This window comes from Solanum verrucosum, unplaced genomic scaffold (assembly GCF_900185275.1).
Source record: "Solanum verrucosum unplaced genomic scaffold, falcon-dt-bn FXZP01000271.1, whole genome shotgun sequence".
Taxonomy (NCBI): Eukaryota; Viridiplantae; Streptophyta; class Magnoliopsida; order Solanales; family Solanaceae; genus Solanum; species Solanum verrucosum.
The window spans coordinates 372,756-444,844 of record NW_026019951.1 but is presented as its reverse complement, the minus strand read 5'-3'; the positions used below and the strand labels follow the sequence as shown (position 1 = coordinate 444,844).

The following is a 72,089-nucleotide window of genomic DNA, read 5'->3' as shown; positions in this document are numbered from 1 at the left end:
TACTTCAGCATTCAGTTCAACATGTTATTTTCATGATTAGTACTCGGTCATTGCATTCATCTTAGCATTTCAGTTATGTTTCAGTATTTACATTCTTGCTTAGTTATGCTTTGTTCAGCTTATATATATTTGTTCAGCTTAGTATCTATATCATGCATGCTCAGTACATTCCAAGTATTGACGCATACTCTGCACTACATCCTTTTATAATGTAGGTTCAGGTACTCAGCATTCAGATCGCGCTTAGGTCGATTCTCGGACCGCATTTCAGCAGCTTCAGTGGCAAGTCCTCATACTTCGAGGACAATAGAAATGCTTTTCATTTTAGTCTTTTTATTTAGTTTTTAGTTTTTTTAGAGTTAGCTGGGGGGCATGTCCCAGCAACGCAACTCAGTCAGAGGCTTTTCATACAGAATAGTAGAATCAGCTTGAATTTTTAAGTTTATCTTTCGGTTGTTATTAAAATCTTAGTATGGTTTATACATTCAGACTAGTTGGGGTTTCCTCATTTTCCAGTTATCTATTGTTTTAGCTTCCTCATAGTCTATGTCTTATTCATTTATTCTCAGGATGCTTGATATATGCTAGACAGAGGGTTATCTTGGGGTCACTCGTGACCCTAGGTCTCGTGTTACGTCAAGGGGGTAGCCTCGAGGCGTGACAAACCCAGACTCACCTAACTGCTCCTTTTCCCAAAATTTCAACTTTTCAACCTGCAAATTCAACACTCGTTATTCAAACAACAATAAGAAGAGCTTAAACACATAGTTTTCATCCCAAGAATTGCCTTATTTAACATTGTGGCATGACGTAGATAAGCCTTCAAGATTCATTCTTTGGGGTTAGCCAAGGTATCACTTGGTAGACCCCCTTTTGGCCTTGGGTTCAAATGAGATGATATCTTACCCATTTGTGTTTCCAGTTGCTTAATGGGAAATGAGTGACAAGTAACCATTTGTTTTAGTGTGGAGACGTCCTCTTTCATTTCTTTAAGCACCTTGTCCGACCCTTCCACTTTATTGAGAATGCGTACAAGCATATCTTCAGTGTGAAAGTTCTCTGAGTCAGCCCTTTGGTCTTTTGGATTTTGACGCTCATGGGGAGGAACATATATCTCCTTGTCACCATCACGCTCCTTCCAATTTCTACCACGGTCATGCCACTCCCTATCACTATCCTTCCAACCTTCATCACGCTCTCTATTCCATCCTTGGTTTCAACCTGGCCTTGGATAATTTTGTCGGAAACCACCTCCTTGATTTTCTAGAAAATGTACTTCTTCATCGTTCAACACTTCAGAGTGTTCATCATCAGGATTAACTTTGTTAATTCCAACAACATTCATAGCCCTAGAACCACTATCCATATAACATGTTTTGACAAAAGATCCATTTGGGTCATCATTTTGGACATATTTTGATCCCGCTTTTGGTCTTTTTTTATTTGCTCCTTTGCCAACCTGAAAGTCAAAGGAGACATCTGATCCTCCCGGGTATACCAAGCTCGGTTTATCTTCGTCATCTCATCAAGGAGAGTCGATGTTATCTCGAAAGGTTGTTGCATAATACTTCATCGGACAAGTTGATCAGCCACATCTTTTTTCACCGAGTCAAGACTCCGGTAGAAGTGTTGTAACAACACATTGTTTGGAAGCCCATGAGTCGGACATTAGAGTAACAACTTCTGAAATCTCAGCCATGTTTCGTGGATTGGTTCACCATCCAAACATTTAAAGCCTTTAATATTGTCTCTCAATTCTATCATCTTTGAAGAACGGAAAAAACTTATATCAAATGCCTCGATAAGCTCATCCCAAGTTGTAATAGAATCCCTTGGTAGATTAGCTAACCATTAGGTTGCTTCCCCCATTACCGAAAAGGGAAACAACCGGAGCCGAATTCACTCTTATGATATGTTTTTGAATGAGAATGGACCACACACGTCCAAAAACTTCTGAATATGGTCATGGGGATCCTCATGAGCTAGACCTTCGAATAAACCTTTCATTTGCAATAATTGCAACATCGTGCTAGTCACGTGGAATACAACATTTCTCACAACCTGATGTAAACGAATAGCACCTACACCATCCAATTGAACTGCTTCATTGACATCATTCAAATTTTCAATGTCATCTTGGAGTCCAAGCTGGCTATCGTTACTACCGTTCACACTCATCTCAGCACTTGTTCACACACATCCAACAACAAACACAAAACAAAGTAAGTCGATATAACTACAAATAAGTTTAAACCACAACTATACTTATTTAAGAAAATTTTAAACACCACTCCCCAACAGCGGCACCATTTTTGGTAACGCTCAACTATACTTCATCCAATACTAAGTGTAGGCGATATCAATCTAGTATAAATCCAACGAAGAGTTGGGGTCGATCCCATATGGAGTGATACAGTTGAGAATTGAATTACGAAGTGAAAGGCATGTTCTAATCGATTGGAGGAATAGAAATTATTGAAATCATTAGATTAAATCTAAGGGGTTGACAACAAGTGTCGAATTGGGGGATAAGAGTTATTCTTTGATGCTAAGTTCTTAATTTATATTCAATCTTTTGAATTGACTGTGTGGACTATTTCTTCACGTGAGGGCACTTGTTTCATGATAGATAGTCAATTTTAGTAGCCTTTCTTATGAGAGTAAGTCAGAAAGCTTAAATTTGATGAGTTCATAGCCCTTCCTTGAGGTCAAGAGATTAGAGGTTTGTTGTTTATTTGTATATGTTGATAATGATTTGAATTGTACTTTATGTTTTTAAATTTGTGGATGACATAATTGTTTGTATAAACAAAAATGGTGGCATTCCTAGTTTGAGTGTTTGGAGATGAGCTTTAATGTTTGCTTGAGGACAAGAAAAGTTTCAATGTGAAGTGTTGTAACACCTCAAAATTTAAAAAGTTTGAAAGGAAGGAAAAGTGCAAAAAATTAAACTGAAGCATGTTTTGCGAAACCTATCTATGGACCGTAAGAAGCCTATGGGTCATAGAAAGGAAGTCGTAGACCTAGAATTGAGTTGTGGAATTTCAATTTTCTGAAATTTGACCTATAAGTGAACAAGACAGGTCGTCCAAAGGACTATGGGGCGAAGATTTTGTAGAGGGCTTTCAAACTTAGTTAAAATTTAGGACTGGAACTTGGGTTCTATGAGTTGGCTCAACGATCCATAGATACTTTGACGGGCTGAAGAAAGGTCTCATGGGAATTTGAACAATTATGGCTTTCTAAAGTTGAGTCTACAGTTCACCAGTATGAGTCGTAGAAATTTCTACAAATCGTAGGTCCAACCCATAGGTCACTCCGATAGTAATTTCATAAGGGTATTTGGTTCTTTTCTCATGTATTTAATACCTATAAAGTGTTGTTTTGATCCTAAATTCAAGACCTATAACTACCCTTCCACTCCTAAATCTACCCTAACCCTCTCATTCTCTCAAATCCCCAATTCCCATCCATGTTCATCCTATCCAAATTCTCTCAAGTCTCAAGGAAGAAAACTAGGGTGCAAGCTTCAAGCCTCCTTATTGATCCAGTAGTCTCAAAGGATTTCTATATATCAAATTCAATTTCACCAACATTTTAAGGGTTTCATGTGATCTCTAAGGGTCTTAACTGATGTTGATTTAATTGTTCAAATTCAATCTTCCTATGTATGTTTTGAATAAACTACATGATTTCAAATTGATTTCTATAGGACCCATACATTATTCATGATTTTGACTATGAATTTATAAGGAACACATGAAGTTATAAATATGAATTATGAAAGTTATGTATCTTCTTTTGAGAAAGATGTTTATGATTTAAGGTTTCTTTTGAGATAAGTATCATCAAATTATGAAAGGTTTTCTCACATACTTAGATAATCATGATTGGTGAAACGATTTCTCATATATGCCTTAATCATGGTTTAAAGGAGCTACTCTTATAAGACTTCATGATCTTGATTGGTATTATATATATTGCCTTTCCTAATGTTATGTTTTGATAATTGACTTTATCTATTCTGTTGGGATTAACTTAACATCGACAGAACTTTGAGGTGAAGGCTCAAATAGGGTAGTTCTTAACTATGTTCCGCATAGGATTTTATTAAATGACCTAGATATTGGATCCATAAATAGAATATGAATGAATAATGTAGAGTTCTACCTTGGCAAGTAGACACTCGTTATTGGTGGGGGAGTTACATCGGATTTCATGTTATAGCTCACATGTTCTGTTGCTGGTTAAAGCTAATATCCCACAAAATGAACTAAGTTACTTTAAAGGTTTTTATTATGCTTTTATCATGTTTCAAGATGCATTGACCATGTCTATAATTTACGATTCTTCGTTAAATACTTTCAAGATGAGTTAGCTTGGTCATGTATATCATGTTTTCCCTTAATTCCCCTTATGATTATGTCTCATGTTTTTATGAATTTTCCCATACTTAGTACATTCCATGTATTAATGCATACTTGTATCTACATTGTGTTATAATGTAGGGTCTGACACTTCTCTTTCTCCCGCTCATGGCTAGTCGACTATTGATCACTGAAGACTTGGTGAGTCCTCATGTTATGAGGACCATGTCACCTTTACCATGTTTTCTAATGTTTTTAGTTTTTTGATGTTGTACATATTGTGTGGGTTATAACGCTCAACTATACTTCATCCGATACTAAGTGTAGGCGATTGCAATCTAGTATAAACCTAACGAAGAGATGGGATCGATCCTAGAGGGAGTGATATGGTAGAGAATTCAATTACAAAGTGTAAGGCATGTTCTAATCGGTTGTAGGAATAGATATTATCGAAATCATTAGATTAAATCTAAGGAGTTGACAACAAGTGTCAAATTGGGGGATAAGGTTTGTCAATTAATAACTATGAAAACAGGGGAGTGATCAAGTAGAAAGGGATACTTAGGGATGTGATATATTAATTGCCAATTTCCCTATACGGGTGATTACTAATTACCAAAAGTCACTAAATCTTAGTGGGTAAGCTAGTCTTTAGGTGTAATAGTCATCTCTCGATAAACTATAAACCTCAATTTATCTACTCTCTCTAGCTAGATAGGTAGGATCGAACTAAGATTCACTCTCTCGAGTTGAACCCAAAACAACCCAATCACTACAATCATCAATTGATAACCTTAATTCTAAAACCTCTTTCTCAAGAAATAACCAGAAGTGCATTTGCAACTACAATTCATGAGTTAATACACAATTACCAATCGAATCAACTTCAAAATAACAATTAAATCAGTAATTATTAACACCCATAAGTTAATTAAGACAATTAATCACATAATCACACCCCCAAGAATGGGGGTTTTAGCCACACATCATAAAAAGTAAGAAATTAATACCAACTATGTTCTCTATCAGCTGGGTAGTAATATCTTAATCTTTACAATGCTCCAATTTAGCTTCAAATCCAAAACTCAATGAAAATCTACTAGCAAACTCTTGAAAATTAAGAAAAACAATGTTTCAATCAAAAGCTCAGAGTCTAATAATTGCAGGATCTTCTTTTTTCTTTTTGAAAATCAATTTATACGTTCCCAAATTTTGGTCTTCGAGATCACTCGCCGAATTTAGTCGAGCATCACCGACCAAGCCAGTGATGCACCGTTTTGTCTTAACTCTTCATCCTATAGGCCCAGTAACTTTAGGCGATCAAATTCTTTATCGCCGATCCATTCGGTGGTTCACCGAAGGTCAAATTCCATCGCCAATTTGGTTTCTCCCAAGGGCTAGCACGCTGGAACATTTAGCGAGCTGAAGTGATGCTCGGCGATTCGTCGTGTGGCTTTGGCGATTATCAGCTTTCACTATCTTCAGCCTTTTTCATCTTTTTCACTCTTTTTTGCCCGATAATGTCCTTTCCTTACTCTTTTTCCTTTATATATATGCATAAAAATTTAAACATCAATTTAGAGCATAAAATAGGCATCGAGGACACTAATTCTATGAATAACAAGCCCTAAATGAGTTAAAATCCCAGACTCATTAGTGGGTTACGTCCCAACCACTTCTTCTGATGTATTATATTATCTTATCAAGACTATGATTAGACATCCACGCTTATTTCAAACTTCCTTATGATATAACCTTTCCAACTTGAATTTATCATGTTTTCTATTATATTGTGTTGCCTGTATGTCATGTGGGTTTTGTAGGACCTTTTGGGATCTTCACTAGGATAAATCCTCCAAAGTTTCATGGGTCAAAAGTGGATAAGAATCTTCAAGAGTTCATCGATGATGTATATAAGATAGTTGGAATTATGGGAGTGTCAACCATGGAAAAAGAGGAATTGGCCACTTATAAACTCAAAGGTGTTGCTCAAGTTTGGTTCAACCAATGAAAGGAATAGAAGGCTACTGATGCGGGTCCTCTTGTTTGGGAAAATTTAAAGGGGATTTTCTTTATCGATTCTTTCCTCTTGAAATGAGATAAGCAAAGGTTCTTGATTTAATTCTTTCCTCTTGGCTATGTATGCTCTCTCTAGCAAGGATGAGTAAATTCGTGTCAGGTGTTTCCAATTTGGTTGTCAAAGAATGCCTAACCACCATATTGATTAAGTATATGGATGTCACACGTTTGATGATTCATTCCCTACAAAATTGAAGAGGGAAATATCAAGGAAAGGGAAAGAGAGTTCAAGAATCAAGGACCGATGATGGTGAATTTTCCAATTCTAGGTCTGGTAGACATGGACCTCCTCAATTATAGAAAAAGTTTTCTAGTCAAAGTTCAGCCACTGCTCCGACCTTTAAGTTCAACAGGGATAGGACGTCTAACCATAAAACTCAAGGAGGTAATAGTGGTGGATATTGTATAACTGTTAGCACTAGGTGTTGCAAGAAACATGATGGAAAATGTTTAATAGGTACGAATAGTTGCTTTGGTTATGGAAAGAGTGGTCACAAAGTGAAGGATTGTCCATTGCAAGCTAGTAAGGGTAAGGATGGTAGGCAACCTCAGCCTAGTGGTTCCAATTTGAGTGCTCCTTGTTAGAATAGATTTTAAGCTCATCAAACTTGATAGGATCATGAGGGTTCTCTAGATATTCTGACCGCTATGTTGAAAGTCACTCATTTTGATGTGTAATTGTTACTTCATCCGGGTGCTAGGTTTTCATTTATTACTCCTTATGTGTCCATGAGATTTGATATAGGTTATAAAGTCCTTTCTAATCCCTTTCATGTCTCCAATCTCATTCCTGATTCTATTGTTGCTAAGAGAGTTTATAGAAATTATCCTATTCCCATTTCTCATAGAGTCACTCATGTTGATCTTCTAGAACTTGATATGTTAGATTTTGATATTATTCTTGAGGTGGATTGACTTCATGCATGTTATGCTTCCATAGATTGTAGGACCCGATTGGTGACATTCAAGGTTCTGAACGAACCTATCATGTCATGCAAAAGGGGAAATTATGTTCTTAAGGGTTAGTTCATATCTTGCTTAAAGGCTAGGAAATTGATTTATAAGGGTTGCATTTATCATCTTTTTTGGGTTAGGGATACAGATTCTAAAACACCTACTTTTGAATCAGTTTCACTTGCAAATGAGTGTCCAGAAGTGTTCCCCGAGTATCTTCCTAGTATTACTCCTGAAGGGGAAATAGACTTTGACATTGAATTTCTCCCAAATACGGAGCCTATCTTTTATTCCATCCTTTCATAAGGCCTCAAAAGAACTTAAGGAGTTAAATGATCAATTGAAGGATTTTTTAGATAAGGGTTTTATTAGATTGAGTATCTCTCTATGGGGTGCTCCGGTATTATTTGTTAGAAAGAAGAATGAATCCCCCCAAATGTGCATTGACTATCAACAATTGAATAAGGTTACCATAGAGAATAAGTATATTATTGCAATGATTGATGATTTTATTGATCAACTCAAAGGTGCGAGGTATTTCTCAAAATTGACCTTCAGTCAGTTTATCATCAATTTAGGGTGAAGCTAAATGACATTCCAAATATGACTTTCCATACCCGGTATAGTCACTATGAGTTTTTTGTGATGTCCTTTGATTTGACTAATGCCCCAGCAGTGTTCATAGATTCAATGAATGGGGTCTTTAAGTAATATCTTGACATGTTCGTGATGGTGTTTATTGATGAAATTTTTGATTTACTCACAAAGTGAGGATGAACATGTTGATCATTTGAGGATTGTGTTGCAAATTCTCAAGGATCGGGAACTGTATGCTATGTTTAGTAAATGTGAGTTTTGGTTGAGGTCCATTCCTTTCCTTCGCCATATTGTCTCTACTGAAAGTATTCAAGTTGATCCTAAAAATTGAGACAGTTATGAATTGTCCTAGACCTTCATCTGCTTTAGATATACAGAGTTTCTTGGGTTTGGCCGGTTATTTTAGAAGGTTTATAGATGGATTTTCCTCTATTGCTTCTCCTTTGACGACATTGACCCAAAAAAAGGTGAAATTTTTATGGTCAAAAGTGTGTGAGAAGAGTTTCCAAAAATTTAAAGATAGACTCACTTTAAACCCTATATTGACATTAACAGAAGGATCGGATGGCTTTATAGTGTATTATGATGCTTCAGGATTGGACTTAGTTGTGTTTTGATGAAATATGGGAAAGTCATTACGTATTCTTGAAGACAATTAAAGGATCACAAAAAGAACTATCCAACTCATGATGTAGAGTAAGCAGTTGTAGTGTTTGCTCTAAAGATGAAGTGGCATTACCTATATAGTGTTCATGTAGATGTGTTTACCAATCACAAGAGTTTGAAATATATATTCACTCAAATGGACTTGAACCTTCACCAAGGGAGATGACTTGAGTTATATAAAGACTACGACATTAGTGTCCACTATCATCCGGGTAAAGTGCATGTGGTGGAGGATGGTCTTAGTATACTATCAATAGGTAGTGTCGCTTTTGTAGAGGACGGTAAGAAATAGTTAGCTAGAGATTTTCATCGGTTAGCCCGATTGGGTGTTCGTTTAGTTGATTTTAATGATGGTGGAATCATTGTTCAAAATGGTTCAGAATCTTATTTTGTATCAAATTTGAAGTTGGGGCATTATCTTGATCCGATACTAGTTGAGTTGAAGAAGTCCATTTTCGAAAAATCCATTGATCCTTTCTCCCAAGGGGGATATGGTGTCCTTCGATAACAAGGTCGGCTATGTGTTTCGAATGTTGATGAATTGAGAAATCAAATTTTGACAGAAGCTCATAAATCTCGGTATTCTATTTACATTGGAGTCACCAAAATTTACCATGATTTACGGGAAGTCTATTGGTCAAATGGGATGAAAAGGATATTTCAAGATTTGTGGCTAAATGTCTGAATTGTCAACAAGTGAAGGTTGAGTATCAAAATTCGGGTGGTTTTGCTCAAAACATTAGTACTCCTATATAGAAGTGGAAAGATTTGCATATGGACTTCATTACAAGTTTACCTTGCACTCGTCGTCAGTTTGATTCAATTTGGGTTATTGTGAACCGAATGAAAAAAATAGCTCACTTTCTTCCCATTGAGACTTTATTTTAGCCTCATTAGGGTTTTATCCACACATAATATAGGGCAAGAAATCGTTACCAAATATGTTTTCCATCAGCTTGGGCAACAATCCACAAGTCTTCAAAATACTCAAATTGAATTCACAATGAAATAAACCCTAAATCTTTACTCAAAAAGTCAAAGAACAATTTTTTGAATGTTAGGGATCAAAAACCCAGAACTGGACAAATGTGGGAACTCTTTTCTCCTTTTAAAATTTACATTTATACGTTCCCAGAATTTCAGCTTCGAAGTCATTCGGCGAAATAAGTCGGGATTCACCAACCTGCTTGGCGACGCGCTGAATGCTCCTTCCCATCTTCTTTTTGGCTTGGCTTTTTACCCTTTCTTTGTTGTAATATTAGGCGACCGAGGTCGGGCTTGCCGACATGTTCAGTGACGTGCCCAAGTGCTCCTCTTCTCGCCTTTTTGGCTTGCCTTTTCACCAATTACTCTGTAACTTTTGGCTGGCTACATTGGTATCGCTGAAATACCCATCTGATCACCAAGTTGGTGTTGTCCATGGGCTGGCCTGCTGGCACTTTAGGTTAGCTAAAGGTCTACTCGGTGAGTCGCCGAGTAGCTTTGGCGAGTACCTACTTTGTTTTGCTTCAGTTTTTTCGCTCTTTCTTGCTTAGTAATGTCCTTGTCTTGTTCTTTTGCCTTTCTTACTGCAAATTAACAGTTTAACATAGTTTAGAGCCTAAAATAGGCATTTAGTACACTAAAACTTTGAATATTAAGCCCTAAATGAGTTGAAATCCCCGACTCACCATGTGTGCAACCATTTTGGCACCATTTGAGCTTAAACCATGTATTGCCAACCATATTGAAACCACTTGAGCCAAATTATCCCCACCTTCTCACCCATAATCCTTAGTAACTTCTAGATGAGATTATCATTCAATTAAATGCCAAACTAAGTGTATCTTTGTTAGGGAGCATTTTACTTGTATCTTTGTTAAGGAGCGTTTTACTTCATGAAGGTTTTCTGGTGCATAGAGAATCCATCTACGAAATCATGTTGTTGCACTTCAGCTCAATACATATTCAAAATCCATATAGAGAAGCCTGAATCTCAGAACTATTGTCAGTGCAGAAATAGATGACTTCGGCATAAGCTACTTTTTTGGAGGTAGCAGTAAAGTTTAATATAGTTCAATAAGCTTGAGATCAACAATTTTGAACAAGCCTACTGTCAAATAGATTTAGCTTCCAACATCATTTGCTACGCCAATCAAGTAGTTGCGTCTATTTTACACACATTGTTCCATGATTACATCCACTTTTAGCATCTTATTCTACTTAGATTTGAATGATATCTCCAAACAAAATGAAAGGGAACCTAGAAATCAAGTAGCTCAAAAGAGTAATAAAAAGACAGCAGGGCAGACATGAAAGTAGACGGGAGAAGAACCACAAGCCAAGCCTTGTAGGAAATTGTACCAGATGCAGGGTAGGATCCTTAGGACGACATTCTTGTGGCGAATTTCAACAACAATTTATATTCTTTATTTGAAATGGTGAATTAACTTTCATGATCCATATATCATGACATGGTTTTTCTACCCAATTGTTATAAAGATTTCAAAAAGATTCCACTTTGAATAGCCAAGTGAAAGGAAAAGGAAGATGAAATAAGACTCAACTTTGAAGTGTGTAACAAAAAGAAGTAACCTCTCCTTATATTAAAATATATAAGATGTATTGTGATGAACAACATTTGAAAAATTGAAATGAAAATGAGAGATTAAGATGAAATGAAAGGGTGTTCCCAATAAAATGTTTAAAAAATGAAGTCATTGATCCAAATTGACCATACCTTAACCCTCATCCCCATTAAAAGCATCAAAGACCCTTGATATCTTGCATAAATTGGGTTGTGTAATGATTGAAAAATATGTGCAAACCTATGGGATGGAGTCCTCTTTTGCGAGAGTGAGAGTTGTATTGATTCCATACATATTTATTGATTTTCTTTGTGAGAGTGTGGAATCATTCTTGATGTGTAGACACTTGAATGCATTTGTTGAAACATGGTCTTGCATTAGAAAAGAGGCTATAGTCAGCTTGAGCTTTGTTTGATACTGGCTAGTCATCCTTTGAAGCTTCCTGATAATGATTGAGTGTAGCATGTTCTTGAGAGCAGTCTTGTAATGACACTTGCATTTTAGCTCTCATTAATAACTTTTGTAGAAACCCTTTTTGAGCTAATTGTGTTCTTGATTTACTTGAGGACAAGCAAAAGTGTAAGTTGGGGTGTTGATGAGTGGTAGTTACACTCATTTGACGCATGTTTAGCTCAATAATTTGTGTCCTTAATGCCTAATTTTGTCTTATTCTAATGATATTTTGATTATTTGCAGGTATAAAGGCTAAGAGACAAGGCAAGGATGAAACTGTGAAAGAAGGGCTGAAACATGAAAAAAGTGCAAACTCCACATTGGTGATCACCTAACATAGAAGGCGGATCACCCAATGGGTATGACCTCACCCAAGTTGACTGTGCATAACAATTGAATTAATTGAGTCGGGTTGGCATACTAAAAGAGGAACGGCGACTCGCCAAATGCAAAGAGCGAACAAGGTGACCAACGACGAAGGTGATAGTACTTGGAAAAAGATTAAAGGCTTGTAAGGAAAACAAATGTGGTACTCGATGACATGCCAAATGTGAAATACAGACTTGAACGAGCTCGCGGACTGAGGTTCAAACACCAAAAGACTAAAGAAAGAGAAAGGGAAGTTGAAGAGCAGTTGGTGATTCACATAATGTGATCGGCGTGCCTCACTAAATATCGCCCAATGGGTCTTGCATTGAGTCTTGGGCCAAATTTTGGGAAACTATAAACTGCCTAAAGGAGAGAGAAAGAAAAGGTCTAAAATTAGTGAGAGAGTTATGAATCTTTTAGAGAGAGACTCTTTTACTTTGTGAAGAACACTTCTATTTTTTGAGGTTTTCAACTTTTGCTCTTGAAATTAACAATTTGAAGAGGAAATTCAAAGTGGGTAGTGCTTGTAATTGTTAACTTCATGTTACCCATGTCTGCTTTAATGCAAAGTATAATTTCTTTACACTTTGCGATGGGTGCTTAAAATTCTAAAGTCTAGGGGTGCATTTATGGGTTGGGTGTAGATTTAATGTAGTGGGTATAGTGTTATGATCTATTTTGTTGTTGTTTGTACATGGACTTGGGCTAATGAGCATGGAGTTAACTTATGGGTTAACATTGCAAACTTAATTGCTACTTCCGATCTCCAATTGATGCCTGAAAGAGATTATTAGAGTGGATAATTAGTTGAATACTAGCAATTTAATTTTGATGTTTATAGTTTTCTTGAAAAATAGAGATTATGGGTCGGATCTATTTTTCCTATTTCTGCATCGAGGGACAGAATAGAGTAAGGTATTGGGTTCCGAAAGGAGATTTTATGAACTGACACTATGAGATCCAAATAAGATTATTGTCATTGAAGATGACCTAGCATATCCATGAATGTTCATCACTATAGAGCAACAAATTACCCCTATGTGATATCGATTTCTAATCCCCGCACCCCTAGATTTCTTGCTACTTTTTTTTTTTTTGAAATTCTAGTTTAATTGTGACTGTTGATAACCAAACTCTTTTTGTAAATTTGGTAGAATCATCCACCCACTTGTTCTTATTACTACAAATGAATGAATTTACATTCCAAATGTCTTGATAGAATTCTCCGCGCTATATCATTCTCAGTGGGATTCTACCCCAACTTTTAGTTAGGTATTTTTATTGACAACAACCACTTACTCTTTTGATTGGTTTTGAAGAGTAGTTTGAGTGTTATAATCCACCAGAGTTAAATGAGGTACCCTATTGAGTCGGGCGACATGTGGGAGCACTAGGATGAGTCTGTCAAATTACATTTCTACCTTTGCTTGCAATCGATGGGCAATCTCTCAATCTATGATCAGTCTTTCCACATCTGAAACAACTACATGTACCAGCACTTTCCCAGATGGTTCATCCACACTTCTGACAAGTAGGGAAGGAACATCCACTAGAAACACTACCATGTGACTTAGAGCTTGGAGCCCAATCATAGTAAACTTAGGCATCGAAGCACTATCTGTGAAGACCCGAAGTATACCCTAGGAGTAAGATGGCGTATAGAAACCCGAAAGGGCCTACACAAGTCACTTATCATACATCATACAAGATAATAAAAATAAATATTTCCAAGTTTAGCAATCTTATATAATAAAAGAGTTTGACAAAGCGAAAGTCTACCATAGTCTCAACAAGCCATCTAAATATCAAATGGAGTGGTTGGGACATAAACCCATACACAAGATACATCATACGGAAACTCTAAAGATATAAAAGCAAGTAAATGTGTCTCGGTCCTCGGAGCATGAGGACTCACCAACTCTTCAATCCAACAGAATGATTAACTAGCCACGAGTGTAAGGGGTAGGAGCGTTGGACCCTACATTAATGAGATAATGTCCGCACAAGTATGCATTAGTACATGGAGTGTACTAAGTATGGGGCAATATGCTAAATAGCCATGATAGCATGAATCAACAACATTTAAATCATAAGATTGGTCAATGCATTTCAAAATAAGAGACATTGGACAGCTTTGAAGAAGGGGATTCTACTTGCAAGAAGCAGCAACATAAAAATCATAATATATTAGGTTTAACTGACAAAAAGACCATGAGAGCTATGTCATGGAATCTCATATATCCCTCATACCGAAAGAAGGGGATTTTACTTGCTAAAGGTAGAATTCATACACATCATCTTTTGCTAAAGTGGATCCACTAGTTAGGCCATATAAGACGATCCTATAGGGACACGTATTTAGGGACTAGAAGTTGCTACTACAGACTTTTCTACTTAAGTCTCCACCTCAAAGACCTCTCGATGCTTAATATAAATCCCAACATAATAGAGAAAAATCAAATATCATTATAACATAGGAAATGCAATGATCAATTCTAATCCACATGTTAAATATCAAAACATAGAATAGCTCTTTAAATTACAATTCAAGCATAGGTGAGAAAACCCTTTACCAATGTGAATCCACATGTGAGAAAAACCTTCCACAATCATGATCATATTTGTATATGAGAAAAATCTTACAACAAAATTGATACTTTCATCTAAAATCATCCTAGCATCATAAAAATCATTTTCATAAGTATGCATAATCTTTCAAAATTTATAGCTCATGGGTTCATGGGTTCTTCATAGGTTCATAGTTGAAAAATCAGGAATCATGCATGAGTCCATATGGTTTTAACTAAATGGCATGTAATTACATTAAATCATGCAATGGAAGATCAAAACAACAATTTGAATCATAATTGGATGAAATTCCACGGAAAATTAAGAAGAACCCTAATTTGACCGATTGGATTTGAATTGAGAAATTGAAAACATTGGGGACCCCATTGAGGAATGGACTCCATGGGTGAATAACCACATACCTTGCTACTCAAAGACCGAGATTAATGGTGAATTGAAGACCTTGAAGTGAAGCCTAGCTTCTTCTTCTTCCTTAGGTAAAGAGGGAATTTAGGAGAATGAATTTTGTTGAGTTATTGAGAAATAGGAGAATGTGTTTAAAGTGGGTAGATTTAGGACTTAAAGTCTTTATATAGGGCTTGGTATGAAGGCCAAAATGACATAGAATAGGCTTAAAATATATAAGGAAAGGAACCAAAAGCCCCTAAGAAATAACCATCGGGCTGGTCTACGGGTCAGACCTACGAATCATAGAACTTTCTATGGTCCGTACTGGTCAACCTTAGACCAAGTACTAGGACCTTCATATTTACCCAATTTTGATAGAACACTTCTAAGGTCCGTAGGACTTCCTCTGGTCTGTAGACTCTAATAGTAGAACTCAACTTGAACCCAAAAATTTCACTAAGTCTGGATTTCTTCTACGGAACCCATCTATGACCTGTAGACCAGACAACGAACTGTCTGGGTCAACCATAGGATGAGGTACTGGACTTGGTTTTTTTTAAAATTATTTTCCCCTTTCTACAAGACTGGTTTATGACCCAAAATAACTTTCTACGAACCGTAGACTTGTCTTGTAAACTTGAACTAGTAGCCAAAATTCATGCACTTTATTTCCTTTTCAAAATACAAGGTGTTACTATATCTCCCCCTTGGGAACATTCACCCTCGAATGGAACTCAAGGAAACATAAAGAGGGTGGGTATGAGATTTAATAACCCAACATTAATACAATCACATAAATGAACATAATCAAAGAGGAAATCAACTCCAAGCTAAAACATACTCAAATATAATTTCATTAAACATATATACATGCATAAGAAAACATGAGAATGACTAAGACACATGAATCTGCAAGAATGAACCACGAGGAACTTAATATCTCAAGCTAGAATGGGATCGGAGGGAAAGATATGAGGATATTATGACATCATATTGACCTCGGCCTCCCAAGTAGCACCCTAAACCATTTGATTCCTCCATAACACCTTTACGGATGCAAATTCTTTGTTCTCAACTTTCTAACTTGCCGGTTTGAAATCTCAGCTGGAACTTCTTCGTAAGATAGACTTTCTTTTATACCAAGACTATCCAATGGTACAATAGATGTCAAATCATCGATACACTTCTTCAATAAGGACATAAGGAAACTAGATGCACCGACGATAAATCGGAGGGCAAGTCTACTGCATAAGTTATCATTCGTAATCCAAGGAAACTTGACTAGGCGCCACATCAGTGATCCAAACTAGTATTAAACATTTGTCTCAATTTATCTTTTAGCTTAAATATTTCGTTATACTCACTCTTCTTAACTTACTTATAGGTGAGTTGACTTGTATGTAGCAATAGTCGACTGTCAGTTTAAGAAAAGATTATGATTGCACCACCACCCCTCTTGAGTTTCACAAACTTGGAAGAGTTTCACTGCCACACACAATCTCTAGCACAACAAATTTATCTTTATGGCCACTATGTCACACTCCCTATCACAATCAATACTTAAATCAAAAAATTAAGACTAAAGGGTCATGTGTAACACCTCAGATTTTGAAAAATGAAGAAAAGAAATTTTTGGATTGCAATCTGGTTCTACGGGTCTCAATTATGAATTTTAGAAGCTTCTACGGAAAGGGGGAATATTTTCTTAAATTCAAGTCCCAGTAGCTTTTCGACAATTAACCAATACGGTATGTTAGTCTTTGTACGAGTCGTAGATAGGTCTCGTAGGTGAGTTCCATACTTAGTGAGATTTTGAGGGTTAAGTTGGGTTCTAAATTAGGGTCTACAGATCGTAAAAAGTTCTATGGACCGTAGACCAGTATCGTCAAAGTTGGTTCAATTTTAACAAGTTTTGGTACTTCACTACGGTTGACCATTATGGTCCATAGAAAGTCCTATGGATCATAGGTCCAAACCGTAGGGAAGGTTGGCAGTTATTTTTAAGGGATTTTTAAGTCTTTTTTCGAATTGATTAATGTCTAAACTAGGTCATTTTGGTCCTAGTTCTAAGCCCTATATAAGTCTTTTAGACCCTAAAACTTCCCATCCTAAATTAGTCCCCTAAATTCTTAAATTCTCTCCAAGATCACCCCTAAAATATTCATAAGAACTAAGGAAGAATAAACCTAGGGTTTGGCTTCAAGAACTCAAATTCACCATAACAATTGGTCTTTGAACTCTAAGGTATGTTAATATTCACCTATGGAGTTCTTTCCTTCATAGGGTTCCTAAAATATCCAATTTTTGTAAAGATAGATTCTCAATTCAAGTTAGGGTTTTATTCAATCTTCATGGGTACTTTTCAATTTTAATCAAATAGATTGTCTTCTATCTATTTATGCATGAATTGAAGTAATTACATGTTTTGGAGTTAAATTCATATGAACCCATGCATGATCCATGAATTTTAGACTATGAACACATGATTAAGCTTCTGAACTATGGAAGACGAATTTATGAAGATATGCATGTTCTTTCATTGGAATTGACATAAATGATCTAAGGTTGCTTTGAGAGTAAAGCATCAATGTTGTTGTTGTTATTGTTGTGCAAGGTCATTCTCACATAAAGGATTCATATGGTTGAAATGTTTTCTCACCTAAGTTGAACCAAGATTTAGGAGCTATTCTAAATGAACACTAGCTTGGATGGGTTACTTTATTGTGTATTTCCATTGGTAATAAGATAAATATGATTAATGATTATTTTGCAGGATTTACTCTTAGCACTAAGAGGATATTGAGATGGGAACTCTCCCATTAGAAGAGGTCGAATTTCTAGTAGCAATATCCCTATCTCATAACTATGTTCCACCATAGGTTTGTCTTACATAGACAAAAGATTGTGGATCCACTTTAGCTCAAATCTATGGTTCTTACCTTGGCAAGTAAGGACATCTCTATTCGGTGTGGGATAGACACTAGATTCCATATTATATAGCTCACATGGTCTATGTCGGTTATATGGTACATTTCCCACAATAATGAACTAAGATTACTTTCTAAAGTATCTCACAACTGTTTTAAATACGTTTAGCTTGCATTGACCATGATTATGGCTTATGTTTTCTAACTTGTTATCCTACGATTAAGCTTGGTCGTTGTGTCATGTAAAGTCCTTTTTAGCATGATTTATAACTCTTATTCATTGTTATCATACTTAGTACATTTCATGTACTAATGCATACTTGTGCTCACATTGTTTCACTAATGTAGGGTCTGATGCTCCTACCTCTCATACTCGTGGCTAGTTGAATTTATTGGCTTTTAAAGATTGGTCAGTCCTCATGTTTCGAGGACCAAGACACTTTTGTGACTATCTTTATTTTCAGTTGTTCAGTAGGTGATGTATGGGTTACATCCCGTTCACTTTTCTTATGATGTATTAGATGGCTTCTTGAAACCTATGTAGACTTCCGCTTTTTTTAAACTCTTTATTGATATAAGATTGTTCTTGAAATCATTATTTATATTATCTTGTATGATGTGTATTAAGTGGTTTGTGTATGACCTCTCCGGGTTCTATACGTCATGTTACACCTAGAATGTACTTTGGATCGTGCCATCATGGTTCGCTCATGTGATTTGACCCGAAGCAACCGACCAAGAAGAGATAAGTATCCATAAAATTTGAGTTGTAGAAAAATTACTACACATACAAAAGGGAAAAAACGTGCAAAAGTGGGAGTTAATTTTCTCCTAAAACCAGCTAAGTCTCTTCTTCAAATAAGAAGCCAATATACGCAACATGAACAAATCTTTTTACAAATAAAATTCTTCCATAAACACACAAGACTGAAGAAAGAAAGCCACTAGATAATTAGAATTGGTGTAATTACTACGATAAGTGTGATAACGATCAAGGAAGGAAAGGAATGAAGAAAGAAAGGATGTGTGGATTAATACTCAAGTTATTGAAATTATGGGCAACAAGGGACTAAAACCCTCACCTCCCAATTGACTTCAACAACCTAAATTCAACCCAAGGAAGAATAATCAAATGAAACCAAGAATCACAAAGGGGTAACACTTTGATTAATCAAACACAAGAAGTTAACAAGCAATCCCAAGAGTTCACCCTAATTACTCACTAATTACTCACTAAGAAGATACTATAATTTGAGAGTCAATATTCAATATAGTCTAAGTCTTCCCAAAATAAAAGAGACTACTATTTATACTAAAAAAATAAACAAGACACTTTTTGACAATTTTACCCTTAATGAGATAAGGGTCTTGTTTGGTTGCCTTCTTTTGTGAATTCTTGAATTCATGAAATGGTCATTTCCACACATGGCCTCTTTCCTTCTTCCTTCTCATTTTGATGTACCTTACACACATTGTATGTTCTTCTTTGGTGACCTTCAAGCTCCTCTAATGCTTCCCTTTTCATGAACATTGCTTGTAGGCATTGGAGATCCTTTGCTTGACTCCGTGTGAATGGTCTTGAGGGGTATATGCCACTCATGTTAGTGTCATCCATGCTGCCCATGTTATCATCCTCCCCTTCTTGAAAATGATTCGTCCTTGAATCCAAAGGATCACCTACAACACAAGGAGACAAATCACTAACATTGAAAACATTATGAACATTATACTCACTTGGTAGGTCAATCATGTAAGCATTGTCATTGATTCTCTTGAGTACTTTGAAGGGTCCATCCCCTCTTGGGCTTAGCTTCCCTTTTCATACTTGTGGAAACCTCTTCTTTCGAAAATGCACCCACACCCAATCATCTGGATTGAAGATCACTTCCTTTCTCCCTCGATTCTTTCGAATGGCCACCTTTCAATTGTTCTTTTCAATGGCCTCTTTGACCTTGGCATGAATGTTCATCATCTCCTTTTCCCTTTTCTTGGCATCTAGGCTCACAACAACATCGCTAGACAAAGGAATCATGGTTAATGGAAACAAAGGTTTAAAACCATAACATGCCTCAAATGGAGACATTCCAATAGAGGAGTGGAAAGACCGATTATATGCAAATTCACTCAAGGGTAAACGGTCTTCCCAAGTAGTTGGGGTTCCTCTAATCATGCATCGAAGCATGCTTCCAAGAGTCTGGTTGACTACTTCAGTTTGTCCATCCGTTTGAGGATGGCAAGAAGTAGATAACATAAGTTTGGTACCAAGTGTACCCCATAGACTCTTCCAAAAATGACTAAGAAACTTGGAGTCCCTATCACTAACAATGGTTTGAGGTACTCCATGCAATTTAAGCACATTGATAACAAACAAAGATGCTACATGGGATGCATCATCACATTTATGGCATGGAATAAAATGAGCCATTTTAGAAAATCTATCCACTACCACAAATATACTATCATGTCCTCTTTTAGTCCTAGGAAGTCCCAACACAAAGTCCATAGAAATATCTATCCATGGACCATTTGGAGTAGGAAGAGGAGTATACTTACCTTGGGGCCTAGTCGTGGATTTGGCTTGCTTGCATTCTAGACATTGTCCACAAATCCTCTCCACATCATGCTTCATCTTGGGCCAAAAGAACTGCTCCTTAAGAATATCAAGTGTTTTTGGTACCCCAAAGTGTCCCATCAAACCCACCACTATGAGCCTCCTTGACAAATAACTCTCTCCATGAGCTTATGGGCACACATGCTCGGCCATCTTTGAACAAGAAACCATAAACCAATTGGTACCTATCAACTCGCTTCCCTTGACTAAGATTATCAAAGGTATCTTTGAAGTCGGAATCCATAGAATAGAATCCCTTTAAGCTTTCAAACCCCATCATTCTAGAAACCAAGGTATTGACCAATACAAACCTTCGTGATAGAGCATCCGCTACCACATTTTCCTTGCCTTGCTTGTAGTTGATCACATATGGAAAGGTTTCAATGAATTCAACCCACTTAGCATGTCACTGGTTCAACTTGGATTGCCCCTTGAGATGCTTCAAAGACTCATGATCGGTCCTTATCACGAACTCTTTGTGCCACAAGTAGTGTTGCCAATGGGCCAACACTCGCACAAGTGCATACAATTCCTTGTCATAAGTTGAGTACTTGAGTGTAGCTCCCTTTAATTTTTCACTAAAGAAAGCTAATGGTTTTCCTTCTTGCATCAACACACCACCTATACCAACACCTGAAGCATCACATTCAATTTCAAAGGCCTTGTCAAAGTTGGGTAGTTGGAGCAAGGGTGTAGAACTCAACATCAATTTCAAGGCTTGAAAAGACTTCTCCTACTCCTCACCCCATACGAAAGGTACATCTTTCTTGATTAGTTTGGTCAAAGGTGAAGCAATTGAACTAAAGCCCTTCACAAATCGCCGATAAAACTTGCTAACCCATGAAAACTTCTTACCTCAGTTGCACTGGTTGGGGTCGGCCAAGTCTTGATGGACTCCACCTTCTCGTCATCAACCTCAATCCCATTTGCACTAACCACAAAACCCAAAAACACAACTTTATCAACACAAAATGAACATTTCTTGAAATTAGCAAAGAGACGCTCTCGTAGTAGGACATCAAACACTTGTTTCAAATGGGATACATGTTCCTACATTGTCTTACTATACACAAGTATGTCATCAAAATACACCACAACAAACTTGTTGATAAAAGGTTTGAGAACATGGTTCATCAATCTTATGAAAGTGCTTGGGGCATTCGTCAATCCAAATGGCATCACAAGCCATTAATACAGCCCAAACTTTGTCTTGAAGGTCGTCTTCCACTCATCACCCAGTTTCATACGAATTTGATGATACCCACTTCGAAGGTCAATCTTGGAGAAAATAATAGAACCACATAGCTCATCAAGCATATCATCAAGTCGAGGAATGGGATGTCGATACTTCACCGTGATCTATTTACGGCTCTACAATCAATACACATTCTCCAAGTGCCATCCTTTTTGGGAACAAGAATTACCGGTATGGCACAAGGACTTAGGCTTTCTTTGATCAACCCCTTCTCAAGAAGCTCTTCCACTTGCCTTGATAGCTCTTTGGTTTCTGCCGGGTTACTCCTATAAGCTGGATGATTGGGGATTTGTGAACCCGGTATAAAATCTATTTGGTGCTCGATTCCCCTCAAAGGTGGTAATCCAGTGGGCATCTCATCTGGAAATAGCTCATCATAGCCCTGCAAAAGAGAAGAAATAATACTAGGCAAAGTGCTAGTATCTTGGTTAGCATGTAATAAAAGGTTGGTGTTGACAAGGCACACTAGAAAGCATTCCTCATCCACACCCTTTAAACACTTGCTTGGCTTTGCTATCATGCACATGTTCTTATTATTTTTAACTAAGGCACTCCCCTCCTTTGGAACGATGGTGGAACTTTCACCTTCATCTTTTCCCGCCTCGTCTTTTATTCTCTCCCGAAGCTCCTTCATAGCCCGATAGTCCTCACTCACTTGATATGGAGTAAGAGGTGCAAGCACATACTTTTTACCTTCAATCACAAAAGTGTATTTGTTGGATCTCCTTTGGTGCACAACATCTCTATCAAATTGCCAAGGTCTCCCCAACAGTAGGTGACATGCCAACATGGGAACCACATCACAAACCAATTCTTCATTGTACTTTCCCACACTAAACCGAATACTTGCTTGTTTGAGGACCTTCATCTCTCCACTCTCGTTGAGCCATTGTAGCTTATAAGGATTGGGATGCTTGTTGGTTTGTATTTTCATACGCTCCACCAAGGAACTACTCACCACATTGGTGCAACTCCCGCTATTAATGATTAAAGAACACACTTTATCTTGGATTTTGCACCTAGCATGAAATAGATTCTCCATTTGGTCAAGTTCTTCTTTTGCAAGGGCTCCCATAATTCTTCTCACAACACATGAAAGATTGACATTCATGTTCAAGTCTTCATCATCATCAAGCAAAGACTTTCCCTTCTTCATGAAGCAAGCAAAATTCACCCTCTCGTCCAACCTTTCTTCTTCATCCCCTGAAGCACCTTCTTCTCCTTCACCCCTATCTCCCTCTCCCTCTCCCTCTCCCTCATTTTTTTCTTCACCCTCATCTTCATCTTCAGTCTTATATCCATCACGAAGAGCAACAATTGTTCTCCTATTTGGACACTCACTAGCAACATGTCCCCTCCCTTGGCATCTAAAGCATTGAATTGTAGAGGGTCGAGGAAAGTTAGGTTTAACATAGTTACCTCCTTGTGGTTGCTCACTTGCCTTGGATTTGTGATCAAGCTTGACTTGGGCAACTTGACCTCCACCTTTAGGTTGCTCCCTAGAGGATGTTGTCTTCCAATTATCTCTACCTTTTCTCCATGTGGAAGTTAAAGAACTTTTGGCCTTGTATGAGTTTTTTTCTTTCAAATCTGCTTCTACCTTTGAGGCATCATGGAAAGTCGCTTCAAGAGTCTCATAGTGCTTAAGCTTCAAGGGCTTCAAGATATCATACCTCAAGTTTGCCACGAATCGTATCACCGTACATTCCATATTCTCTTCAATTTTAGACTTCATCCGCAAGTTCTCAAACTCATCATAATATTCTTCCACAGTTTTGGTACCTTGCCTCAACATGTACACCTTCTTGAGCACCTCTTGGTAGTAGTTTGGAATCAAGTATCTCAACTCCATAAATGCAATCAATTCTTTCCAAGTAGGTAACTCGTAGTTATGATGGCTCTCTCTTTCCCTCCTTTTGGACTCCCACCAGGTTGATGCGTACCCCTCAAATTGCGTGAGAGCATACTTCGCCTTCAAAGTTTCTGAGATATTATTTGTGAGAAAGATCCGCTCACTTTGAATTTTCCATTCCAAGAACTCATCGGGGTCACTACTTCCTTTGAACCTTGGAAGTGTGACCTTGATTGTGTTCAATCCCCTATCTTGATGATCATTCCTCTCTCTAAACCTATTTCCTCTATTTCCCATCCTATCGCCTCTATATCCCATCATATCTCCTCTATATCCCATTCTATCTCCTCTATTCCCATATTCTTGATCTCCCATCCTTGGTCCCACCCCAAGTCTCGAGGTCGTACTCCATTTACATCCCTACCTCTAAGCTCCCAAAACTCATCATTATTGAACTCCTCATGAATTTCATCATAGAGGGGATTTTGGTATTGGTAGTATTGGTAGGGCATTTGTGGTGCATTTTGTGGATGTGATGTGGGTTCATGAAAAGATGCATTTGAATCATTTCGAAATGGTTTTTGGTATTGGACTTGGTTGGCCACAAAAGGAAGATTCTCCTGTGGCGGGTGATAGGGTTATGGATTTGGATGTGGCGTAGGCTGTCTTAGGTGGTTTGGAGGGTTGGGAGTTTGGAAAGTAGGGTGTTGGTAGTTTTGGGTTCGGCTTTGTGGAGGAGAACATAGATTATGAGCTTGTCCCGGAGCAAGGGTGGTGGAATGCACCGATGCCCTCCTTATCTCATCATATTCGGGTTGAATTTCTTTCCTTCTATTTTCATTTTCCACCCGTACCAACCTTTCCTCCATACCTCCCATCATTCCATTCCTTTCCGCTACTTGCTTAGAGATGTTGGTGAGAACCTCCATGATGTTCTTCGAGCTCTCCCCAACTGGACTTGTATTAGACATGATACCTACAAAACTCAACAAACGAGATTAGTAGAAAAGCCTCACGTCACTCGTATGTAGCTCTCAACTCACCTTTTATGGCGTCGTCTCAAAATTGATAGTGAACTAGCTCTGTTCAATCAACTCAAGATCACCTATCCTTTGTGATGGAGTGGATTCTTGCGACTCTTGAAAGAAGGACGACCCAAAAAAAAGAAAAAAAAACTAACGGACTTGAATCAAGAAGGTTATCAACGAATTAAGATGAGAAAAGTAGAATAAAGAAGCACCAAAAGATTCGGACTCAAAATAAACCAAGTAACAAAAGTAGAAGAATTACTTGTTGTTACTTAATTTAAAGGATCGAAGAAATTATTTGATGATTAAAACTAGTTAACAAGTAATCAAAGTTGCTAATTAAATGTTAAATAGTTGGAAACTAGCAGAAAAATGAGTTTAAAAGAAGAAGAAGTGAATTTGGACACTTACAAAAATATTTAAGCCTCAAAGAAGTCCATCACTTGTAAGACTTTGATTGGATGATTTGATGATTAAAACTAGTTAACAAGTAATTAAAGATGTTAATTAATTGTTAAATAGTTGGGGAATTGAAGGGAAAAATGGTAGAAAAAGAATCACGAAGTTTGGACACTTAGAAAAATTTCTAGGTCCAAAAATTATTCATATTTAAAATATTTTTGGGGTCTTAAAAAGAACCTGCATGTTTTGGTCTCTGAAACTGACGCACACGCGCGTCAGGTGCGTCTGGGCATCGTTGGCAGGTTGTCTGCTGCGCTGGCTGCTGATGTGTCGGTCCACGTGGAACTTTTTTTTTTTTGTTTATTTTTTTTTTCAAATTTCATTTTTTTATTCTTTCTTTCTTTTTTCCAAAATTCCACTAATGGACCCCAAAAAAACACATTTGACCAACTTTGACTTGAAAGGTTGGATTAAATGTACTTTCTTCTTTCTTCTTCTTCAAGAGCAAGTTGAAGACACCAAGAACACACACTAAACCCCAATACACTCAAATCAACTCGAAATTGGCTCAAAATTTAGGATTTTCTTCCCTTCAACTAAGAGAACAAAGTCCACTAATTATTAACCTCCAATTTCTCCTCAATCAAAAGACTCATTTTCAAAATTTGAAAAGTTTGAAAAAGCTTGAAACCCTTCAATGGTAACTTCACTTCTACAACTCCAAATTGAACAAAATTTGAAACCTAGACTCAAAAAACACTAGGGAACAAAGATCTAGTGTCAAAAACAATAAATCAAAACAAAAAAAAATCAAATTATTTTTTTTGATAATTTTTTTGGAATCTTTTTTTAAACCAAGACTAGATTTGTAAGAACAAATCTAAACCTAGGCTTTGATACCAAATAATAACGATCAAGGAAGGAAAGGAATGAAGAAAGAAAGGATATGTGGATTAATACTCAAGTTATTGAAATTATGGGCAACAAGGGACTAAAACCCTCACCTCCCAATTGACTTCAACAACCTAAATTCAACCCAAGGAAGAATAATCAAATGAAACCAAGAATCACAAAGGGGTAACACTTTGATTAATCAAACACAAGAAGTTAACAAGCAATCCCAAGAGTTCACCCTAATTACTCACTAATTACTCGCTAAGAAGATACTATAATTTGAGAGTCAATATTCAATATAGTCTAAGTCTTCCCAAAATAAAAGAGACTACTATTTATACTAAAAAAATAAACAAGACACTTTTTGACAATTTTACCTTAATGAGATAAGGGTCTTGTTTGGTTGCCTTCTTTTGTGAATTCTTGAATTCATGAAATGGTCATTTCCACACATGGCCTCTTTCCTTCTTCCTTCTCATTTTGATGTACCTTACACACATTGTATGTTCTTCTTTGGTGACCTTCAAGCTCCTCTAATGCTTCCCTTTTCATGAACATTGCTTGTAGGCATTGGAGATCCTTTGCTTGACTCCGTGTGAATGGTCTTGAGGGGTATATGTCACTCATGTTAGTGTCATCCATGCTGCCCATGTTATCAAATAGTTACCACCCTAGTAATATCACACTTCAGTAATTACATTGACCTTTTTGTTTGTCATAGTTTAATTACAAATGTATTGTTTGGTTGCATAAATTACAATCATAAGGTTATATTTAATTTTATGAATAAAAGTTAATCATCTAAAATTAAAATTTTATATTAGACAAATGGGAGACTTCAACTAATCTAATACAGTACACCTATGATCGGGAAATTATAAATAATAGTGAATCAAATATTTTAAATATATTATCTTTTGAAAATGTATTAATCAACAAACATATGTTCTTAACTAATAGTATTTTTTTAAAAAATTATTTGTGTTTTTCAAATTAGTATATATTAATTAAATTAATAATAAAAACTAAAAGTACAACATTTCTATGATGCGAGCATCATAAAATACATGTTTACAAAAAGATTAATATTATAAATATAATGTCATAAATTATGAAAATATTTGACCAAAGGATAATCTATAGAATCTAACTTAAAAATAAATGACTTGCAATGTAAAGTATAAAGTCAATACTACTAGAACAAACGAAATTAAAAATATAACATCAGTTCTAAATTTGAAAAGAAATTTAATGTAATACTTTTATGTCAAATTTCAACATAACATATATAAATGTTATTTGAAATAAAAAAAAGAAAAATGTAAATCTATAACCTTATTTAATAATGAATTTTTCTTCAATTAAAAAATTAGAATACTAGCAAAAATATGCTAATGAAAAAGATAAACATAGAATAAATAAATAAATAAATAAAATAGATAAAATACAAAAAATTGCATGGAATCAAAAGAAGTAAAGGTTAAGAGTAGGAAATGAAATATAAATAATATAAAATAAAAAATAGATTTTTTGAAGAAAAAAATAAAAAAGAATTTAAAATAATAGAACTTATAATAAATTTAAAAAAATAATAAAAAGAAGAAATTAAAAGGTAATCAGGTTGTAATTACACCATGTAATTATCAGTTATTCACAAATCACAAACCCTCCCTGAGAATTAGAGAGTGCAGCTACCCTCGCTGACAATAACACTAAATAACGTGTTGACCAAGCAATTGCATGACCAACCAAATATGATGGATAGTATAATTACACCAAATTCAATTATTAGAGTGACTTTCCAAACATGCCCTAAAAAGAATTTAGTTGGGGACAAGTACTTTGTTTCCCAAAGAGAAGAAGAACATGTTTTGATTAGCTTATTTGAAGTGTTTTTAAGGCAAAATAGTTTTAAATAACTTTTATTATATTTACGTAAAATAAAAAATATTTTAAAATTTAAAAGGTAAAAATAGACCAAAAATTATAAATTACAATTACTAACTTATGACTATAAGCCCGTCCAAATAAGTTTTATAGTCTAACTTGGGCAATTATTTTTTTTGAAACTAAGCATATGCTCTATAAAAGCAAACTAATTACAAACATATACCCTTTTATATTTATGCCCCTAAATAACTACAATAAATACCCCTTTTCCTTGTAACTTTAGTCATTTAGGTCATTGTTAATTCTTTTGTTTTTTATTTCTCTACTTTTTCTTTTTTTTTTCTTTTTATGTTTCTTTGTTCATTTAAATTTCTTAAAATTATTTTGTCCTTTATTTCTTTTAAGCTATAATCTAATTTATACTAAATATTTATTTCATACACTTCCTTTCTTCTTCTTTTATTCTCTCGTTTATTTCTTCATTTGTTTTTTTTCTCTATTTCTTTTTTTCGCATTTTTTTATATTTATGTATTTTTGGTCATTTATTTTTTCCAAGTTACTTTATCCTGTATTTTCTTTTTACTCAATAATCTAATTCATGCTCATTTTTATTTTATATACTGCCTTTTTTTCTTTTATTTTTTTATTTTTTCTCATATATATCTTTATTTATTTATTTATTTTCTCTATTTCTTTGTTTCCTTCTTTTATTTTTCTCATTTTTCCCCTTTTTTCTTTTATTGGTTCCTATTATTATTATTTTTCATTTTTATTCTTTATTTTTTATTTTGTTTATTTTATGTTCCTTTGCTTTTCTTTTCTCCTTTTTTTCTAATTATTTTTTATTCTTTAATTATTTTATTCCCTTTTCATTCATTTTTTTTTCTCAAATCATTATATTCTTTATTTTTTCACCAAAATTTAATTTCATATTTTTGGTCCTTTTTTATTTTATTTTTCTATTTCAATTAATTTTCTTTTCATTTTTTTATTTGCTTGTTCTGTAATGATACTATCACTGTTAGAGCATTCAAAACGGGTGGGGACAGCCCAACCCAACCCATTATTGGAGTAGGGTTGAGATAGATTTTTCAAGCCTATTGCAAACTAGTGCTTATATCTCCAGTCCATATAAGCACTTGGCCCTTGAGGCTTTAGCGGGGTCGGGTCGGGTCGGGTCGGGTTCGGCCCATGGGCCAAAACTTTTTATTTAAGGGTAACTAACAATAATCTCACTAGTATATACTTTAATTACTTAAATACACACTATGTTGTAATATTATGAATCTTAGTAGATTTTGGTACGTTCAGATACATATATCTCGGAATAAATAGACTCAAAATCAAGTTCATTTGTTATCGATACACTCTATCCAAGTAGATTCACATGTATCTAGGATACAAGACAAATATCACGTACTCACCTCCCTCCCATCATCTTGTCACTCTCTTATCTCGCTCGCGTATCTGATATGTGAGATACATGTTAATTACACTAGATTTTTTGCTAATGTTATTGAAACAACACCATTGTTTGCCATATTCGACCCTTTTTGACAACTCTAATCACAATCTATTTATACACTTTCATGGTATCATTGATGTATGCTTCAATACGTTAGTGAAACCTCCATGATACGATCACATTATATTTATATACTAATATGATATCATTGAGATTTGATTCAATCTGTAATGATACCATCCACAGTATATCTATATATATTCATGGTATAATTGATGTGTCTTTCAATCATTTAGTGACACCCCCATGATACCATCATATATTGACATAGTATCATTAAATATTGTTTCATATAATTAGTAACACTTCTCAGATAATGTATGATACCATCAGAATACTCGAATATACTATTGTGGTAGCACAAGAGTTTTATTTCTTCGTTCATTCACAATACTACTCATTTATTAATGATACTTTAACAATATATACATATATCGTTAAGGTATCATTAAGATTTCATACATTCATTCATATACAACCAACATATATAATGTGTTGGTATTATCAACTAATAAACAGTCTTTCAAGGGAGAAACTCATATTTATCAATGATATCATCATAACTATCACATACAAACATGGTATCATTAAGGAATATTTTATAGAATTTGTAACACTCTTCAGATCAAGTATGATACCATCATTATATATAAGTATACTATTGTGGTAGCACTAAGGTATCATTCATTCATTTATTTACAAAACTAATAGTTCCTTAATGAAACCATAACAGTATGAGCAGAGGAACTCGTAGTTACTCAATAATACCATCACAAAATAACATATACTGGCATGTTATCATTAGGAATTGTTTCATATAATCAGTACCATTCCTCAAATTATGTATGATACCAGCACAACATATATATATATGTTCATGGTTAATTGAGGTTTACTCTAGTCCTTCGATGAAACCTTCATGATACTATGACAATATATCTATATACTTTCATTGTATCATTGATGTTTACTTCAATTTTTCAATGAAACTTTCATATGTCATCAAAATATATCTATTTATTATCATGGTATCATTCATGAGGATTGCTTCAATCCTGTTTTGAGACCTTCATGAAGTCGCTATATTGTAGTTATGAACATACTTTTATGGTATCATTGAGGTTTGCTTAAGTCCCTAATAAAATCAGTCACAATAAATTTATATACTCTCATGGTATCATAAAGGTTTGATCTAGTCCTTTAATGAGACATTCCTTAGTCATGATTAATGATTTATTGTTGTGATTTATTTATTATTTTATTTTTATTAATCTAAAAATAAATAAATAATAATAATTTTATATTTTTCTATCTTAGATTTTGATAAGCAAGCTGGTTAACTATGCTATTTTTCTAATTTATTTATTATTGTAGTTTAGTTATTTTGTTATATTTTTAATTAATCTAAAATTAGATCATTAATATTTGAAATTCTTATATTAATTTTATTTTCTTAAAAAGGGAAAATGCATAAGTACCCCCAACCTATGTCCAAAATCCCAGAGACACACCTAACATTTACTAAGGTCCTATTACCCCCCCCCCCCCCCGGAACTTATTTTATATATAATTTTCTACCCCTTTTCGACCTACGTGGCACTATCTTGTGGGCCCAGTGCGTGTTGATAATTTTTTCAAGGATAGCGCCACGTAGGTCGAAAAGGGGTAGAAAATTATATATAAAATAAGTTCAGGGGGGTAATAGGACCTTAGTAAAGGTTATGTGTGTCTCAGGGATTTTGGGCATAGGCTGGAGAGGGGTACTTATGCATTTTCCCTCTTAAAAAGGTAAAAATATCTATAGAGAGAAAGAATTAAAGAAGATAAACTAACAAAAAAAGAAGAAAGAAAGAATAATAAAAATATTATCAAATGATATCTCTAATAATGGATAAAATGAAAACAAATTAGAAAAAATAAAAGAGAAAATTAAAATAATATATGAGAAAGAACAAAATTAATGAACAAAAAAAAATTATTTTATTTTTCTAAAAAGGTAAAATATAGAAAATGAAAAAAAAGGTAAACTAATAAAAAAATAAAAGTAACGAAAATGTTACCAAATGGCATCTCTAATAAACGGTAATATTAATATAACAATAAAAATCATAAATGAGAAAAGAATGAAAGAGAGAAATAAATAATAAATATAAGAAAAGAACAAAAGTAATTTATTTTATTTTCTTTTAAAGGTAATAAATATAGAAAGAGAGAAAAAAGAAGATAAACTAACCAAGAAAGAAAGAATACAAATATTATCAAATAGTATTTCTAATAATGGATAAAAAATTTAATTAAAAAATACAAAATAAAATAAAAATAATTAATAATAAGACAAAATACTTGACCAAAGTGAATTGAATCTAAATATAAATAGGAGTGGGATGAAATTAGGCTTAAACTAAAAGGGGTATGAACTGTAATTTCTTTCTAACCGAATGACATTCCTGAATTACTTTAGATTTGACTATAAAATTATAATTCTTGAAAAATGTAATAGGTAAATAACTATAATTAATCATAAGGGTATATTAGGAATTAAGTGTAAAATTATCCATTGATTTTATAAAGTAGAATAGACCAAGGGAGTAATTCTAAATTATGTATTTTTGTTGTCTTTTTTGTTTGGGTGGTGAGTTGAACAATTCTATTGGAGAATACGTGGCATTTAAATATGTTTTTTTTTTTTTTTAGAATTGAAAGAAGTGGATAAAATTTGAGAAAGTTTGGAGCCACAAAGTGAGTGATAAAGAGATTGTAGAATAGAGAATGTTGGGTAGATGATTGATGGCTGCAAGGATAACATTCCGGCCACCAGAGTTCACCAAAAAACACCATAAACCCCTCATTTCTCTTACTAAAAGAATACCAACTTGTATATATTGCACAACCACAACAAAACCTGAAATTGAACTAGAGTTCATTGGCGTACGTACGTGCATAAGAATATTTATGCCTTTCAACTTGTATGTTTTGTTAATCAATATTACTTTGTTGCAGCCAAAACCAGATGAAAATGGCAACTACCCTATGGATAAAACAAAAGCAGTAAGTGGTGAGAAGCTGCTGAGGAACATCATGTCAGAGAATAAGATAGAGTTGTATGCTGCATATGTGAGTGACTTCACTTTTATTTTCTTCTTTTACTTTAATCTCACTCTACTACTAATTCATACCTGCAAATACAAAAACTAAATTTCATTTCATGAGTCCACGTTAAAATTATAACTTGGAATTGGCCGATCGAACAAAAGTAAAGTCAAGAGACGAATAAAAACTCTATCATAGAAATATCTTTTTTTTTCCCGAGTAAAAGTTGCAGGCAGAGCATAAGTTGTGTGTCTGGACAACACATTAAGTCGGAAGACAACATTAGAACCAATTCAATTTCAGAACCAAGCTAAAAATAAGAACCCGACAGCTGACATTATAAAACCAAACAGTTACCATGTGCAGCTACTCCTAATTTTCTTATTGAGATACGACACGACATGGTAACAAGTAACATGTTCAATTATTCCTAATTTTTTCATTGAGCCTAAAACAGGAGATGGTGACTATCAGTTGTCACAAACGCTAGGACCATAAAAAAGAATTAGGTGTACATATGCAGTTGTATGTTCAATTTCTACTGTAAATTTGTTAGAAAAATTATCGAATATAAGCTTGGAGGGGAGAGCAAATCAACCCTTACCGAGAAGGTTCAAATCTTGAGATATGAATTTGCAAGTTACAGATAAGAAGTTGTAAACAAAGGCTAAGATCGATCATCAAGCAGCCTATTACAACACTTGCAAGTATTTAAAAGTATAATCAATTCAGGTGTAGTGTAAGTGATATATGTTATAATACTCGATTAGAACGATGAGAAAGCTCTCAACACTGAACAGTACTCTAGGGAGTGAGGACAATAATAAAAGATCTGCAAAAGCAAATTATGGAGAGTTTAACGAATACAAGAGCACTCTGAATCTTCAGAATTGAAATAAAAATAACTATCTTAAAGGAGGAGGATCTAGCTTCAGGGAACATGAGACAACTTTTAACAGATTCCTACCTTCGGTTAAAATATGTCTCCGCTCACACCTGAATGACTTATCTCCTTAAAATTGTTTCTCAGACTTACTCTGCGTTGGCCATTTCTAATAATTGGTATAGATAGAGTAATAGAATTTAATCAAAATTTCTGCCTCCTATCGAAGACAACATATACCACTACCAACATGAAGGAAACCAACTCCGGGAAAAAACCCCTATTGTATGAGGCTGGTGAGATCTGAATCATTAATTTCTGTCTCCTATCAAAGACCACATATACCATTAGCAACACGCGGATGTATCACCTACTTCATTGGAAGAGTTCTATCCCTCAACAGGAGCAAGAAAGGACTGGTTAGGCCCCTTCTATTCCGTTCTTTTTTCGTAGTGCATTGGAAACACTTAGCTTATCCTTATCTCTTTGACATAGTTATCTGAAGCACCCCATAGTGTTGATTACAAATCAACTTCTTCTTTCTCTAAGCTGTAGAAAAACTATTCATATCACCTTATTATAACTGGTCTCTCATGGTTTAACGAATAAGAAGACTAATATATGATATGTTTTTTTACCAATTGGCTAGCCACTTGTTCTTATCAAATATAAACACGACAATAGTCTAACGTATAAAGTAATTCATGCCATGTTTCCATGATAAAACACCAGCCTTTACTACTTTAGAATCTTCCTAAGAAATTACAATGTAGTAACAGCCATTTTAGATATTAAACATGAAAAGATGCATTCATAAGTAGGCAAGCACAAAGGATACTTAATGCCTATGCTTCTTCATGTGTTTATAACTGCTTTAAAGAATAGGAAGGAATATATATTTGAGATAAAAGGCGTGAAGATTAATTGATTGTGTAGGAGGGACACAGTGTGCGACATGAGATTTACAACTAATGAAACACATAACTTATAAATCATGTGGATCAACTGTTAAGACTATGAAACAAAATTATGAATTAATCGTTGTCTAATTTAGAATCTTCACCAGACAATCAAAATAGGAGCATGATTTTGGAATCGTTTTAGTAATATAAATATTAATATTCCCATCTATGGTACTGTAATTCAGAGCACTGCTACAGAAGTAACAGAGAAGGTCTCAACTTTCTAGCGAAAATTGTAGTACATCAAATTATTTGCTCTATGTATTTGTGGTTCAAAATGGATCTGATATTTGGCAAACTACACATCAATAAACTATTACGCAAGTTGGTTCTATATGCATGAGTGACAGCTTTCTGTACCTCCAAAAGGTTAAAATAGATAGACCTTTCTTAGCTCAAATACACATCAACACGTATAGTCATCTTGTATTATACTGCAAAGGTGAGAATAATATTCAGTTTTCTACCAAAAACATGGATTTAAGAAGTTGAGTGTGCACTCTCAATGCAATAGTTGCCAATACTTGTTTTTCGATGACATGGAGTACTTGTCAATATTGTCGTTATAAAATAGTTGATATCAAGTAAGTAAATATAAACTGAACTTGAAATAGTACAAAATTGTATCATATATAGTATATAGAATGATAATTAGGAAATCAAGGTGATAATCCCATCGGAACACACAGAGCTTTGTAACAAACAAAAGCAAATATCAGATATACTTATCAGAGGGAAAAGTTAACCAAAAATCAGTAGTTGAGAGCATAGTATAAAAATTTAGCATCATGGTGCTCCATCAACTTCCTTATAATTTTTGAAAACATTGTCACCGGCATACCATAAGAAAATATTAGAGATGCAAATGTATCAAACATCAGAATAATTATACAAAATATTTATTGACAACCAAATCCTTCATAACTGTACAACTCTATGTAGCAGAATTAAGTGAATGATTTTCAACCAATTAAAGAATCTCCAAAAAGTATTAATTTATGAAATAGGTCTAACTACAGTGACGCTTGGCAAAACTTACATGAATACACAGTTATAAGCATGATTAACATAGTATGTACCACTTGAAGAACTTAAGGATTACTAAAAGAATCTCATAAATGATAACCCAAAAAAAATGAAATCAGTCAGAACGTCAGAGTTGATTCATCTGAATGCCTCAGCCCAACGCAAAGAAAGGATGTGTACCTTTTTATTCGAAGGGGGAAATCTTTGAGGAATTGGAATGAAACGTCTGTCTCTGAATTTGGGCACAAAATGAATCTGTTGTTTCCATAAGGGAAGTTTTTCAAGTGGAAGATGAATATGCAACGCGTGGATTGTATTCTGTGGACGTTGAACCACGTGGCAAAGATACCGAGCTACCCTTTTGGTTGTCCGAAAAAACTCACCCTTATTAGGAATGATAACCGTAAAATAAATCTATATTTTAAATATTGTTTTCCTAAAAATATATAGAGCTGCTAGCTAATCATAATTGTATTTCCGACTAAAATGACCAGGGAAGTCGGATGACCAGGAAAACTAACTAAGCAAATTAGATAACTATTCAAAAACAAAACAAAGTTGAGTGACTTTAATGGTTAACTACTATAAGTTTTGAGTAACCATTCATGAATTCAACAAAATTGCTTGGGGCTAGGTCAATCACAATAGCATTGTCTTCTTTCAATCTATACATATAGACTAGTATGATGTAGATAGTAATGAAATTTTTGTAAATAATTAGGTGATTGAAATTGTATTTCATTTGTTACAAGCTTTGTTCATTTTACGCTAGGACTCAACAATTACTAATCAACATCTTTTAAAATGTTTATAAGAATGTACAGATGCTTTATCAAAGATCAACAACTGCTTGAATACATCATCATCTTCTCCTCTATGATTTGTTTGCATAAGAATATGTTATAGCAAAGAAAGTAATGGTTTGAAATTTGAACATATAGGAAATATAATGCTACGGAATTTCAAGAAAATAAAAGATCAGCTTTTTTCAATCTATATGTTTTATTGTTGCACCTGTTTTTGATCTTGAACAGTACTGCGTCTACCTTTTGGCAGGGAAAGGTGATGAATTGTGGAGGCGGTGGAAGCTGTGGTACTTGTATTGTGGAGGTATAAGTCTGTTGTTAGTAATCAGACATAATCAGCATTCTTTAGAAATTCTTTTTTCTTTCACTAGACATTGAAGTATGAAATACATCAACAGCTGGTAGCAGTATATCGACCATTTTACACACATTCATTAACTTGTAATAACCTACATAAACCATATCTTTGCTTAGAGTTACAACTTCGATACACTGTAAGTACAACGATAAACAAGGGAGGGAAATATATATATATATATATATATATATATATATAAAGCTTCCATTGAAGTGTCACTTCTTCTTCTTCTAAGAGAAGTTGGTATCGTGGGTAGCAACTCCAACAACTCCGGACCTTCAAGTCGAGGATTATGCTCAAAGTTGTTCAGTAAATATGCTCAAATGGACCAGAAGTGGGAATTGTAAATCGAGACATCCACAACTTTCAGGCTAGAAACGTTCTCTTGGGATTGGTCCTGTTAGCTTGTTAGAAATTTTTTTCTGTGGATGACATACATTTAGGAAAGTTCATTGATTACATAAGTATCTAAACAAAATTATTTGTTGGTTCTATTGGTTGAGACTTATCATTTTACGGTTTTTCTCTTACATCTTAGATGGATAGTGCATCAATCTATACTGCATCACATTATAATTAGATGTTAGAATACAATTGGTCCATACATCACGATTTGACGTATCTGCTGAACGGTTGGTAGTGAGCTTAGATGTTACCTTATAATAGCTGGCTAAACTTGTTAGTCTTAGAGATATTAACTGTATAACTTCCCATATTTGCTCCTTCTTTCTATGATGCATACCAAATTTCTTCCTTGTGACACAGATTATACAAGGAAAGGATGCACTGAATGAGAGAACAAATACAGAACTCCGGTACCTAAAGAAGGTGTGGGATCTACAAGCCTCTACTTTTAACTTCTCTTCTGTCACATTGTTAACTTTTCTGATTTGTACGTTATAACACCTAGTTGTTACCAATTTAGAGTAAAAACTCTCTGTTGTTGTGAAGATAATGGTTAATAATACATATTGTGCAGAGTTGCTCATTCAGTTTTCATAATTGTGCAGAAACCTGAGTCATGGAGATTGGCTTGCCAAACTATAGTTGGAAATAAGGAAAACTCTGGGAAGGTATCAAAATTATATATTTAGCCAACAATTTATTATACTATGAAATGTTGTTGAATCCATGAAACAAGTAAAAATGAACCGTTGTCTCATAAGGTACTGGTGTTCCTATAATATGTACAGGTAGTGGTACAGAGGTTTCCTCAATGGAAGAAATGATGGTAGATGAACTGTGAACAGAGAGAGTATAAATCTCCGGAAACTAGGTAAATCACCTGCGCTGGTGAACTACCTAAATAAGTTTATTCATGATTATTCGATTTTGTTTTCAAGTGAGTACACTGTCAAGAATATTTTATTATCCAAAGATGAATTGTAATAGTTTTTTAGTCCTACAACCAAAAAGATTTAATTCTAACTCTTAATACATTTTATTGTTAATTCTTCGTTTTACTCTTAACTTTTTCATTATCTTAGACATGAATCCACAGATAATAGATCCATTAAAAGAGAATAAGATATTTTTTTATTTATCTGTTCAAAATATATAAACATTTTGTTCATCAATTTCGGGTGTTTTCTCTTATACAAGGTGTCTGCATACACAATACAAATGTAATGTATCTTATTGAATTAGTTGTTTACTTGATAAATTTAATAGAAACTCAAAAGCACATCTCTTGGACTTTGATAAATAAATATGAAGGATAAATTATTTGAATTAAATGATGTCTCAGCAATTCCTCTTATTTAAAGTCTTTCACTGTCGATGATACACATTATCATCATCATCATATATTATTATAAGTGGGAAGCTCCAAAGTAAAAAAGTTGAATTAACATTTTACCCTTATGCTAAATTCAAATGTTATTAAAATATTTAATTAATTAAATAGTAAATAGTAGAATTTCTATAATATTTTTAGTTGGTAAAAATGTGAGTAAATTAAATAGAAAATAAAAATAAAAATAACAGCTATCCCTTTAAATAGATACATGCATGTGTTTCATCTTTCAAATTAATTTATGTTCTTAATTAATATCTGTCTTTAATTTTTGTAATACTTGACCTTTCAACTTTCTAAGTGAATCTTCATATTCCAAAGCTATATTTTTTCCTATAAATACAAGTCTTTCGATAGTATTTTCATAGAAAGATTTATATGTGATACAATTTTGGTGTGGAAGATTAGTGAAGCTTTAATCAAGTGAAGAAAATTTCAAGACAAAAGGATTTGTGTCAAGATTACAAGGCATAATGTGATTATAGGGATGAATAACACTTTAATTACTAGAATATCGGAGCTTGATGTATTTGTTTTTTTACTTATTTGCCGAGATTAGAACTATGATAAGACCACTCCATTTATGTAGTTGAATGTCACTTTCGTTAACTTGTCTTCAACTTTTAACTCTTTTTTTATGGTCAAAGGTTGAATGTTTATTACTATAGTTTTGTTTCAATTTGCATTATCAATAAAAAACAGGGAAAAGATTGTCTTAGAATTTTTCTATTTTTGTTGGTAGCCTTGTGCTAAACTTGCTCCTATATATGGTATTTTTTTTCTTTGTATTTGTAATTTCGTTTTAAAAATGTATTTGATTGAAGGGTGTATTTTTTGCTATAGAAAATAAAACAAATAGAATCATAAAAATAGTGTATAAGGCATGTAAAAACAAACAATTATTGCATACAAGATATTCTAATTTCAAATTATTAATAATTACATTTTTTGCACCTTAAATTTTAAATATTTGTAAAAAATTATTCTTACATGTGCTTGTGGATAAAATCTATATTTTTTAGATAATTTTTATTAAAATTGTCCATGAGATCCAAATCCCAAATTCAAAAAAATGATACCCCAAAATGCTTAAGAAGTTAGAAGATCTTTTAACCTCTGACCAAATATTGCTCCTATTATATTTTTAACAAAAAATGTAAAATATATTTTAACAAACTTTTAATTATAAAAATATTAATATTGTCATTTTGGCTCTGCACTAAATTAAAATCTGATTTATTTAATTAAAAATTAATATTTTAATTATATAATGGCAGAATTTAAATACCAATCGTTGCACTTTAATTCTTTAGTTATTTCCTTATAATTAAGTTTCCTTATTTATAAATTTGAATTACTTAATTGCATTCTACTTAATGAGAAGGAGAATTTCATCTTTTACTAATTAATGTCAAACATTTTATCTTCTTGAAATGTGTATCCAGTAACTATTAATTTAATTTCAACATTTTTACTCTATTCTATGAAACAAGAGAAACATATTAAGGAAGAATTTCAATATTTTTACTATATTCTATGAGACAAGAAAGACATTTAAGGAAGTTAATCATAAGGTAGTGTGCCTCTATGTTTGTTTTTGCTACTTTATTTTGTCTTTTAAAACAAATATAAAACTTATATATCAAAATTATAATGAGGGGAGGACTAAATGCAAAAAAAAAAAAAATTCTTCTATGAATTAACTATACACTACAAACATTTATCATTTTACTTTGGGAAAAGGGTCTGAAAAATACTTCAACTTTGGCCGAAATTGTTGTTACGATACCAAACTTTATGGAGGACCTTTTACCCCCCTCCCCCGCACTATTTAATAGTGTATTTTAAACATATATACCTTTAAAATACAATATTAAATAGTACAGGGGGGTAAGTCCTTTCCAAAGTTTGGTATCGTAACAACACTTTCGACCAAAGTTGAAGTATTTTTCAGACCCTTTTCCCTTTTACTTTTCATATTTTTATTGTAACTCAAATACTATTTTAAAAGAAATTATGTGATTTTCTAATAGTTCATATTCATCGTTATGGAGTGCACGTGCAACACACGTGCCCATATACTAGTATATATATATATATATATATATATAAAAGAGAGTCTTAGGCCTGCCTATGTGACACCCTTAGAATTCAGGAATTTACTTTTATGTTTCCTTCTTACTTTTTGATTTTTTACCTCTATTTTGTTTTAACCTTTAAACTCGTTTCTTCAACTCTTGTATCCCTTCAAATTATTAATGTATTCCTTCAGTTGCGTCTCTTCAAGAATTACCTATAAAAATTAGACAAATCATACTCATTGTTGTATCTTCTTGTTCATGACAAATTTCATCCCTAATTTCTGTGGAACTTCGCCAATTCCTTGGAAGTCCACTCCGGATCTTCATGAAAAAAAACTAAATAAAACAAAACTATAATTTCCTTGTAGTTTATTCCTTCATTCAATATGTCAAAACAAAAATTGTTTCAACTAGTCGATTCTTAAGCAACTGATCACAACGATGACAGTTTTTTGGTTCGTACCTACTTTGTTTTGTGGGATTTTTCCTTCTGTCATTACTATGTCCGACAACTTACATTATTGTTGTATTCAATAATCTTTAAACTTTTATCTTTTATGGATTTGTATTGAATTAATTTTGTGTTTTTTGTTATGAAAACTTTTTACGCTTTCTTGATGGAATCAGAATTGAGGAAGAGACAACAAAGTGAGAGGATAAATTTCGCTGCAACTTGATAAGGTTCTTGTACCTTTTAATATATTGGAAGTTGAAATGTTGTTGTATTAATCATATCTCCAAAATATTGTAAAGTTTGGCCCATGTGGAAAAGTTACAATCCTTTAGAAAAGTTAAAATCTTTTGAAAAACTCACAATCAATTGGAAAAGTCACAATCATTCAATGTGAAAAGGTGTCTACTTTTAATATTTTTTTATAATATAAATAAATATAGTATGAAATATTTTGGATTTGGGCTAAAACTTTTGGTATTAGTACTTATCCAGCTTATTTGAAATAATCAATAAATCAGACCAATGGTCCATAAAGTTGTTTTTAAAAAATATAGTATGAAATATAAAATATGTACTAAATTGGGTGTTATAAAAAAGAAGATTAGAAAACTTAGAAATGTGTGGTTTAAAAAAGTGAGAGATCCCCTATATATAGTCAACAAAGGGTAGTATGAACAAGTGCTTATTGTATCTTATCATAAAAGTCACAATCTTTTGGAATAGTCACAACTCTTTGAAAAAGTCAGAACTCCTTGAAAAAATAACAAACCTTCGAAAAAGTCGCAACTCTTTGATAAAGTCACAATCCTTCAATGTAAAAAGGTGTTTTCTTTTAATATATTTTATATTTTATACTATAATATGAATAAATATAGAATATGTACTAAACTTAGTGTTTTAAGAAGAAGAGGAAGAAGAATGGAAAGCTTAGAAAATTCGTAGTTTAAAAATGTGAGGGAACCCTTTTATGTAAAGCCAACAAAGGTAGTAAAAACATGTCTTTAGAGTGCCTTATGAGAAAAGACAACTCTTCAGAAAAGTCACAACTTTCAGAAAGGTCACAACTCATCCAAGAAGTCATAACTCATTAGAAAAGACACAATCCTTAAAAAAAGTTGCAACTCTTCAGAAAAGTCACAACTATTTGGAATAGTTGGAACCCTTTGAAAAGATTGCAACTCTCGGTAAGTCACAATATTTTAGAAGAGCCACGACCTTTTGAAAAAATCTCAACTCTTTCAAAAAGGTTCAACCCTTCAATGTGGAAAGGTGTATGCTTATAATATATATTTTATAATATAAATATATATAAAATTGTAATATAATAAAAAAAATATAAAAGATATACTAAATTGGATGTTTTAAGTTTGAGATATTATAATTATTTAACATTCAACTTAGGGAATTCATGCTTTTAAAGTTGTATAGATGCCTTACCTAGATCGAGTGGCAAAAGGTGGAGGATGTGTGACTTAGATCACAGGTTCAAGCCCCACACCACGCAAAGTAAAACCTGGTATTTAAATAGAAAAGGGTAGAGGGGCGCGCCCATTATCCACCGAGTGTAGAAGATAGTGATTGATCCAAAGAGTGGGTCACAGACGGATTTTTCGTTATAAAAAAAAAAGTAGTATAGATAGATATAGAAGATATGTGTGTGTGTTTATATATATATATACATATATCCAAAGACGAATTGCAATAGTTTATTAGTCCTACAGCTAAAAAGATTTAATTCTAACTCTTAATACATTTTATTATTAATTCTTCATTTTACTCTAACTTTTTCATTATCTTAGACGTGGATCCACAAATAATAGATCCATTAAAAGAGAATAAGATATTTTTTTAATTTTCCATTCGCTATATTTATCTGTTCAAAAATAAATATAAATATTTTATTCATCAATTTCAGGTGTTTTCTCTTATACAAGGTGTCTACATACACAATACAAATGTTATGTATCTTATTGAATTAGTTTTGTACTTGATAAATTTAATAAAAACTCAAAAGCACATTTCTTGGGCTTTGATAAAATATATATGAAGAATAAATTATTTGAGTTGAATGATGTCTCAACAAGTCCTCTTATTTAAAGTCTTTCATTGTCGATGATACACAATATATATATATATATATATATATATATATATATATATATATATATATAAAGAGAGTCCTAGGTCCGCCTACGTGACACCTTAGAAGTCAGGAATTTACTTTTATGTTTCCTTCTTACTTTTTGATTTTTTACCTCTATTTTGTTTTAACCTTTAAACTCGTTTCTTTAACTCATGTATCCCTTCAAATTATTGTATTCCTTCAGTTGCGTCTCTTCAAGAACTACCTATAAAAAATAGACAAACCATACTCATTGTTGTATCTTCTTGTTCATGATAAATTTCATCCCTAATTTCTATGAAACTTCACCAATTCCTTGAAAGTCCACTTCGGATCTTCACAAAAAAAAAAAAAAAAAACAAAACTATAATTTCCTTGTAGGTTTTTCCTTCATTCAACATGTCAAAACAAAAACCGTTATAACTAGGCAATTCTTAAGCAACTGATCACAACCATGAAATTTTTTGGTTCGAACCTACTTCGTTTTGTGGGATTTTTCCTCCTGCCATTACTATGTTCGACAACTTACGTTAGTGTTTTATTCAATGATCTTTAAACTTTTATCTTTTATGAATTTGTATTGAATTAATTTTGTGTTTTTTGTTATGAATTTTTTTTACGCATTCTTGATGGAATCAAAATTGAGGAAGACACAACAAAGAGAGAATAAATTTCGCTGCAACTTGATAAGGTACTTGTACCTTTTAATATATTTTGAAAGTTGAAATGTTGTTGTATTAATCATATCTCCAAAATGTTATAAAGTTTCGCTGATATGCAAAAGTAGCAATCCTTCGAAAAAGTTACAACTCTTTGAAAAAGTCACAATCATTCAATGTGAAAAGGTGTCTACTTTTAATATTTTTTATAATATAAATAAATATAGTATGGAAAATTTTTTATAGGATTTGGACTAATACTTTTGGGATTAATACTTATCCAACATATTTGAAATAATCAATAAATCGGACTAATGGTCCATAAAGTTGTTTTAAAAAAATATAGTATGAAATATAAAATATGTACTAAATCGGGTGTTAAAAAGAAGAATATTAGAAAACTTAGAAATTTGTGGTTTAAAAATGTAACATCCGGAAATTTGAAATAACTATGAAGAGGCTTAGAATTGGAAATAGTCATTTTTGGAAGGAATTAAAAATCTGGAAAATTTGGTTAAGTATGGGAAAAAGTGAGTTTTTGGCCAACTTTGAACAGTTATAACTCCTAGCTCAAGATGAGTTAGGTGTAGTTCTAGTTATGTTTGCAAAGTTCGTGGAATGGTTTTTCCAATGCCGCCGAGTTTTCCCGATTTCGAGTTCGTATGAGGGAGTCATGCCCTTTGGAAGTTGGGCTGTTGGCAGGGCAGTTAACCCGATTTTTGTAAGGGTATTTTGGTCTTTTCCCTAGCCTTTTCTTTTGGATATATATTAAGGTTTTAGACTTATTTTAAATCAGTTTTTCCTTTTTAAAGTGAGAGTTAGGGTTCTTGATAGAAAAGGAGAGAAGAGGAGAAAGGAGAAGAAAAAGCAAACTTCGTAGAGATCATCGTGGATTTCATCGGGGGTGATCCCTATTAAGGTATGTGAGATCATAGTGTTGGGTTGGTTCCTTCCCCCACACGCTAAACTCGTTTTAATTTTTGAGAAAAGATTTGGTTGTGTTTGTTCAAGTTGTTGGTTGTGGTTGTTGAAGTTGTGGTTTTGTTGTTGAAGTTTCTTGTTGATTTGGGACATGTTTCCGGTTGTGTTTGTGAGTTGAAATCTATTGTATGTTGAGGGGTTTGTGATTCTAAGTGTTTGGGGCTGGATCCATTGAAGTTAAGGAGGTTTAGAGTTGGAAAAATGAAGGAGAAAAGTCAAGTTTTCGGGGAAAAGGGCTGGGGCGTCGCGCCAGCCAGCGAGCCCCAAAAGGGGCTCTGAAGCCCAGCCCTTGGGGTGGCACGTCTCTCAGAGCGTCCAGCAGGCCCCTCTGAAGTTTGAGGGCTGGAGTCCTGCGCCTCTCAGAGCGCCAAGGACGCCAACCTTTCCCATTCCTTCTCCACCTTTTTCATACATGTTCCTTGGTAATGTACCAATGTTTTATAGTTGTTTTCAACACTCTAAGCTGCGTTTAAACCTCCCGAACTCATCCATAAACATAAGATCATTACCCTTGGAATCCATAATCCAATTCGAGGAAAGTTTGGATCAAAGTCAAGTGAAGATAGAGTCAATCTTAGAAGTTAAGAAGTAAGTCCAAGCAAGTCTTTAAAGTTGTTCAAAAGTCTTTATTGAACATTTTAACTTCATTTTAAGGCTCAAGTTTCAAGTCAAGCAAAGAGTATAGAGTTTCAAGTTAAGTCAAGATTATAAAGTTGAGTTCATTTCTCAAAAGTTATTAGGGAACTAAGTATTTCAAAAGAAGTTTTAAAGAAATGTTTTCACATTTAAACAAGATTGGAAACTGAGATTTCCAAAGAGCCTTTGGCTAGTTTTCCAGAAAAAGAGTTATCGCTTTCTAAATGAAGAAAGAGAGGAAACTGAAATTTCCAAGATAGCCTTTGAGCTAAGTTTTTGAGTAATTATCTCAAAACAGCAGGAAGACATATTTTAAAAACATAAGAGTCAGTACATTTTTGGGAGTAGTATCGAGCACCGAATTAGGGGAGCGTTCAAAGAACCCACAGCCCCCATAGAACCATGTAGCCATCATGGGTAGAAGAGGTTCATACTTTTTAGATGAATCCTTTTCAGATTAGACTAGTGGATCCAGTAGGCAGTTCAGGTCCTATACCTTTGGCCAGGTATAGGATGCTTTGGCAGTGTGAGGTTGATCGTTGTATTATCACTATAGCTCTTATGTGATGGTTGTCGGTTAGAGAAACTCCCACATAAGTTATTGTATCTTTGTATACACACAGAAGTTATTGTATTTTTATATACATCAGTTCATTTGTATTTCTATATATATCTCAGGCTTATTGTATCTTTGTATACACACAGAGTTTATAGCATGTTTTAAACAACCTTTCTTTATATCGCACTTGTTTTAAATTGCCTTATATTGAAAGAAGTTAGTCAGGTTGAGCCAGGTAAACTTTTCCATTTATTCCAGATTTTGCTTCTAGCTTTTGTTGCTTAGTTTTCCAGCTCGCATACTCGTACATTCAATGTACTGATGTCAGTTGGCCTGCATCTTATGACGATGCAGACACAGGTACCTAGGATCAGCATCCAGCACGCCGTTGATCCAGTTGAGCACTCTAGAGTCAGTGGTGAACCTCTTTGCATTCCGGAGGACTCTGTTATTTTGTGTTCCTAGTTTTTGCTTTATTAGGATGTTGCGGGGTCTGTCCCAACATCCATCTCAGTATTATAGAGGCTTCATAGACAGTCAGTCAGTTAGTTAGTTTTGAGTCTCTCATCTATGTATATATGTAAATATTCTATTTTGGGACTCGAGTTGCCTTTTTGGCCAGATTTTATCAGTTAAGTTGTTTTATGTCCTTGCATTGCATGGAGTTATTATGTTGAGTTAGCTTTCCACTGAGTTAAGAAAACCAGGCCAAGGGTTCGCTTGGGGCCAACAATGGTCTCCGAGTGCCGGCCACGTCCAGGGTGTAGCCTCGGGGCGTGACAAACTTTGTATCAGAGCGCAGAGTTCAAGAGTCCTAGGGAGTCTATGAAGCCGTGTCTGTAGAGTCCTAGTTATCGGTGTTGAGCGTGCCACATCTATAATGAGATCTTAATGAGATCTTTTTATGATATAGTAGCTCTAAAATAATCAAGGAGCACACATTTGAGAATACGAGAGGTTGATATCTCTCACATGATAAATTTATTATGACATATTTAGGGGTGTTTATGGACAGTACATGGAAGAGCTGTAAGGAAAACTAGCTGCTACTAGCTAAAGAATGAATATAATAAGCCATCAAATTGAGTATCTTATTTGCATGCACATAAATCAAACAATAGAGAAAGTGATAATTGACTAATATATGAAAAATCATTCAATATTGAGAAGCCAATTATATCAAGGACAAATATTATAATTGAAAATATGTAGAAGATAGAATTCATTAAACAATAAGAATTTTATAATCTTTCATGTTCTTAATATATGTGACAATACCAAATTTCTAATATTCGAATATTAAGAAATAATTATTCATAATCTTAATTAGGTCATGGATTACCGCACGAAGCGTGAGCAAAATTATCTAGTTAATGTGTATAAAAATGGAATATGACTATTTATTCAATACTTTGTCATCTCGCATTATTGATCCATTGAGAATAAATTCACCAGATTTTTCAGAATTGTTAGTTAAATACTCAAAATTATTTTCAATAGATTCAAAAAGGAACCATTCAAAACTTGATCAAATAATTTGTTTTATTTTTTATTTTGTCTTCCCCTTCTATGTCCTCTCAAAATTCTTCTTGTATTTCTTTTGTAAACTCTCAAAACTATTGGCACAAAGTAGTGGAATGTCTAAGTTGACTTATTATTCAAATAAGTTAACTTAAAGAACAACAATTAGAGGCTGTAACATTCATGATATATAACTTATTATTATCATGTTCAAAATACACATAAAAATATTTTTTTCATAAAGGCCTAGAGAAGCTACTAAAACAAGTTTTAGGCAAAACACCCATAGCCTTGAAGTCCTTATTTTAGTAACTCAAATGGACCCAAAAAGTCTTGGGTACATAAAAATATATTTAATTATTTTGTACGAGTTGTACAGTGGATTGCCGATAACACTAAACTATGTCTTGCGTTTAAGACATAGGCAATTGTGTGCAAAAAAAAATACCTTACTTATGAGGTTAGAATCAAATTACAAGGATCGACAATAGACTATGTGAGCTATATATTTGTGTGAATCCAATACAAACTAGCATAGAGTTCGTATATATATATTACCCTTATTTATAAGGCAACAAGGGTTGGGACTAACAGAACAATAAATAGTTGTACCGAAGGCAGCATATAGTGTACTGTAAAGCTGTGCTGGATTAAAATTGCATCTATTTCTTTGGTCTTTTCCATTCAACACGTGTAATTGCACTACTTTTTTCATCAAACCACGTGTACCCTCAAGGCCTCACCATCACCCCTCAAAGAGCAAAACTGAGTCTCAGTGCTTCGATGATTCAGATTTCGAAGGTTTGTGGTTTCTCTTTCTCTTATCCTCTTCTATTGACTATTGATATTTTTGAATCTCTTCATTCCCTGTGTTTTCAATTTTAGGGTTCTGCACTAATAAATTTTGGTATGAATTTTGGGCTTCTTCATCTCGGACTCTCTAAATTTATTTCATTTTAATTGGGATTTTATCTTCTATTGGCCTTGATAAATGGATTAAATTTATTTAGAGATTTTTTAATTTGATAATTGAATGTTGTTGTCCAGATATTGACAAAATTCAGCCCAGTAGAGAAGCTGAGTTTTGTGTCAAATGGATTCAATGGAGATTTCAATCATCGATATTCCTCTTGGGGTAAGTTCATAGTTTCCTGTTCATACTCTGAATTAGGAAACATCAACTTATTATTTTGCTTTGTAGAATAATTTTGCCCTAAATTCCTCTTCACGACATGGAATCGAGAATGTACTTTTTTAATACTTCATCTCATTGCATGTTATAAATATGTGTTTTTGTTCCATTTGAAAGTCCTAAGAGACATCAAATTTTCTGATGGATATGAAATATCTATTTTATATATTTTACTCTTTGGATTATCTTTTTTTTTTTTACAAATTCCTGCGAAATTTAAGAGTTATATCAATTATAACAGGTCACAATCTCATGTCTCATACTCTAGAAATACAGAAACAAAGAAATTTCAGGATTGAACTACCAAAAGAAAATAGAATGAACTATTTCGACTACATCATCGGAAACAACGTCTCTATCTCTCAAGGTAAGGGTAAAATTGAGTATATTATTGCTGTAGACTTTTAGTACATCGTTTATTCTTTGATTGTCTTTTATCTTGCGGCTTTGTGATTTGTGAACTTCCCCGTAGATGGAGAAAATATTGAACTCTATACTCTCTGAATCTCTCACTCGCCGGCAATTTTTAGCGAATTAGGATGAATTCTAACTATGCTTCACTATTATGTTTGTCTTGCTTTTGTTATTCAAGTTTCTATCATATTGCTCACTTCAAATTTTTCAGATTCAACTTTACTTTGAGGAATATAGATTGGGTTTTTCTTGGTCTTGCTTTATTATGAAGAATTAATCACAATTTGATATGGATATTTTAGTATTTTTATATAGTTTCTAGCTAAGATTGCTACATGCGTGTTAGTAACTGTCCGATTTGCAGATGTATTATCTTTGATGAATGTTGTCTTTTGTAACTAATTAATTAGTGTAATTTTAGATGTCTTGACAAAAATCTAAGCTATCAAAGATGGCATAAATTTAAAGTTCATTGTGCATCCAAGTTGTTTGATAATATGCCTCGCTTAACTTATTTGAAGTTTTATGTTGTCATTTTCCTTATCAGGTTGTGGCAGGATTATCTTTATCGTGAAGTCAGTTTGAGAAGAAAGTCAATTTATTTTGTCTTAGTAATTTTGGGGCTATTGTTTAAGACTTGGGGCACTAAACACACAAGGTATTATCATCAAATATTTTCTTATTGATATTCTTTTCGTTTTGTTTTGATCAACAATGTCACTTTGAGTACGTTTTGTATATTTATTAGTATTTTATTTTCAACTTCTGGCATTTGACTTGCTGGCTTACGGATCTACTTTTTCTTTGAATAAACAAGTAGCACTACTGCCTGTTTTTCTACATATTAAAAAAAGATTATTGTAATAATTTAATTATAAGATATCTCATGTTACAGGTAACAAGATAGATATCTCTGCATCTTTATGTCATATTGTGCATACATCCAACAAAACTATAATGCCAAGAGGCTATTATTCATAATGCATATTGATACCATTGAACATTCTGTTCTTTAATACCATTGAACATTCTGTTCTTTATAATACCATTGAACATTCTATTCTTTATTTAGAATTTTCCAAAATTTCTAGAAAAAATTGACTCCGGCTCACTAAATAAAACTTTTTATACATTTTTCAATAAAGTTTGTGCACCTTTATTGCCTTCTTTAAATGGAAGTGTTTTTGTAATTAGATTGTCAAAGTTCAAGTGCTTTTATTTCTTTTAACAAATGAATTGCTGAATTTCTATGGGGATTAGAAAATAACGCAGGTGACATTGTTGAAATTAAATCACGACTGTCCACCTATAAATTTCTGCTAATGTTGTTAATGGGAAGAAATTGCCTTCAGATTCATCAATGAATATATCTATATTCACGCAAACTTCTTTGTGCGCATATATTCAAACATATCGTATTTTTCCATTGCTTGATAATTGCAATAAGATAACTTCACTTATGATGTCGATAAATTATATGTGAAATCAAGGATGTTCAGCCCTTTGTTTGAATACAAGCTAATTGGATCATAAGGTTGGTACTTTATGTACTGATATTGATATTCTTGCAGCAGGCATTTTGTGCGGCTTTGGAATCTGCTGCCCATTTAGGGATGGTGAGTATTGATACTTTTAACAATGGAGAGGAGGAGTTTTTGGAGAGCAAATCTGAGGGAATTTAAACAACAATCTTTGGGTTAATAAGTATTCGAAAAGTTTAAAATTTGAGGAGGAGAGCAAGATCAAACCTAAGTTTGCTTTCTCAGTTATCACAACAGAAAATGACAAAAGACACTGGTAAAATTAATTCTTTCTCCTCTTTAGGACATGTCTACTTCAACTAATGCCACAGTAGTGTTGTAATTTGTAAATATGGTGAAAATAAGTTGATATGTGTGATATGATCTATATTATGAATGGAGACGGGTCTAGCATTTATGTTTGATAGGTCGAGTCTTCAAGATTTTTAGCATTAAACTCACGCTTTAAAGTTATGGTGTTTTGAGGGGCTTGCTAATTTCTTAAATCATTAGAAGTCGAGTTAATATTTTCTCACTTGAAAAATTCTTGACATCCAGAGACTTTGTCAAAATCGATGAAGAAGGCTAGGGTTCAAACTTTAATACATCAACTGTACTTCTAAAGTGCCACCAAAATTGTAATCGGCAATGAAGTGCCACCGTGGAGTCTCTGGTGGTGAAAAATGACGAGTTTCAATCTGAATTGGTATCATTCACGGCCCAATCACCCTGTTTCTCGATGAACCTACCTCTGGTCTAGATTCCACCCGTGCTTTCATGGTAATAAAAGTTCTTCATCCTTTATTTCGGGCTACCTCGCTGACATAAGATTTACATTACATATATTTTATAAGATTATCTTTGGTGCTGGTCATCTTTAGTGTGACTATGTTGCTCGGACTCTTCAAAAATGCCAACGGGTGCGTGTCGGATTTGCCAAAAGTAGTGTATTTTTGAAGAATCCGAGACGGGTGCGGCATCAAAAGTGAAGAGTCCGCGCAACTAAGAGCCTGAGAGCTCTTTGTTTTGATGAGATTCTTAGGAATCGTGCACGGGTTACTGTACTCACTTAGTTCTCCATCTGTAAGGTATATGTTAGGTCCTACTTTGGATTTCCATTAATTTTTCTATTCTTTTGAGTTGTTTCTGTGGTGTGACACTAATTCTTGGATGATGCTGATTAAAGTGGTGTCGTAGTGCCGATAGAAATTAAATTCAATTTTGTAGTTTCCGACACTCTCACCTTATTTTAAGCTTCACTTTTGAACATTCTGAAAGAGAAAATAAAGTAACAAATCATAGCCTCCATTTTACATCGGGTTACTTGGCCCCGCCTTGATCGTTGCAAGTAAGAAACATTCTCTTATTGTGAATGCATTTTATTTTGCTCATTGCTCTAAGCCCAATAGATATCTATGTTTGCTTACAACTTCATTTAGTTACTTCTCAAATATAATTAAAGCTTTTACATTTTCTATTCCCACTTAGTATAAGTGATACTATCTGAGAGTCATACTATTGGCTCGGAAAATTGACATTTAAATTCCCTAATAATGCAAAATATCTATTACGATGCTTATGCAGCGTGGCTCCTTAGTTTTTTTTTTGTCTTGGAATTACTATCAACTTATTTAGTGGTGAGATGCCAGAAAAAAGTTAAAAAATTATGATTCATCGACATTTAAGTGACTGCTTGATTTCTTTCTTTACAATAAATTATGTGATTTTCGTTGTGTTGGTCTACTAAATTTGGACTGTGGAATAGGTGATAGTTAAAGTGAATGTATTGGCTATATCCTTGCAAAAAACACTTAAAGTGGTTCCTTATATAGCTTCCTTATGGACTTCGGGTTAATTAAACTATTGCTATGATAGCTGCAGGTTTTTGCCAATCCTGAAACATTGATTGGTTTCCATCCAAATGTTGGTGCATCCTTAGTTGGTAAGCTGGGGTTCTCATCAAAATAAAATTGTATGATTTATAGCTTTTGTTGGCGAAATGAGTCACTTCTGGGAGCTCTGCTCTACCAAGTGCTCTTGGAAAGTTCTTCTTTTCTTTTGGTGTATTTATTTAGTCTTAGTTGTTGTAATGATGTTTTAGAACTGATTGATATACATAGTAATGATTTAATGGGTAGACGTCTCGTGGACTTAACTCGAGCTTATCTCTTTCTCACATGTATATGAGAATATTACTTTCTTACCCATGTTAATTCTCTGTCATTTTGCTAAATGTAATAAACCTATTTAAGTAATGTGTTTATCGGATAAACACACATTGAAACCAAATATATTGGGCCCGTGCTCGGCACGGCTCATTGCCAATCTAGTAAATATATATATATATATATATATATATATATATATACTAGTTTTCTAACACGTGCGTTGCACGTGATTACCAATTTCAAAATATATGTTATGGTAAATAGTATTGCTTATTTAAGCGAAGATTTGAATAATAAGCTTAGCAAAAAATAATATTGCAGGTTCTTTTGTTAATGTTCAATGTGGATCGTCATATATCTCTTATTCACGCAAACATATGAAGATGGTCAATGAAAAATTTTATTAGTTCAATGCAGTTATGTATATATTTATTTCAATTTGATTAGGTTCAATCATGTAATTAGTCTTATCTCACTAATATTACCTTATAGACAATAATTGGTTAGTATTTTTCTTCTCATCTAACCAGATGTGCTTTACATATGTATTCTACGTTAAATTGTTTAGATGTCATTCATATAAATGCGTAAAGTTATTCTTTTGTCTTGAGCATCAACAACGAATCGTGATAATTCTCTAAATTTTGGAAAATTATTTTCAGAAGCATACATCTACATCAGAAGATAAAATTGTTAACAAAAACAAATGCATTTAGACTACATCATGTTAACTTCATATATTGGAACATTACACACTAATATTTATATTAAGCAAAAAATAATTATTATATCATCAAAATTATATTATTTTCCTCAAGTACTCAAGGTTATGAAATATTCCCTCTTAGGATAGAACGACTTACTTCATCCGGATAGTGGTACCTCATATTCCGCTAAACTTTGAACTCACTCAAACGGAAATAAATTACACAAAAAAAATTAAAATGCAAGAAGAAGAAGAGTAGAAGATTAGAAAAAATTGTGGTTGGAAAATGAAAGGAAGTCCCTCTATTTATAGTCAACAAAGGGTAGTTTGAACAAATATTTTTTGTGTCTTATGTGAAAGATCATGAACAAAAAATTTTATTAGTTAAATGCAGTTATGTATATATTTATTTCAATTTGATTAGGTTCAATCATAAAATTAGTCTTATTTCACTAATATTATCTTACAGACAATATTTGTTTTGTATTTTTCTTGTCATCTAACCAGATATGCTTTGCATGTGTATTCTACGTTAAATTGTTTAGATGTCATATGAACATGTGAAGAGAACAACTACATTTTATATATTCACATATTTTCACATTTGCTGTGAGTTTTTTTTTATAAAAAAAAAGTACTCGGAACATTATAAAATTGAAATGACCCAAAAAGTTCTTAAAAATGTGCTTCGAAAGTTACCGAAAACTTGTTTAGCTATATATAAAAAAATCTGTTTCGTTTTTCGAAAATCCGACTTCATATTCTTGTTTAGGGGGTCAAATTGAGTGGGAAATGGGTCTAACCCAAATTTTAGAGCAACCGTATCAAAATCCGAAATTTCCAAGTGAAGCCTTTTTCGAGGGTCTACTTTGGAGGGTCATATCTCCTAGCACACAAATTATTGGGTGGCCAATAACATATCCATGGAAAGCCCTTTGAGTTAGCTACCTAACGCACTTCGTTTCACCTCATTCGGAGTTCAGACGAAGAAGTTATACCCATTTTCATAAAATCTGTCCGGCAGGAAAGACAATTTCCAGTGAGCGTTTTTACTGTTCACCCGCCTCATTTTTTTTTCTAAGTGTTGGACCATTTTTCCAAAGGGCATATGTTATTTCCTATATACCATTAGTTCAATTCCCAACTCTAAAACATTTCCCAAAACACCTCTCCCATACTTAGACACATTTTCTCTCAAGTTCTCTCAAGAACCCTAATCCAAAACCTTCTTCAAGATTGAAGAAACTCTTGCTCCAAGTTCCAAGATTCCATTGAAGACACTCTCAAGACCTTCATAAAAACTCAAGGTATGTTGTGTTGAACTCATGGGTCCCTCCACCCATAGGCCTAGACTCTAATCTACTCACTAATTCATGGTTTAAGTTAAGATTCATAAATTAGTCTTGTTATTGTAATAATTTCCTGCACATTGAATTTTAAACATGAAAAGTGATTGTTTTGAGCATGTTGTGACTCTAGAACTTGAACCTAAATTTGGAATGGATGTGGAGATTTTCATGTGGTATTGTGGGTGTTAAAAAGGTGTTGTTGTAGGTTGTTCACTGGTTTGGCTGCATAATTACTACCCTATTTTCCATGCTCTTTGATTCCATTACATGCCTTCAAGGTGTTTGACAAAATGTCCAACTATGGAGAATTGATGAATCGATGCTTTAAAGCTTGAGTTATGAGATGTATGGAAATCCAGAGATGTGTTGATGACAAACTAAGTTTGTGTATATGTTCATTCCATACGTAAGATTGCATTAGAGCCTAATGGGAATTTCCTATATAAAGTGTTGCATGACCATGCCCGGTTCGGGGGAAAAGAACCGGACAACCATGTGAGAGGTTTATATCTCACCATCTAGGATGCTTGGGGTGTGACCAACATCAACCATGTGAGAGGTTTATATCTAACCACCTAAGATGCTTGGAGTGTGACCAACATCAACCATGTGAGGGGTTTATACCTTGCCACCAGGGTGTCCGGGTGTGAACGGCATCCCCCATCCTAAGTTGGGGTTATAGATTGGTTGGATCATGCATACACATATGATATCTACTATTAGTATAGATTTACTTAAACATGTTTTGACTTCACTTTGATCATGCATCCTCATATTGTTATTCATAATGCCTATGAAACTATTTCTTGTATTTCGATTGTGTCCTTGTCTATTGTTGTGTTGCACCCCGCATACTTAGTACATTCCAAGTACTAACGCATATTTTGCCTACATGATGTCACCATGTAGGGACCAGAGCTACTCTTGATCCTTCTCTCCATTCACGTGGCTAGTACGGTGCTTATTCGAGTTGTTGGTGAGTCCTCAATGATTCGAGGGCAATGTTATGTTTCCTACTCCTATGTTTTGAGACTTTAGCTTGCAATTGTATTTTGACTATGAGGGGAGCCGGTAGTATGTCATGGCCCCGTCCTATCTATGTATGTAGAGGTGTGCGTTGAACAAGTATTTTGTAAATGAGCTTGACTCTTGTTCTATGATGTCATTTTGAAATGGTTTGCCCTTAGTCCCTATTTCCCGTTAATTAATGTTGAAAGTACTTTCGTGACCGATGAAGTGTGATGACAAGTTTGAGAGGCTTGTTTGGGGTTCCTTCGGGTTCCTCATTCGCCATGTCACGTCTAGGCCCTAGGCTTGGGTCGTGACAAGCTTGGTATCAGAGCACTAGGTTGTTAAATCCTCGAAGTCCAACACACCGCGTTGAGTAGAGTCCTAATCATGGTTGTGAAGCGCGCCACGACTATGAATGGGAGGCTACAAAACGTTTTAGGAAAGGTTTCCCTTCTTCATGTTCTATGTCGTGCTTAGAGTGCGATAAGGTGATTCCTCCCTAACGCTTGTTCTTTGGATTGCTAGATCATCATGCCAAACATGAGGGGAAGACGGGCCCGATCATCGGAAGAGCCACCCACCAATGGTGAGCTCCGTGATGCACTCACCATGCTTGCACAAGTGGTAGCTAACCAAGTGCAACAAGGAGCCCAAACTCCTCGAACTACCACCCCGGGGGAAAGGGTGAGAGATTTCATGAGGATGAACCCTCCGATTTTCCATGGTTCAAAGGTGGATGAGGACCCGCAAGAGTTCATCGATGAGGTATGCAAAATCTTGACCATTATGGATGTTGGTGCTTGTGAGAAGGCGGAATTGGCGGCCTACCAACTCAAGGGGGTTGCTCAAATTTGGTTTGATCAATGGAAGGGTGAGAAAGGTAATGGTTATGTGGTGTTGTGGGAGGAGTTTAAACTTGCTTTCCTTAATAGGTTCTTCCCTCTTGAGCTTAGGGAGGCAAAGTTGGTGGAGTTCATGAACTTAAAGCAAGGAGCTATGAGTGTGAGGGAGTATGCCCTCAAATTTGTCCAACTCTCCAAGTATGCACCTCACTTGGTGGCCGACTCTAGGTCGAGGATGAACAAATTTGTGATGGGTGTATCCGACTTGGTTAGTGAGGAGTGTCGGTCCGCTATGCTCATTGGAGATATGGATTTGTCTCGGGGTGATGACTTATGCCGAGTAAATGGAGGAGGAGAAATTGAGGAAAAAAAAGGGACACGAGGCCAAGAGGGCCCGATTGGAGAATAGGTTCCCTAAGGGTGCTAGATTTCATCAAGGCCGAGGAAACCCTCATGTCAACCGGGGATTTGCTATCAATGTTCCTAGACCTCAAGGGGGAGGTGAAGTGGGTTCTATGGATGTATGCCCTAAGTGTGGGAGGAAGCATGGTGGTCCTTGCATGAAGGGTTCGGGTGCTTGCTTTGAATGTGGAGAAGTGGGTCATAAAAGGTTTGAGTGTCCCAAGATCCGCAACAAGGTCCGAAGTGCTAACACTACTCCTTTGGGTAGAGTTGCTTCTCAAAGTGGTGCCCCAAGGGACAATCGATTTTATGCTTTGCATGGTAGACAAGGTGTTAATGAGACCTCGGATGTGGTGACCGGTATGTTGCAAATCTTTGATCTTGATGTTTATACTTTGATTGATCCGGGTGCCACCCTTTCCTTTGTTACCCCCTTAGTTGCTAGAAAATTTCATGTCGAGTCGAAATTGTTGCATGAGTCATATGAAGTATCTACTCCCATTGGTGTCTCTATTGTTGCTAGAAAAGTGTATAGAAATTGTCCGGTTTGCATATTGAATAAGTTGTTGCCGTGCGATCTTGTTGAGTTGAACATGGTGGATTTTGATGTTATTCTTGGGATGGATTGGTTGCATGCATATTATGCTTCTATTGATTGTAGGACTCGTAAAGTCAAGTTCCGATTTCCTAATGAACCCGTCCTTGAGTGGGAGAGCCGGGATGTTGTGGTGAAGGGGAAATTCATTTCTTGCATTAAAGCCCATAGGTTGATTTCCAAAGGGTGCTTGTACCATATTGTGAGAGTCAATGATGTGGAGTCTAAAGTCCCTCCTATTGAGTCTATTTCGGTTGTTAATGAGTTTCTAGATGTCTTCCCAGAAGACCTTCCCGGTGTCCCTCCCGAAAGGGAGATAGATCTTGGTATAGACCTCCTCCCCGACACTCAACCTATTTCTATCCCCCCTTACCGTATGGCCCCGGCGGAGTTGAAAGAGTTGAAAGAGCAATTAAAAGATTTGTTAGAGAAGGGGTTTATTAGACCTAGTCATTCTCCCTGGGGTGCTCCGGTTTTGTTTGTGGAGAAGAAAGATGGGTTTCTTAGAATGTGTATCGATTATCGACAACTTAATAGGGTCACCGTCAAGAATGGTATCCTCTTCCAAGGATTGACGATTTATTTGACCAATTGCATGGGGCTAGTCACTTCTCTAAGATTGATCTTCGGTCAGGGTATCATCAAGTGAAGGTGAGGGAGTGTGATATTCTCAAGACGGCCTTTCGTACTAGGTATGGGCACTATGAGTTTGTGGTGATGTCTTTCGGGTTGACTAATGCTCCGGCTCTCTTTATGGATTTGATGAATAGGGTTTTCAAACCCTACCTTGATTCTTTTGTGGTGGTGTTTATAGATGACATCTTGATCTATTCTCGGGGTGAGGAAGAGCACAAGGGTCACTTGAGGGTTGTACTCCAAAGATTGAGGGAAGAGAAGTTGTACGCTAAATATGAAAAGTGTGAGTTTTGGTTGAAGGAAGTTGCTTTCCTAGGCCATGTAGTGTCGGGGGATGGTATTAAGGTGGATCCTAAGAAGACCGATGTTATTAGGAATTGTCCTAGACCTTTGACCCCGTCGGATATAAGGAGTTTCTTGGGTTTAGCGGATTATTATAGGAGATTTGTGGAAGGGTTTTCTTCTCTTGCTTCTCCTATGACTAAGTTGACTCAAAAGAAGGCTAAATTTGTGTGGTCGGATGAGTGTGAGGAAAGCTTCCAAACTTTGAAAGAAAGGCTTGTGTCCGCTCCTATTTTGTCACTTCCGGATGGGTTAGAAGGTTTTGTTGTTTATTGTGATGCTTCCCGTATAGGTTTGGGTTGTGTGTTGATGCAAAGTGGTAAGGTTGTAGCCTATGCTTCTAGACAACTTAAGGTTCATGAAAAAAATTACCCAACCCATGATCTTGAATTGGACGCCGTGGTTTTTGCTTTAAAGATTTGGCGTCATTATTTGTATGGGGTGCATGTTGATATCTTCACCGACCATAAGAATCTCCAATATGTGTTCACGCAAAAAGATCTTAACTTGAGACAAAGGAGGTGGTTAGAATTCCTTAAGGATTATGATATGAGTGTTCACTATCATCCGGGGAAAGCTAATGTGGTGGCGGATGCATTGAGTAGAGTGTCCATGGGTAGCTTGGCTCATGTGGAGGAAGGTAGTAAAGAGTTGGCTAAGGAGGTCCATCGGTTGGCCAAATTGGGAGTTAGGTTAGAAGGGGTGGATAGTGGAGGAGTAGTTGTTGTTGATGGTTCAAGGTCTTCCTTGGTTGATGAGGTGATAGTCAAGAAAGATCTTGATCCTTCTTTGGTAGAATTAAAGGCTTCGGTGAGTAGTGGTAAGGTGGAGGTTTTCTCCCAAGGGGGAGATGGTGCCCTTAGGTACCAAGGTAGATTATGTGTTCCTTGTGTGGATGGTGTGAGGGAAAAATCCTTGATGAGGCTCATAATTCTTTTTATTCTATTCATCCGGGGTCAACAAAGATGTATAGAGACTTGAGGGATGTGTATTGGTGGGGCGGTATGAAGAAGGACATTGCAAAATTTGTTTCGGGTTGCCATAGTTGTCAACAAGTCAAGGCCGAACATCAAAGGCTGGGTGGCCTAACTCAAGACATTGAGATACCTACTTGGAAGTGGGAAGAAATCAACATGGATTTTGTAGTGGGCTTACCCAAGGCTAGAAGAGGCTTTGATTCGGTTTGGGTGGTGGTTGATCGGATGACAAAGTCGGCTCATTTCCTACCGGTTAAAACTACTTACGGGGCTGAAGAGTATGTCAAGTTGTACATTCATGAATTGGTAAGGTTGCATGGGATTCCTTTGTCTATCATCTTGGATCGTGGTGCCCAATTCACTTCTCACTTTTGGAAGTCATTCCAAAGGGGTCTTGGTACAAAGGTAAAGCTTAGCACGACCTTCCACCCTCAAACGGATGGCCAAGCCGAAAGAACAATTCAAACCTTGGAGGATATGCTTAGAGCTTGTGTATTGGAGTTGAAAGGTAGTTGAGATGATCATCTTCCTTTGATTGAATTTGCATACAACAATAGTTATCATTCTAGTATCGGTATGGCCCCTTTTGAGGCACTTTATGGTAGACGGTGTAGGTCACCGGTTGGGTGGTTTGAAGTTGGAGAGGTGGCCTTGTTGGGTCCGGATCTGGTCATGGATGCTCTTGAGAAGGTAAGGATGATTAAGGAGAGGTTGAAAACAGCCCAAAGTCGTCAAAAGTCTTATGCCGATGTGAGGAGACGAGATCTTGAATTCAAAGTGGGTGATTGGGTTTATTTGAAAGTTTCTCCAATGAAAGGTGTGGTTCGGTTTGGTAAGAAGGGGAAATTAAGTCCTAGGTATGTCGGTCCTTATGAGATAATAAGAAGGGTTGGTAAAGTAGCCTATGAGTTGGGGTTGCCCAAGGAGATGGAATTAGTTCATCCGGTATTCCATGTATCGATGTTGAGGAAATGTGTTGGTGATCCTAACGCTATTGTACCTCTTGAGGTTGTGGGTGTTGTAGAAGATAATTTGACGTATGAAGAAGTCCCGGTTCAGATCTTAGATAGACAAGTTAAAAGGTTGAGGAACAAAGAAGTGGCATCCGTTAAGGTGCTTTGGAGAAATCAACAAGTGGAGAGTGCTACTTGGGAGGCCGAAGCGGACATGCAAAGACGTTATCCTTATCTATTCAACTCCACTCAAGCCTAAGGTATTAAATCAAGTCCTTTGTACTCCATTGAGTCTTACATTTCAGCCCCTGAATCATTAATGTGCATATATGTTTAAATTGATGAGTTATGGATGCTTTACACTAAGTTTTGAAATCTTGAAGTGATGTTTAAATAAAATTTTTGCATTCATGTTGGGGCTGATATGTTCTTACTAAGTCTTGCCTTGTACGTCTCTTCCACATTCGGGGACGAATGTTCCCAAGGGGGAGATATTGAAATGACCCAAAAAGTTCTTAAAAATGTGCTTCGGAAGTTACCGGAAACTTGTTTAGCTATATATAAAAAAATCTGTTTCGTTTTTCGAAAATCCGACTTCATATTCTTGTTTAGGGGGTCAAATTGAGTGGGAAATGGGTCTAACCCAAATTTTAGAGCAACCGTATCAAAATCCGAAATTTCCAAGTGAAGCCTTTTTCGAGGGTCTACTTTGGAGGGTCATATCTCCTAGCACACAAATTATTGGGTGGCCAATAGCATATCCATGGAAAGCCCTTTGAGTTAGCTACCTAACGCACTTCATTTCACCTCATTCGGAGTTCAGACGAAGAAGTTATACCCATTTTCATAAAATCTGTCCGGCAGGAAAGGCAATTTCCAGTGAGCGTTTTTACTGTTCACCCGCCTCATTTTTTTTCTAAGTGTTGGACCATATTTTCAAAGGGCATATGTTATTTCCTATATACCATTAATTCAATTCCCAACTCTAAAACATTTCCTAAAACACCTCTCCCATACTTAGACACATTTTCTCTCAAGTTCTCTCAAGAACCCTAATCCAAAACCTTCCTCAAGATTGAAGAGACTCTTGCTCCAAGTTCCAAGCTTCCATTGAAGACACTCTCAAGACCTTCATAAAAACTCAAGGTATGTGGTGTTGAACTCATGGGTCCCTCCACCCATAGTGCCTAGACTCTAATCTACTCACTAATTCATGGTTTAAGTTAAGATTCATAAATTAGTCTTGTTCTTGTAATAATTTCCTGCACATTGAATTTTAAACATGAAAAGTGATTGTTTTGAGCATGTTGTGACTCTAGAACTTGAACCTAAATTTGGAATGGATGTGGAGATTTTCATGTGGTATTGTGGGTGTTAAAAAGGTGTTGTTGTAGGTTGTTCACTGGTTTGGCTGCATAATTACTACCCTATTTTCCATGCTCTTTGATTCCATTACATGCCTTCAAGGTGTTTGACAAAATGTCCAACTATGGAGAATTGATGAATCGATGCTTTAAAGCTTGAGTTATGAGATGTATGGAAATCCAGAGATGTGTTGATGACAAACTAAGCTTGTGTATATGATCATTCCGTACGTGAGATTGCATTAGAGCCTAATGGGAATTTCCTATATAAAGTGTTGCATGACTATGCCCGGTCCGGGGGAAAAGACCGGACAACCATGTGAGAGGTTTATATCTCACCACCTAGGATGCTTGGGGTGTGACCAACATCAACCATGTGAGAGGTTTATATCTCACCACCTAGGATGCTTGGGGTGTGACCAACATCAACCATGTGAGGGGTTTATACCTTGCCACCAGGGTGTCCGGGTGTGAACGGCATCCCCCATCCTAAGTTGGGGTTATAGATTGGTTGGATCATGCATACACATATGATATCTACTATTAGTATAGATTTACTTAAACATGTTTTGACTTCACTTTGATCATGCATCCTCATATTGTTATTCATAATGCCTATGAAACTATTTCTTGTATTTCGATTGTGTCCTTGTCTATTGTTGTGTTGCACCCCGCATACTTAGTACATTCCAAGTACTAACGCATATTTTGCCTACATGATGTCACCATGTAGGGACCGGAGCTACTCTTGATCCTTCTCTCCATTCACGTGGCTAGTACGGTGCTTATTCGAGTTGTTGGTAAGTCCTCAGTGATTCGAGGGCAATGTTATGTTTCCTACTCCTATGTTTTGAGACTTTAGCTTGCAATTGTATTTTGACTATGAGGGGAGCCGGTAGTATGTCATGGCCCCGTCCTATCTATGTATGTAGAGGTGTGCGTTGGACAAGTATTTTGTAAATGAGCTTGACTCTTGTTCTATGATGTCATTTTGAAATGGTTTGCCCTTAGTCCCTATTTCCCGTTAATTAATGTTGAAAGTACTTCCGCGACCGATGAAGTGTGATGACAAGTTTGAGAGGCTTGTTTGGGGTTCCTTCGGGTTCCTCATTCGCCATGTCACGTCTAGGCCCTAGGCTTGGGTCGTGACAAAAATAATATATTTTCAAATTAGAAGATCTCATTGACTTGATAGTACATTTGTGACATAAATAATACTTTAATTTAAATACAACTATCTACCGAAATATAAATATATATTTCCATTAATGAAAATATTTATCTCATAAAATTAGCTACTAAATAAATAATAAAAATTAAACTAATACAAACTTCAATTGGCGTTATTACAAGTCATATCAACATTTCTTCGTCTAAAATACTGAAATATTGAGAAATAGAAAATAAGTAAAACAAAAATGCAATGTTTATATAGTAATAACTATTTTGAAGCAAACTTCCTAGGAGTCTAAATCACATAAGTAACATTGATAAATAAGATCATTCTTTTTTCTTGAGCATCAATAACGAATCGTGACAATTCTCTAAATTTTGGAAAATAATTTTCAGTAGCATATATCTACATGAGAAGAGAAATTGTTAACAAAAATAAATGCATTTAGACTACATCATGTTAACTTCATATATTGGAACATTACACACTAATGTTTATATTATGCAAAAAATAATTATTATATCATCAAAATTATATTATTTTCATCAAGTACTCAAGGTTATGAAATATACCCTCTTAGGATAGAACGACTTACTTCATCCGGATAGTGGTACCTCATATTCCGCTAAACTTTGAACTCACTCAAACGGAAATAAATTACACAAAAAAAATTAAAATGCAAGAAGAAGAAGAGTAGAAGATTAGAAAAAATTGTGGTTGGAAAATGAAAGGAAGTCCCTCTATTTATAGTCAACAAAGGGTAGTTTGAACAAATATTTTTTGTGTCTTATGTGAAAGATCATGAATGAAAAAATTTATTATTTAAATGCAGTTATGTATATATTTATTTCAATTTGATTAGGTTCAATCATGTAATTAGTCTTATCTCACTAATATTACCTTACATACAATATTTGTTTTGTATTTTTCTTGTCATCTAACCTGATATGTTTTGCATGTGTATTCTACGTTAAATTGTTTAGATGTCATATGAACATGTGAAGAGAACAACTACATTTTATATATTCACATATTTTCACATTTGTTATGAGTTTTTCTTTATACAAAAAAGTACTCGGAACATTATAAAATAATATATTTTAAAATTAGAAGATCTCGTTAACTTGATAGTACTTTTGTGACATATATAATACTTTAACTTAAATACAAATATCTACCCAAATATAAATATATATTTGCATTAGTGAAAATATTTATCTCATAAAATTAGCTACTAAATAAATAATAAAAATTAAACTAATACAAACTTCAATTGGTGTTATTACAAGTTATATCAAATTTTCTTCGTCTAAAATACTGAAATATTCAGAAATAGAAAATAAGTAAAACAAAAAGGCTATGTTTATATAGGTAATAACTATTTTGAAGCAAACTTCCTGGAAGTCTAAATCACATAAGTAACATTGATAAATAAAGTCATTCTTTTGTCTTGAGCATCAAAAACAAATCGTGACAATTCTCTAAATTTGGAAAATAATTTTCGGAAGCATATATCTACATGACAAGAGAAATTGTTAACAAAAACAAATGTATTTAGATTTCATCATGTTAACTTCATATATTGGAACATTACACACTAATGCTTATATTAAGCAAAAAATAATTATTATATCATCAAAATTATATTATTTTTCTCAAGTACTCGAGATTATGAAATATACCCTATTAGGATAGAACGACTTACTTCATCCGGATAGTGGTACCTCATATTCCGCTAAACTTTACACTCACTCAAACGGCAATAAATTACACAAAAAAAATTAAATTGCAAGAAGAAGAAGAGTAGAAGACTAGGAAAAAATTGTGGTTGGAAAATGAGAGGAAGTCCCTCTATTTATAGTCAACAAAGAGTAGTATGAACAAATGTTTTTTGTGTCTTATGTGAAAGATCATGAACTTTCCGAGAAGTCGCAACACTTTGAAAAAGTTACAACTTATTGAAAAAGACAACTCTTCGTAATAGTCAAAACTCTTTGGAAAAGTCACAACTTATTGAAAAAGTCACAACTCTTTGGAAAAGTCACAACTCATCGAAAAATCACAATCCTTTGAAAAAAGTCACAACTTATCGGAAAAGTCACAACTCATCGGAAATGTCACAACTTAAGTGAGGGATATTATAGTAATTTAACATTCAAGTTAGAAGTTCATGTTTTTAAGGTAATATAGATAGATAGAATAGATATATTGGGGGGGGGGATTTAGGGAACAATTAGAAACGATCAATTGAAAAAACAATAGCTAGGAGATAACACAAAAGAGTATTTATTACCAAGATTGATAACGACTAGGGGTGTGTGCAATACGATGGAATTTTAGTCCCCTAGTTTGTTCATACATACCTCTGTTTGATCTAACTCTTTCCATAATTCTTTCTCAATTTGAGAATAGATCATACTTTCTACTATATCCCTTTTGCGTAAGTTATGATAATCGTTAGGATTTGGCAGTTAAGGCAAGGCTTGCCCAATATCAAATATGAAAAAATATTGTAAAACGAGGGCAGAATTTAAATGATGGCATGACGCCAAAAAGAAAAAGGATAGTTGCAGGTCAAAATTTGAAATAAGGAGATATTATTTGTGTTATTAAAGTTGTGGATTGGACTTGAAAGTTTCTCTCTGAAATGGACACAAGGATATTGCAAAATCCATAACACTGGGGAAATTAATCTTTGGGCTTTGACATTTCCTATTTCAAAAGGAATAAAGAGGAAATTAATTATATGTCATGCCATTGATGTGTGGATTATAGTATTCTACTGTATTGTGCATTGAACTAAAATCCACACATCAATGGTTATCAAATGGACAGACAATGGTGAGATCCAATCTTACCAACGTACACAAATATGAGTTTGCTTTCTTAGCGGGTAAGAAAGTTCTTAGCTATTTTCTATCACTACAAATTCCAAAAAAGAAGACTCTCTACAATATTCTCAATTAGGAAGATTATAATAGTACATAATCATACAAATCTTTATTCTATACTTAAACCTTCCTAAGAAAACACTTTATCCTTCAAATACATTTTTTCCTTGAACTATTAGAATTGATTTGAGCTAGACCAGCAAAATTGTGACATGGACTTGTTAAATTTCAATCACAGTACTGCTTAAACCTTTAGTTCTACTACCACACTTGCACTTGGATCAGCAGAACACTGATCATGAATTTTTCAGCGCCAGTTATTCGCCCGTGCTTGATTCTAGTTAATTCTAGTAAAGCTGGTGAGATGCCAGTTGGCTTCTCTGAGCTGCTGGTTCCTTCGCCGGTATGCTTAAGTTGTTTTAAAATCGAAATCATTCAAACTTCATTTTTCTACAAAATACATGCACATAAGAGAACTAGGACCTAAAATCCTTGCAATTAACATTAAAATATAGTAATAATTGATGAATATAAGATCAATAGGTTGATAAAATACCAACTCATCAAATCCCCAAATTTGAACTGTTGCTTGTCCTCAAGCATAACTATTGGCACAAAGTAGTTGAAAAATCTTAATTGACTTATTATCCAAATAAATGGATTGAAAGTTCAACAATTAGAGGATGTAGCATTCATGATATAACTTAATATTATTGTGTTCAAAATAGACATAAGTTTTTGTTTTTTTCATAAAGGCATACAGAAGCTACTGAAATAAGTTTTAGGGCAAATACCCATGGCTTGTCCTTAAAAATGGATGAATGAATCAATCAAAACTAACAATTATGTTTAGCCTCAATTTCATTAACTTATTTAATTATCTAGTTGTTGATTCACAGGATTGATAATATGATCATGATCTTCTGACCTCTAACCGCCTACCACAGTTGACAGTCTAACTATATCGTTGAACATGGATAGATTGCATCACTTATGGAACATTACGTTCTTTTGTTGTATTTGAACCAATCACACCACATAGGTATATCCCTATCCTAGATGCAAATCAATTCTAGTTTTAGCAATAAAAGATCATGCTCCTTCTATTTCGGTTCCATCCCTCGATCTATTCCTCTCCCAAGTTCAAAAGTATACAATAGGTTTATTCTAATGGTGATCAAACATTAAAATAGTAATATAAGAATATAAGGACTACTAATATGATAAACACATATGTAGAATCACTAAACAATCATTTATAAGTTACCATAGCAAGAAGTTTAAATTCACATAGATATGGAACAATTACAACAAATCATTGACATAAAAGATGTAAAAATAATAAAAGAGAAAAAAAAGATGAAATCAAAGTTTTTCGGCCTCTATGACGGCTCTTCATTTTTTTCCAGGTCAAAGGTTATTTTCTATAAGGATAAATTACCTATATACACATCTTTATTTTCCATAATTTCCATCATTCCCTACCATTTTAAAATATTTTCAAAATCCCTTATTTTTTTTTCAATTCTCAAGTCAAATGGATACATAAGTATTTCAGCCTTAACACATGATTTCCTTCCCTTTTTCACTCCTTTAATCTCTCCCTAATTTCACTCTACAATCTTATCAGTTACAATTTTCATATCAATTTGATTTTCAAAAGGATTCTCTACAATCTTATTAGTTACAATTTTCATCTCAATTTGAATTTTTTTTCCTCATTTTTTCTTGTTCATCTTTTTCTAATATATATGTATTCAGATTTTTAATGTATCTAGTTGTTTTTGTTTCTTAAATTAATGTATTAGTCTTTGTTTCAACATTATGATACATTACAGTTTCATTATGTACAATGTATCGTGTTCAAATTACTAAATTATCTTACGGTTATAGTTTGGGATACATTAACTAGATTTTTAATGTATCTAGTTAATTTTGTTTCTTAAATTAATGTATAATGCCTTTGTTTCAACACTATGATACATTACAATTTTATCATACACAGTGTATCGTGTTCAAATATTAATTTTGATACTTGATATAAAACTTCTACTAAATGTATCATTTGTCATGTATCTAGGTGTTGCTATATATCGGATACACAACATTCTATTCTTGAATGAACAAATACACAATTTTTTAGACATGATACATAAATTCGAATTTACGCTAATTGTATCTGATACGTAGCAACTACCAGATACATAAATAGTAATGTATTGATAAATCTATCCATCTCAGAAATAAAATTCAAAAAACGATTACACAAAATTTTAAAAGGTATGAATGATCCATCAAAGGTATGGATCTCTTTAGAGTTTATGTTTGTTGTATCAATCCATAACGGATACATTGAAAATCCAAACTCTTGATTCTTCACCACAACGATGTATCAGATCTCCAAATTTTTCCTCAACTCATCGATCTTTAATTCAGCTGCAATGGTTGATTTGAGATTCACAAATCAATATTTTGACCAACAACCATTTCATCACTTTTGTATCATTCATACCTCACCTCACTTTCTCAGATTCCGAAAGGATTTGCTTCAGATTCCGGAAGGAAATTCCCACTTTCTTAGATTCTGGAAGGATTTCCTTCTACTATATATCGGATTTTCAAGTTTTCCTCATCTCATCGATCTACTACAATGGTGGATTTTAGATTCATAAAAGAAATTATTTTCCCAACAATTATTCATTATGTATCTTATCAAATTTTCGGTAAATTTGAATCTGATTTGAATGATTATTCAATGAACATGAGACGATGAATAGAGAAAAAAAATGAATTTTGAATTTGTTGATTCTGGAAGGATTTGCTTCTGATTGAATTGTTTGAAGCTAGGAGGATTTGGAAGAGAATTGAGAGAAGAAAATTTGAATTTTGAAATAATTGAAGCAGTTACTATTTGAGAAAGATTGACAACAAATTGATTAGCGTGATTTGGGGAACTCACATTCAAAATTGATTACCTTTCCTTTAAAAGTGTAACTGAATTTGTTTTAATGTATCAGAATTAATGTATCCGACTTGTTTGCTATGTATCCGGATAACACTGATTTTGAGGAATTTTTGTAAATTGGAAAAGAGTAGGGATACAATGTATTTTAGGTCTTTACACTATGGGATTTAGGTAAGTTATACTTTTCTATATCATATCCTCCTCCTTTCAAGAATTATTCCTATAGACTATTTATAAATATAAAAAAAACCTTAAATAAAATAATCGAGTTCTAAATAAATTGAGAAACCCAAATCCAAAGAAATTGGGTCTCTGCGTCACAGTGCCGGCATCCGCTCAACAATCAACAATTTGCTGCTCTTGTCTTCATATTGGAACACGTGTCAAATGTGCATATTTCAATTTAAATTTAATCTATTACGTTGTCTGCTTGATTTCCTTTATAATCTTTCATCTTTAATTCGTTTTGAGTCTAAATCTTTTATATTCACATCATTTTAATCCTACAAAAAATACACTATTAAGCACAATTCGCAAAATCCAGACGCAAAAAGGACAAGTAAAAATATTAAATATGAGGCAAATAATGATGGAAAATATGTATTTTTTAGCTCACATTTCATTCTATAATCTGTCATCTTTAATTCGTTTTGGCTCCAAATCTTTTCGTATTCACATCATTTTAATCTTACAAATAAAATACACTATTAAGAACAATTCATAAAATCCATGCTAAAAAGGACAAATAAAAATATTAAATGTGAGACAAATAATGATTAAAAATAAGTATTTTTAGCTTACAACAACACCTATCACGACCAAAAGTATACCCTAGACGTGACATGACCGATAAGACCCCAAAATGTCCTACACAAACCATTTGTCATACATAAGATACAATATAATTGAACATACGAGAAATTAAAGTAGGAAAGCTCATATCATAAAGGAGTTTGAAATAAACGCAGAAGTCTAATCATAGTCTTGACAAGTCGATCTATTACATCAAAAGAAGTAGTTGGGGCAAAAAACATACACCATGCACAACATCCTAAAAATAAAGACATAGGAAAACGTGGTAAAGATGACATGGTCCTCAGAACATAGGACTTACTAGGTCTTCGGCGATCAATAGTCAACTAGCCATGAGTGGGGAGAGGAGAAGTGCCAAACCCTATATTATAACACAATGTAGGCACAAATATGTATTAATACATGAAATGTACTAAGTATGAGGATATACATAAAACATGAGACATAATCATAAAGGGACATCAGGGAAAACATGATATGCATGACCAAACAAAACGTCTTGAAAAGTATTTAAGGAAGAACCGTAAATCATGAACATGGTCAATGCATCTTGAAACATGATAAAAAACTTCATAAAAACCTTTGAAGTAACTTAGTTCAGTTTGTGGGATATTGGATTTAAACGAAAATAGACCATGTGAGCTATAACATAGAATCTAATGTAACACCTACACAAAGAAGGGAAAGTCTAATTGCCAAGGTAAAACGCCATACGATTCATTCATATGCTATTTATGGAGCCACTTTCTAGGTCTTTTAAGAAAAATTCTGCAGGGGCACGTAGTTAGGAACTAGAGGTTGCTACTAAAGACTACTCTATTTGAACCTCCACTGCAAAATACTCTCAATGCTAATTTAATTCCCAATGGAATAGATAAATTCAATCATCAAAACATGACATTAGGAAAGACAATAATTATAATACCAATTAAAATCATGAAGTCTTATAAGAGTAATTCCTTTAAACCATGATTCATGCATATGGGAGAAATCCTTTCACCTATCATGATTATCTAAGTATGTGAGAAATTCTTTCACTTATCATGATTATCTATGTATGTGAGAAAACCCTTCACAAATTTATGATGCTTATCTCAAAAGTTACCCTAGATCATAAACATCTTTCTCATTAGAAGATACATAACTCTCATAATTCATATTTGATGAGTGATGGATTTGCACTCATTTCTTGCTCTTTTTTTTTGTTATTTTGTGGTACTCAAGTAGAGAAAGAGGCTAATTATTCATTGAATTATGTTTATTTCGGGTGGAGGAAAAATGATGCACAAAAGTGTAAAAGGAGCTGAACCTAGCAGAAATTGATCCTTAGATATCGCACCTATGAGTTGTTGTATGCTTTTGCGAACAATCAACCAAAGTCAATTGGTTTCTTAAGCGATGATACAGGGTTCGCTTCTGCGAACTGGTCAAGAAAGGTATAATTCTCTTAAGCGACATGATGTTCGCTTTGGCATCTGCTTTTACAAACTCCCAGTCGCTTTTACGGAGACCGCCTATCGAGACATGGCCAAATTTGGAAATTCTCAGGCATTGAATCCAAATTCAGAAAATAGGGCTAGAGGGGAACATCATTCATCATCCAAACTGAAAATCTAGATAGAGATTATTGAAGAGAGAAAAACTCATCTTATTAGTTGAGAGTAATTTCTTGTTGTTCTTAATTTTGGACTGAGACGTTGAAGATAAGTTGCCTCATAATTCATCTTTTGATTTGAAGATTATGTTTCTAATGATAATATCGTTTATCCTATCTTCTTTCCCTTACTTTGTATAGCATGAATTGTGGGTGTAATTGCTAATTGAGGTTGCGATTTTGTTCTAGAGATAGGCAATTCCATTTGGTCTTTGATTCCTCATCCTATTGCTTTTGTATTTGATTGCATTCTTCACATTCATGAATTAGGTTTAATATATTCTCCATGTTTGAATTTATTAATTGAGAGTGCCCGCTCAATTCTATCGTCCGAGCTTTGTAGGTTGCTTGAAAATAGAATCCGTGGAGTGGCACATGTGATGTTAATCCCATTCTAGCTTTAAATCTTGATTTTGAGATCGAAAGGAGAAAATCTAGGGTTTCATTGTTAAGTGAAAGGCTTGCTTGAAAGAGATGTCTAAGTTAAGGTAGTGGGTTGCTTTATTGAGTTACATTATTGAGACTGAAAGTAGATGTCATGAAATAGTCCTTTGAGAACGAAAGGAGATTAGGATTAACCTATGATTACCTAGACTACCCATGAGTGAATGAGTATGTGTTGAGATTGCAATGGATCATAGAGTGAGAAGCCTGAATATTTCAATTCCCAATTAGCCCTTAGTTTGTTCTTTTCCCAACACATTCGTTTGTGTTACTAAACCATTTTCTTAATTTGAAATTGTGTATATATTGTTGTGTTTAGATTCAAGCTTGT

The 72,089-nt window shown here is 34.3% G+C and overlaps 1 protein-coding gene and 1 long non-coding RNA gene across 2 annotated transcripts; both read left to right on the top strand.

Moving 5' to 3' along the window:
* The first annotated feature begins 32,133 nt into the window (after positions 1 to 32,133).
* Positions 32,134 to 38,006, top strand: LOC125814061 (photosynthetic NDH subunit of subcomplex B 3, chloroplastic). The gene is made up of 6 exons (XM_049493514.1): positions 32,134 to 32,341; positions 32,414 to 32,527; positions 36,431 to 36,484; positions 37,304 to 37,366; positions 37,549 to 37,611; positions 37,732 to 38,006. Exons 1-6 carry the CDS (start codon positions 32,201 to 32,203, stop codon positions 37,765 to 37,767), a joined length of 471 nt encoding a protein of 156 aa, XP_049349471.1. The 5' UTR covers positions 32,134 to 32,200; the 3' UTR covers positions 37,768 to 38,006.
* A 10,047-nt stretch (positions 38,007 to 48,053) lies between these two features.
* Positions 48,054 to 49,594, top strand: LOC125814062 (uncharacterized). Its single transcript, XR_007442107.1, has 3 exons — positions 48,054 to 48,147; positions 48,394 to 48,481; positions 49,500 to 49,594. It is a non-coding gene; the product is annotated as an uncharacterized LOC125814062 (long non-coding RNA).
* Positions 49,595 to 72,089: the final 22,495 nt, after the last annotated feature.

Bases quoted from the DNA above. Each gene is read 5' to 3' on its own strand.
- LOC125814061 (XM_049493514.1), top strand. From the start codon at position 32,201: ATGGCTGCAAGGATAACATTCCGGCCACCAGAGTTCACCAAAAAACAC. The intron at 32,528-36,430 runs GTGAGTGACTTC...ACCTTTTGGCAG, and splicing joins TAGAGTTGTATGCTGCATAT to GGAAAGGTGATGAATTGTGG. The intron at 37,612-37,731 runs GTATCAAAATTA...TAATATGTACAG, and splicing joins ATAAGGAAAACTCTGGGAAG to GTAGTGGTACAGAGGTTTCC.